The sequence below is a fragment of the Saccoglossus kowalevskii genome, chromosome 14 (assembly GCF_978046115.1).
Source record: "Saccoglossus kowalevskii chromosome 14, keSacKowa6.1, whole genome shotgun sequence".
NCBI lineage: Eukaryota > Metazoa > Hemichordata > Enteropneusta > Harrimaniidae > Saccoglossus > Saccoglossus kowalevskii.
In genome coordinates, this window is record NC_140654.1 from 23,745,330 (window position 1) to 23,813,910 (window position 68,581).

At 36.7% G+C, this 68,581-nt stretch overlaps 4 protein-coding genes across 4 annotated transcripts; all 4 read right to left on the bottom strand.

The window, feature by feature from the left end:
• Positions 1-5,316: 5,316 nt before the first annotated feature.
• On the bottom strand, positions 5,317-34,791 carry LOC100374105 (solute carrier organic anion transporter family member 3A1-like). The gene is made up of 9 exons (XM_085508051.1): positions 34,666-34,791; positions 29,660-31,402; positions 15,516-15,878; positions 14,068-14,232; positions 12,266-12,464; positions 10,507-10,651; positions 8,813-9,153; positions 8,556-8,620; positions 5,317-7,864 (listed from the first exon to the last, which is right to left on the bottom strand). The coding sequence occupies exons 2-9, from the start codon at positions 31,227-31,229 to the stop codon at positions 7,176-7,178; spliced, it is 3,537 nt and encodes a 1,178-aa protein (XP_085364177.1). The 5' UTR covers positions 31,230-31,402; positions 34,666-34,791; the 3' UTR covers positions 5,317-7,175.
• Positions 34,792-38,154: 3,363 nt separating this feature from the next.
• Positions 38,155-40,535, bottom strand: LOC146734607 (uncharacterized). Its single transcript, XM_085507705.1, has 5 exons — positions 40,244-40,535; positions 40,008-40,075; positions 39,605-39,769; positions 39,246-39,464; positions 38,155-38,764 (listed from the first exon to the last, which is right to left on the bottom strand). Exons 1-5 carry the CDS (start codon positions 40,531-40,533, stop codon positions 38,550-38,552), a joined length of 957 nt encoding a protein of 318 aa, XP_085363831.1. The 5' UTR covers positions 40,534-40,535; the 3' UTR covers positions 38,155-38,549.
• A 56-nt stretch (positions 40,536-40,591) lies between these two features.
• LOC144355211 (macrophage mannose receptor 1-like) lies at positions 40,592-47,373 on the bottom strand. The gene is made up of 15 exons (XM_085507555.1): positions 47,319-47,373; positions 46,607-46,883; positions 46,439-46,509; positions 45,689-45,986; positions 45,498-45,565; positions 44,730-45,036; positions 44,145-44,633; positions 43,933-44,000; positions 43,501-43,810; positions 43,193-43,266; positions 41,998-42,295; positions 41,787-41,854; positions 41,374-41,683; positions 41,174-41,247; positions 40,592-40,596 (listed from the first exon to the last, which is right to left on the bottom strand). The coding sequence occupies exons 1-15, from the start codon at positions 47,371-47,373 to the stop codon at positions 40,592-40,594; spliced, it is 2,772 nt and encodes a 923-aa protein (XP_085363681.1).
• Positions 47,374-52,475: 5,102 nt separating this feature from the next.
• Positions 52,476-64,342, bottom strand: LOC102809892 (solute carrier organic anion transporter family member 5A1-like). The gene is made up of 8 exons (XM_006811883.3): positions 63,646-64,342; positions 63,047-63,355; positions 62,425-62,589; positions 61,863-62,061; positions 56,364-56,529; positions 55,957-56,261; positions 53,615-53,679; positions 52,476-53,169 (listed from the first exon to the last, which is right to left on the bottom strand). The coding sequence occupies exons 1-8, from the start codon at positions 64,340-64,342 to the stop codon at positions 52,901-52,903; spliced, it is 2,175 nt and encodes a 724-aa protein (XP_006811946.1). The 3' UTR covers positions 52,476-52,900.
• Positions 64,343-68,581: the final 4,239 nt, after the last annotated feature.

Here is a 68,581-nt window from a genome sequence, read left to right on the forward strand (position 1 = left end):
ACAGGTAAATCTCTAATTTGAAATGCCGATACAATTGTCATTTGTTGCTGTAAATGTCAAAAAGCGAATTTAGTGACTGTGACTTGTTTGAGAGGTTGTGTAGTACCTTTTCTCAAATTAATAAAATATAAATAATAATAATAAGCTAACATTCTTCACAAGCTAATTCATTTCAGTATACACAGGGCCGTCTTGTAGTCGTGTAGTCGCGCTTAGGGCACTGGGCAGAAATTGTAGGAGGGGGCTGTTGTTTTTCGAAAATCGAATAGATAAAAACATCATGCCGCCTCACAAAATTTGAAAAAAAAATGACGACCTCTCCGTAAATAATGTAGGAACATTTGTGACCTGCCAACAGAGCGGACAAATCGCTGGTTTAATGATTACTATTACACACCCTTATTACGTACCATTAATTAAGATATAATATCGTCTACACGACAAAGCATTGAATTTTCTATTACAAATCACATATATCTTCAAGTCATAATTAAGACTAATTTGAAAGAAACCATGTGAATGTGTCATCACTGAGCAAGGTGTTATTGCTACAGAAAAAATCAACCTCTCCACCCACCCAGCTTAACTAACTGAAACTCGCAATTTGTACGCGTTACAAACCGCACACTGACTTTGTTGTTTGAATTATTTTTTTCGAAGATGCAATGTTAACCACATATAATTAGTATTTCAAAATAATCATTCATCAATAGTACATATACTACCTCAGAGGCGGCGGCCAGAAATTTTGCATGGTGGGGTGGGGGCGAGATCTGCTCCCCGCATCCCTCTAGGGGATTTTGAAATCTAGACCCTCTGAAACGCTATTTCCTGCATTTTGAGGGGCACATTTTGCTGATACAAAAGATTTTGGGGGGTGCCCCTGCCACTCTCCCGGTGCCACCGCCACTGTACTTTGGGTTGTACAAGCTCAGTTCAAATCTTATGGTCCAATACCTACATACAAAATAATCTTTTAATAGGAGGTTTAAATACTTCACGGAACAAAACGCAAAAACTGGCCTCAATTAAATAATACAACAAAACACAGTCTGAGAAAAATTATATCCAGTCGACCTTCACCATCCACCACCTACCCAACCAATATCACCTTCAGGTGGCATCATTTCAACATTTAACTACTGGATCAAACCGCCAGTAATGGCGTACACTGCACCTTCCTTCAATGGCATATATCACCCAGCAATTTCCATTTGAATAAGAACATCCTTTTTTGGTGAGAGAGCATGCATGTAACTACCCTATTGACATATTACAAAATACCTAGCTAACTGATGCATCTATGTCCAAAATGAATACGCTACTACTAACTATATGTGATGCAGATGTAATTTTAATAGACATCATCTGTGTTTCATCCTAATGAAAAGTCGCTATATCAATGATTTGGACAATGGGCCAGCAATTATGTCTTTCACATTCCTCAGTGAAATTTTAAAAACAAATAAACCGGAAATTATTGATGGTGGAATTTGCAAATATTTTTACTGCTGTAAAAATAAATAAGTGTTGTGGAAAACTCTGTCATAGAGAAAACAGGGCTCTGTTGTGTTGAAAACATACATATATAATAAGATAGTAGAGTATAGCTAATATAATTGTGTGTCAGCATAAATAGAGAACTACATATCCTGCCCTCTCTGTGGCATAATGGTATGTCTCAAGTCAATTGCACTGTGATTGCGAAATACTTGGAAATGCATTGTTCTGTGTTTTATATTCATGGATACCACTATTTCGTATTGGCAATTGTATTGTCATTACCAAAACAGGCATCTCCTATACTCTGAATTGTCCGCCATTTAGGGATAACAAATCATTTAGTTCGAAATCTTTTTAACATTTATACATACTTTTTAGTAGTAATCTAATTACAATATGTAGTTGTTATACCTGACTCAACCCTTTAATATCCCGAATGCTTATTCCTGACTCCGATGAGCTGTTTCATATATATCGGACATGCAGTGGTGGTAATTCTTGCTTATTACAATTCTTTTAAGCTTATTGTTTGAATTACTCCAGATTTACTGACACATCGTCTCACATAATAGCAAAATATATACATCGAAACCTATTTTAAATGTAGTATTACTTTGAAATTATAATACAGTTGAAAAGCTGAGTGTAAAAATGAAATATGAAAATATAATTCTTTTTTCTTTTATTTTCCCCAGATCAACATCATGAAGTAATTCATGTTTTTCTATTTTGGTTTTCTTATTCGTTTTCTAGTTACTGTACGTTTTACATTTATGCTTTATTGTAATATTAAAGTGTTTATCGCACGACGCGAATAAGTGAGATATATAATTGTTGTTCATGTTGTTGTTAAAATGAAGAAATAAACAAAAATATTCAGTATAGTGCCTAAACAATTACCCCTATATCGACAGCTAGCAATGTATCTACCGTACAGCCATCAATAATGATATTATAGCTGCACTCACTATATGCAAGAAGCATCTGCTTCGTCAATATATTCGTCTATGGTTTTATTGCAAGTAATCAACGTTTGATTCTTGCACATTTTTACTCCTACAGCAACGCACCAATAATCCAATAAAATATAGCACTGAAAATAAAAGCACACAACCCCCAAATTTCAGTTATTATTGAGAGTCGGGTAAATGTATTACCCGATCCGACCACTTAAGTCAAGAGTTTTAAGCACATTTTTTTTTCTGGAAAATTATTGAAAAAATAAAAAATGTCGTTGTGGATATGCATTGTGATAACATTTACAAAAATGAAGCAATGCTGTATTGAATATTACCAAAGACTTATGCAATAAGGAATGCAACTTAAGCGACGAGAATCTTATTCCCCATTAAATCAACGTCATATAATAATGCAGTAGTCGCCTGGAAAGGTTTGATCGCGTACAGAAGTGGGTGAGATGATTATCACGGTATCCATAAATGTAATAAAAAGTTAGTTAGTTAGAGTGACGTCACAATTTTGTGTCGACCAATCAAATTAACATTATCTGGGATGGGATATCACAAATATATAATGGACGGATCACATTGAACAGGCATGGTTAAAAATGAAATTGTGGCGCTCATCCCACTCTACTTTAGACCTCACAAGGTCGTCTGCGATAATAAATGTTTACAACCAGCAAGCAATGTAATGTTTTACGCGGTAATTGACGTCATAGACATGCGAACAATTTACTGTTACGTCATTCATGATGTGCGTCAAACCGTTGGCGTACTCAAAATATAAAGAAAGTAGTAACAACGTATTCTGATCAGCGATTTCATCATCGTCGTAAAACCCATTACTTTTGCAGCGCGTAGTAGTTACTACAGTAAAGACGTGGTGAACTTCGCCTATGTCATAATTTTTAGTACTAATCACAGTGCAACCCTTCATAACAAAAGAACCAATCAACTTATGTCTAAAAGTAGACAAGCCGTGCCCTCCTTCTAAAACATGCGCTGCTTGGTCATTTGCTAAGCTTACACACGTTTTTGTTGACACAGGAATGTTTTTACTAAATCCTTCTTTATGACTCGCTATTCGGAATTCTGGAAAAAAATGGGTATCAGAACAAAGTTTTGGAATTACCCATTTTACAACTCAAAATGATCGGCAAAGTAGCCTTAACCTATATGGAGACAATTGCATAGTTAGTGTTTACACAGTTAGTGTTTTCATGGAAGCGAGTGCGTTCACCTCGTGTTTTTATTTACTTCTAAACATTTATTCAATGTAACCTTTCGCTGAGCACATAATATCAAGAATTTGTAGTATTTTTTAAATGTCGCGTCCTTGAAATGTATCACGTGGTTGAATACTTCCGATTTAGACAATAATTACGTTGGGGGCGTGAGCCACTATTCATAATAATCAGTTTACCATGCTGGTGGAGGGCTCATACAACTAATTGAAACCCCATAGACGACAATGTTAACATATGACGAGATTGCTATATGAAAACAATAAACAAAGTTAAAAACGTTGCTCAAAAATGGGAAATCGACATGCCAGTAATTAGCCACCTGAAAAATGAAGTACTTCCCGTGAGATCAAGTGTTCTGGTTAGTATACCACGATACGATTCCTTTCTTCCACTTTGTCTTTTACTGCCCTCAACGTTCCTTCTTGAAAGTTATTTGATAGGCTGCGGCGATGCCCTGATGTGGTGGACTGTAAATTGGATAACACGTAGAGACCGGGAAACGTGAGTGTACGACTGTCGAAATAGCTTTTAAACGATTTTCCTTTGAGTACAAAAAAAAAACATAGTAGTATGTTAAGACGAGCTGATCGATTTGATGATAAGACGATACACTACCGCCAATGCACCTTTGAAACAAGGGTGAAACAAGGTCACGCAAACTTGATTAAAAAACGTTACCAGGAGGGAGTATTTTAAGCAGACATGGGTTACGTAATTTTTAATAATAAGCAATCAATAAAAGAGATTAGTACTGCAGGTGTATGCATTGCTGTATATGTGAATGCATTATACGCCATAAATCGCGCCCTCTAGTGCCCATGCGCTTCTTCGACTTCGCGAATGTCATTAAAATCGTCTATATTATTTAGATATGTAACCGTCCATCAATAAGCACAATTTTTTTAACAGATTTACTATATTCTAGACGGCTACACAACCAAACAGAATTGTCAATTTGATTGACATCAACCCCATTTTGGCATAACAGGAGCGTTAGAGGGCGCGATTTAAAAGATTCATCGTTTTGAGTTTGTAAACGCTGCATGTTGCTTTGTGTGCCTGGGCGAATGTTACTTGTAGGTGTAATGCAAATGCATTATTTATTTATACAAGTCCTGCATATGCAATATGGCTGATATTTGAGCCCATATTGCCGCATGCCTAACTATTTTGTTTCGTTTAATCAGCATCGATATGGTGTCATAATCAGCATCTATGAGTTAAAGGGCAGTGGTCAAATTTCTTGTAAACAATGTATTTTACGCGCGTTATATCGAACAGGACGCGGTGCGACGACCGCCACCCTTTAATAGTCAGCATCGATGCTATAATGAACATCCGTGATGTCATAATAAGATTACGTAAGATAAGCTATACATGCTGGGTTTCGCTGCCAAATTGTGTGATCTTGATACATTAATGGAATTTCTCATAACGACGGCAATTATTTAATCATGTTTACAATTATTCAAATTTATCGGTACCGTCCGTCGTTTTACGTCATCATTCAAATGTTAGCAAATAATGTAATATTAGCGTAAGTCAGACATATTGATCATTCTGCGGGGAATTTTGTCTAATACACAGAGTAAACTAAAACGCTGTGAGTTTGTTAAATTTTATTTGACGTTACATTTCGACATTAATACTGAATACAAAAATGGCAGTACAAATTCTATCAGTCAATAAGCTAACACTTCAAACCTCAAATGATCTTCATCCAAAGCCTTAAAACGCGTCTATTTTCTATGTTTTAGAAGGGACTACACGTACGCCACCAATAATACGTGTGTAATCGTATACTAGTTATCAATCATGCATGAATCGGAGACCACGTGTCAATTTGCGTTATTATCAAGTATTTTCGTTTGAAATGTTTAATGTTTCATACTAGTTAAGTTTCCAGTTACATGGTTGCCTGGCAACTGAATCATTATTGTCGCTACACCCGATATGAGGGGCGTCTAAGCCTAAAGTGTTTAGCCATTATTTTATGATACCAAATAGTAAGAGCCGTTTGGGAACATAGTCGGGTTTATTGGTGCCCCCAGGAACAATGTGGCAGCAATGTGTGTCGCAATAGAAACTGGTTTGCAACCCTTCATTTGGCATATAGCCTAGGCGGGATGCAATATTGCCGCGGGGATTCACTTGACTTGAAAGATAATGCATAATGTCATAGCAAAAATTGCGTTGTCAAGTACTGCAACAGTGGAACGCCTAAACTGTGTACTTCAAGTGATTACGAGTAAACGCCCCTGGATGGGTGTGCTGGGCAGTCAAGGGGTCGAAACATATTTAGAACTGGTTGAGAATTCTCCTTTTGATTTTTCTAAGCCTAATAGAATGTAGTTTGATGGGAAGATATGAATCAGCTTTCCCTCTGTGTTGTCGCGGTTGGAACGTGTATTGGATATTAAAAGGCGGATTTCTTACGGTAGTATATGTCAAAGGTTGAGTTTTATCAAGATTTGTTCATCTTTGAATCCATCTTCTTGGTGTCGAAGGCTTTTCGAATACAGGTACTTGCCTAATAACACTTCAATAATATATGAATTAGGATTAAACCGAGAATATGTTAACATCATGTGAAATCAGACAAGAACAAAATAACTACAAATGTGACAATAACATCTTACAACTTACAACGCTATAAGAAGACTGTAGATATAATCTGACAAAAAGATGAACTCTGAATAAAAGATGCAAATTATATACAAATGTACTGCATATTAATTCATTGCCTGAATAAAATAAAAATAAATACTCAACTTTTTTCCTACAATGTCACTGAAATCTGAATTCATGCAGTTTTAAAACGGTCTTGTTTTTTCGCAAAAGACGAAGTAATGTATTGATTTATCACTATTGACGGATGACCTGCATCTCCCATCATTGCAGTGTATTGTGGGTAGACGAGGAACACCGGAAATGGTGGCACAGAGCCACTATGTTCGCATGTTACTTATCCAATCATTTACGTGGACACACACAACAAAACTACTGCGCATGCGTATACCATCTACTAAGTTGTACGTTTCACAACCGGTGTACAATATAGAAATACATATATCGTAATACGACGAGCGGGAACAGTAGAACGAGAAAATTGTTATGTATTAAATAGTATTTACATCATATACTTTAGGTATATTGTAGTGTCTTGAAACAAAGAATCCAGTTTTAACAAATTTATAAAAATTATTTATAACTATAGAAGAATCTTGGAATGTGATAATCGTTAAGAGGCACGTACAGTAGTCGATTCAGATACGTCTTTAAAATATTGAGACATTATAAAAACAATTGAGATTTTACGACGGTTAGTTTCAATTTTAAATATTAAAGCCTCACATACTGGACAACAAAGTTGGTTTATATTATTGTTAATATTATCAGAGTGCACCAAAGTCTTAAAAACTATATAATGTGCAGTGTTTATTTTCGCGAATAAGAAGTTATTTCAGTCAGCAATGTCGTCAATATCATAATCATCGTCGCCATCGGCCACAGGAATTCCATCCGGAGATGGCCCGCCGACAGGAGTGTCTTCTTCTTCCACTGACTCGTTCGATCCATGCCGCACCACCACTTCGGCAAGTCTCGTTTCTTCGGCTTCAACTTGTTGGTTATCTGCCATCAGGAATCTATCCTCACTTCGATCTCCATGGGAACCCTGATCATCGCATGCAGCGACTCTGTCCAAATCCTTTTGTTTCTTTCCTTTCTTCTTCTTTTTTTCCTTCGATTTTTTTTCTAAGTCTTCAGCTTTTAAAGTTTCTCTCTTCGATACATCATCGGGATCCTCGATATCCTCTGCGAGCGCTTTCGATTTCCGCTCCTTTTTCTTCTTTTTCTTCTCTTTCTCTTTTTTAGCTGCTTCTCGTGAACACTTTGTTTGTGTCAGTGCCGTCTCCTCTTCCGCGTACACTAACTCCGTGCGAGGTTTGCATACACACATGCTTATGAGGGCGATGATGAAGAAGATAAAAGCCAATCCCTTCAAGACTACAGACATGCCAAAAAAGAGGTACTTATACATCTCGATATCATATACCCAGCATGCACCTTGTTCTCCACATGGTCTTGTGTGCCATAGAATACATGTAAAGTCAATAGCTTTCCCATAGTATATAGGAGCCGGTACAAATCCTACAATACAATAATTAAAAACAACAAATGTCAATGGCGTAATCGCTAAAAAGCATTAAAGGCACATCCATATAGTGCTACTACTGTCTAGCATTTTTGTTGTTTGAAGTGTCTCTAAATCTAAAATAAACAAAGATATCATCATCGTTCATTTGAGCGAATATCTATTATTGTTTTGCTCAATTAAGAAAGCATACAACTACGTAATGCTCACCGGACGTCAATCTACAAGTGTCTAAGGGATTACCTAACGTGTTCATTATATAATCGATGTCGATGTATTTTAACAGTTATTTTGAAAGGATACCAAATAAATATGGACGAAAACATGTATTTGTTTATATTCTTCTTCGACACAGTACGTCGAAGACCAAGGTTATGATTATGTCTTCTTTGCAGAACACTGTATTATCCTTTACGGTAAATAAAAAACATGAACACGCATGCGCAGTGTACATTACTGTACGTACCAACTAATCAGTAAACATGCGTATTGGAGATTGTCATTGTTTTATTGAATGGACACTCCACTGTCTGCTGCAAGAACATTTCTTCCGTTCGTGATAAATCAACAGTACCAATATTAAACTCTATACTGCAACTATATGACTCAAACATTATTATGTAATACCGATATATCTGCTGTACAGTAGTCATATTCACAGTAAAACCCTATATATTATCTACTCACCAAATAATCTCAATATTAGATATTGAACACCAATCGCAAACGCCTTATCCCTCTGTACGACGCTCCTGCAATGAGAAAAGTTAAAGCCACGTGATATAAGGGCGATTTAGGCCAGATGATGAAGTTGCATCATTTCCATATCGACAACAGTTGCAATGAAAATTATCAGGCTGCTGGAGTTGTAAGCATGCCAGATTGTGCTCTCCCTAAATTACAGAATAAAATTTTCGACGTATATTGTAATGAATACAACTTACCTCAGAGTTACCATTACAACCGGTATTGTTTCCATACTAAGTAGCACCGTACTAAGACACAACATGATCATGAATGGTATAAAATAGTCGCAGTCTTGTTTGCAGACCCCGGCATTTATCGAGTTGGGATATTCCTTGACCGGTAGCTCGACGACCATAGACGTTACAATCTGATACTGTTGCAGTGCAATCGGTGCTTTCGTTGTAAGGTTAGCGGCATTGTTATCTACTTGGTCTGAGGCATTGTCCTTGCTAATTTTTGTCGTCGTCGGTGTTGTTGTCATCATGACCGTTGGAGGCGTCATTTCACTAGCCTCTACGCAGCCGCATTCATAGTATATCTATATGAAGCAAATGACGTTAAAATATTAACTGTTTAATTGAGGTGAGCGAAATTGTGATTCTGTTAATTCGACAAATATGAAAACATGTTTTTAGACTATACTTTGTATATCACGCAAATTACAATTTTATTTGTGACATATATATAGCCTTAAAGAGTATTTTAATCCAAAACTAATCAAGTATTTAGCAATACCCCCAAGCACTTATATACTAAGTCTTATTGAAACGCAATAACTGTTTTTGAGATATAGGTAGATAATTAGATACTAGTAATTGTTATGCAAATTAAGCGATTATTATACATAGATTTCAATCCAAACTAAATAGGTCTGTGATCAAACACACGAACTGTTGTACAATGGTGTTTGTAAACACACGAACTATTGTGCAATAATGGTGTTTGTAAACACACGAACTGTTGCGCAATATTGAAAGTGTTTGTAAACACACGAACTGTTGCACAATAACGGTGTTCATAAACAAACTGTTGCACAGTAACGGTGTTTGTAAACACACAAACTGTTGCATGATAAGTGTTTGTAAACACACAAACTGTTGCACAATAAGTGTTTGTAAACACACGAACTGTTGCACAATAACGGTGTTCATAAACAAACTGTTGCACAGTAACGGTGTTTGTAAACACACAAACTGTTGCATGATAAGTGTTTGTAAACACACAAACTGTTGCACAATAACGGTGTTCATAAACAAACTGTTGCACAATAACGGTGTTTGTAAACACACAAACTGTTGCACAATAACGGTGTTTGTAAACACACAAACTGTTGCACAGTAACGGTGTTTGTAAACACACAAACTGTTGCACAGTAACGGTGTTTGTAAACACACAAACTGTTGCATGATAAGTGTTTGTAAACACATGTTGCACAATAACGGTGTTCATAAACACACTGTTGCACAATAACGGTGTTTGTAAACATACAAACTGAAAAAAATAAAAAAAATAAATAGGTCTGTGATCATTAATTCTTAAAAAAATAGAAGAAAACTAATCGTTGTGTGCATTGTCCTAGAGTATTTATATGTACTACATTTCATTGAAATGTGACTAGAACTTGAAATATAGATTGAAATAAGATATATGATATGCATGAATCGTTAATTAGCTTTGATAATTGTCCTAGAGCATCTTTGTGCAAAGTTTCTTCGAAATCTGACCAGCGGGTCTTGAGATAATGATGGAACAGACATACGTACAGACAGACAGACAGACACACATGCAACTTTAATGAAATTTGTAAAATTTCTAGTATTTTCATTAATGAATTGGATTTTACTATATCTTTTAATATCGACACAGTTGCATAGAGTTGTTCTCCACTGACCTGTCCGTCTTTCTTTGTACACCCAGCATGACACGGCGAATAATACGTAATGCCATTTGAGCCGCAGACTGGGTTATAAGCTCTGTCCGTACAACCACAGTCTTTATTACAGTAAGCGGATAGACTCACTTCCCCGACCTCTGACCTGTAAGACACATCACGACAATTACTGACGAAACGAAACAATAGTTGTCCAGTTGATTTTTTTTAATTTTGTACCAGATTGTCATAATTTCCAGCTAGTTCCATGTCTTGATTAACAATTTTGGAAAACAAATGGAATAAATTACGGGTTTATTTTGTGAAGGTGGCAAAAGTTGACCCTGGGTTCAAAGGTCAAATGAGTGCAGTCGGTTCAGTCGTGAAGAGGGATGGCGGTGAGAATAAAGTAGACAGAAAATCACGAAAATTGTCACGTGACTACTACGACAATCCATTCCACAAAACGGCCATTGTTAAGAATCAAAATTGAAAAATCTTTAACTTAGATGTCATGGTAACAAGGATGGTTACCCCTAGACTGTCGCCAGGTATCGGTCTTAATGTAATTGTGTAAATGTGTATTTGGCGTTTGATGGGAATGCGAAGTATTTACGCGTGGGACTTTAGTCTCGATAGTCGGTCGTTCCTAACGCACTCCATATTTCCTGTCCTGGCGTTCGCAATTTAATCACGTCTATTACGTTTATACACAATATTTATTAATAATAACAGATTAATATTATGTATGACCGACTATCGACAGTTTACCCTTATTCGTCACAGAGCTGAAACTAATTTGGTGTAATCTATCAAAGAATCAATTTGGATTTCTTTTCACTACCAATTCTCCTTAAAAGATTACAACCTTTAGGAAATAATTTGCATGAAAATGAATTATTCCACTTGTCAACATTCCATTCTCAGTGCGTGCAACATGACATAAAGAAACATTATTTTCAATTGCATGCTAATACTGACAAGTCACGTGGAATGAACAGTAGTTACTGCTCACCATGCAAGATTCTCTCCAGTGACGTCATAAACAATTGACGCGTTTCTCCAATGACGGTTGCGGGAGAAACTAGATTACGTTAACAATGCATGTGAAAGATTTAAATACAATACATGTTGAGTCATGCCCGATCAATAGTCTGTGCTATTTTCTTTGGCTATTGTTTTTATTAGGTAACCTTGTCGAATACCACTTCTACGACAGATGCGCACCATAGAGGGCGTGCAATATAAGTCGATAATAGTAATGCAATTCAATGTACTCATTTTTTTAAAAATTTAATAACAACAGATCAAAATATAAGTATGACAACCTTTGAGTACATCTCTTTTCGAAATCACGTGAATGAATTATCGTTCTTTATCTCTGCACACATAAAAATAGCAGTGTTAAAGCGAGGGAGTCGTCACCTGCGCATGCGTCAGATGGCCGTAACGTGTCATTGTTTACAAACAAGCGTCTACCCATGAGCCTTTGCGTTGTTAGCGTGTGTTGTTATCGTCGCTTGGGACTCAATTCCCGCTTTAAACGTATAACGATACATGACTTGGGAGGTTTATGTTTTATGAAATTTCAATATAGTTATTTGTAGATGTGAATGCGTGATTCATATCCGAAAAATGCCCGAAAACACGTCTTCCAAAATATTTCACCGTTTCTCCAAATTCCCACTTACTGAATGATGTTCATGTAATCGTATTTCAATAGAAACGGTGGTCTCGGCATTTTAATAGAAATATATTTGACGATTCATATTATACTCACACACTGTAGTAGTTTGTATTGGCCCCGGCAAACTGTGGTGGATTGCAGCCTAGTAATATCTGCAATCCCATCAATACAGTGGAGAAGAATGACAAACAAACAAGTACAGTGAGCATTCCACGTCTACCGAGGTTGGTTCGATAGATAATGACACCGATTACGATCACTCCGATGACAAATGAGGGCGCTGGTACACATGCTGTAACGAAAAAAAAAACGGGTAAAACTCAATTGTATAGATTTTGTGTGTTTTAGTGGGATTCGGCGCATCAGGTATAACATAGTAAGGTGAAACAGTGGAAGGTTCGTCTTTCACTGGGTTGAACCTTATGAGGTCGATCAGTGTAGGGTTCGACTGTCACTGGGTTGAACCTTATGAGGTCGAACAGTGTAGGGTTCAACTTTCACTGGGTCGAACGTTATGAGGTCGAACATCGTCTGGTTCGAACCACCGGTGAAAACCAATACAGGGTTTGTAGCACCGTATTTGAAGTTCGTGGTCGGACAACACATTTTTGGGTTTACATTACTATAGTCAATCTCCAGTCACACTTTAGCAATAAATAGAATTGATGAGTTAGCTAAATAATAACTAGCATGGGGCACACATTAACACTACACATACACTTCCGTATTGGACGAACACTCCCCACTAGTGGAGTATGTGGCAATTCAGTAAAGAATTGGCGAGGTCAGCAGGCAAATGGACAGGTATTATATGCTCAACGCCCAAGTTCTTGGAAGTTCTCTGAAATGGGTATATTTTTGATAAGTAGGTTCAGTTTTAATTATTTGTTTGAAGAAGAAACCACCTTTCATCCAATGTATTGGAACTGTACCAATACAGAAATATCTGTTGCAAGAAAAAAATACTGATGAATATTTTTCAAAACGTGTGTCAATAAAAGGATTTATAAAGTCTCCCGGTGCGTCTAACACAATTTCATGCAGTCCACTTCAGTATATCTTTCATATGTTCATATCTAGCTCAATGATACACTGCCATGAGCGGCGGATGTCACACCGCGTAAACAAAATACACACATATAGATGTACTCAATTAATTATAAGTCGCCATCACATTCCATACTAGTAACTACAATCACTCTGATAGATACATTTTTCACACGACAGGATAATTGATCAAAGCAAGCACAGAGCGTCGGAATTAACATATTGAATTTCAAAAATCAATTTTCTCAAGGACCCAAATGCAGATTTTGAGAGGATTTTCGTATGCATCGGGTCCTTTGATTTGGGTTTGAAGATACTGAATTCTTGATTGATGTGAAATTCTGAGTATATGTTATAAAAGTACATTCACGGTATACAAACATATTTAACCTTCTATGACATAAATGCATACTAATTAGCTTATTTCTATATATGGAATGTTCAAAGAATAATTTAAATTATGTGATTGATTGTTACTAAGATTTTTTAATCAATATTGATACATGAAATAGGCAATGTCGGTAACTTTGAGTCTTGCTTTTTTGAGCATTTTTCCATATTGCATCTTGATTGCATTTGCTGCACATATATCAATATTCGCTCGATGAATTACTGGAAAACACCAGTGCGCATGCGTTCTAGGTTTACCAATACGTACAGATGATTAAAAACGCTCAGCATTTGTTGGTGATCATACCAGAATCAATTATTTCAACTCCCGATGCGAATTGACCATGTAATTCCGGGCGCCATGCAAATTGCAGACATTTCATTGAGTACATCCCCCTTATAGCACGACCAAATAAATCACGTGTCGCATGATAACATAATGATAATAATAATCTTACCGATAACGAGGTCGGCGAATGATGCACTGACGCCATATTGCGACTGCAGGTACTTGGGCAAGAAGAGATAATACCCGGCAGCGAACGCTATCTCACAACAAGCACCAATACTGATACACATATACGTACAGTTGGTGAGTAATCTCTTAGTTGTACCAGGCATGTCTATTGATAAACAAACAAACAAACAAATCACCAACAAATATATAAGAATACTGATCTAAATCTTTGACGACTAATAACTGTCTATAATTAGCGCTTTCACACACAACAATCAATTATGCAAATATTCACATAAATTTGTATGCAAAGAGTACAAAAATTGTGTTCGAGATCGTGGATCGAAGATGATGAATGAGAATCAAGATAAGCGGTGTTATATACTAAGTCTTATTGAAACGCAATACGGATTAAGAATAAACATAATCCCGTTTGCATACCAGCTCGATCCAGCTGCGTTCATTTATGAGATAGACCTACATTAGACCAACCTAGTATAGACCACAGAGGCACTTTGTATGGAATAAGGGACGAATAAATTTACCAGGATTATACAAATTTGCAAACTTTTTAACTGACGTCCCTTTTCATGTCGGAAATAATGTACTGAAATGAGTGATTATGAATATAATAGTAGATATTCAAAGAAACAACGAATATAAGGGTATTTTGTTTTTTTGTATTTTTTATTGCATTATTTTCCCAGGTCTTAAAAACGGGCGAGATTTAGCTCCTACTTGCCCGTATTAAGCACGTATTATTTTTTTTTTAGCACGGGCTAATGTTTTTGAACTTTTAGTCCGTGTATAGGATCTGTGTGTGAACGCAACTATTGTCTCTCGTTTAATAGTGTTTCATATATGGTAACATAACATTATTTAAACGACATTATACCCTAGGCGCAAATGGACTTCAAGATCTCGAGTACCACGAGACATTGTTTTGGCTTTTCAAATAGTGTTTCATTTATTCCCGCAATTGCGTCTACTGTTCCACTGCCATATGTAGGGGGATTGGCACGAGAGGGCGCCGTCTGATCTGGATAAAACATTTCGAAATCAACGATGTGCTGGGCTCTGATCAAAACGTGTCACACACACTTTTACATAAGTTTTTTGATTATTTTTCAGCTCGTAATGATAGAAGTTGTCAATTTATAACTACCATGTTGGCTATATAAAAGCATTTTGGCAAAGTTTGACTGAAAAAAAAAACGTGTTTTTTTTCATTGCTCATGAATATTAATTTATGCAAATGAGGCGATTTGTTCAGCCAATAGATTTTATGTAACTCCGCCCTGGCTATACATAGCAATATTCTTAAGAACAGTGGACGTGATGCTTGGAGATGATGAAACACTAGTACTGTTTGAGGGGTAAAAACAAGTCTTTTCGCTCTCTCGCACCCAACGAGATCTCGGCGCGCCATTTTGTCTAGCGTCTATTTACCTTTAACCTTTCTAGGCAGTTTTCTCGATCGCAATAACACCTCACTGTTGGTATTCCCCTCGTCATTATCGGCCCGGTCACCATCAGGCGCTTGTATAACGGCATCTTCTCTGATTGCAGTCACGGTGCTGACTGGGTTCCACTCAACCCATAACTTCTTAGGAAACACCCAGAATGGCAATGAAGCGAAAATAACTAGCCCGCCTCCAATAATGATACCGATCCACCACGCACCAACCCAACGGGGGTCGTCCACCGTGAGAGTGGTCTCGGAATTATAGAAATCGACGTACAATGAACCAAGTAACCAGCCGGCAATGAAGCCAATTATTGGACCCAATCCAAACATGCTATCAAATATACCTGTGACATATAAAGACGAAAATAAGTGTTAGTCGTGTATCATTTAATAATATATATATAATAATGTTTTTCAAATGATAGACTAAAAAAATATTTGAAAATGAAAACTGAAATTGTCACCTCGCAGCATATGCATCACACACGCCGGGAAAATATGAATAAAATAATAGAGTTGCCGAAATGCTATTAAAAAATAATGGAAATGTTTTTCTAATTTACGGCAATAAGTGCCCTTTCTGACACTTAATACAACGAATGAACTCTATGCATAATATGCATTATGATTACATTTAGATTTCAAACAAAGGGACCTCTTGACTCCAGGAAATTTCACTTCACTTTATGGACAATGGACTATGTATACAAAATACCAACGGCAATTTCCTCATCGATACGAAGCTATTATTGTCCCTCTCATAGTATGCGTAGTTCATGCACGTCAGCAGGTCGGGTAAAATAGATAATTCGTCTTGTCGTTTGGTGCTAGATTAGTGCTGCTGCATAGGGGAAACAAATATAATCTGAAACCATACTGATTACCCTTACACCTTGTTCCATATTCCCTACTTCCTACAAACACGATCTTCGGATTTATTAAATTGAGGATTCGAAAGCTTCAAGGCAAATGCACATAAAACAGAATAACATTTCTGCCTAAAATTTACAGCATTTTAATGAACAGGGATATCATAATTTTACTATTACATTTGGATGATATGATATGATTATGATATGTACCTGAATATTATACTTTGCACTTAGTAATATATTAATGTGCATGCGCATTAAAAATAGCTCATAGTTTTATCGAAGGAATATTTTTTTTTTAATTTAAGCAACACAGAATAAGTGTTTACAAACTGTCAAATGGTTTACTGTACCGCGACTGATAACTGGGTGTACACATATCCGCTCGTATTTCTCGTGTAACATATCTCAAGTGACGGGTATTGGGTTACGAAACACCAGTGCCGAGTGTGATTGACGAGGAAGGGAACTACTTAATTTCGTTGCCATGGTCACCAAATTAGTCAGATGATGAGTCGATTGATTAGAGACAACCATGGCAACAGATATGATTGATTATAATCGTGATTAATGGGCAATATAAAGATGATCTAGCAGTTAGACGAGGGTCACGGCGATGATACTAGCCTAATGGATTGTTGAGGCTATCTCGTGTATAAAACATTTCCCGTAATGTACGGTTGACTTACGTGCATGCATGTACTGGTAAGACGTTTACCGAACTCATCATCTGAATTGATGTAACTCTAGCACTACGCAAATAAATCAATCGTACGTAACCAGTTAGCCACTGGCAGTAAACAATAAAAGATTAATATTATTTGCAGGTAATACACCCTCCCTGTATGTGTGGTAGAGCAGTCGCTCTTATTTTAGAATACAGTAAATTTGTAAAAGATCAAAACTATGTCGACGCCTTTTATATCCCTTTACGTCACAGAATATCCTTGTCGCCAGAGGGTGCTACTTAGATAGAAACGGTACTTGTGCTTGTAGCTCTTGAGAATATGAGGTGGAAGAGTCATAATTAAGGAAAAGGCGATATATTTCACTGGTAGCCACCATTTTGAACATATTTGCCTTTGCGGTACCTTATGCTCAGACATATTCACTGTCTGTGTAGAAAGTCTCGTTCTTTGTGTCTGAAACGTGTAATTTAATCGAACTATGCGTTCTGCAAATTCACTATATTGCTGAAAAAACAGCCATGCTCGTTATCTGTCGCGGACAACTCAAACGAACTGAATACATCGTTAATTCTTACAATCGCGAAATTTCTCTGCGATAAAGAGAAGTCAATTTGTAAACTAAATGATAAATACGTCTTAATGAATCTGTCTTGTTATGTTCATGAAAACTACACGTACTTGGTGGTAGAACCAGAACATATTTTATTTGGGTAGTTACAATGTGTTATAGTTTACCATGTCCTGTTTCCGACGTACAAGCATACCGCTCACTTCCCCTTTGTGCGGCATTGTATGATTACAAAATCAATATGAGCACACTCTGCAATACATGTCACAGCAACTTTTAAGAAGTGCAAAATCCCTGAAACTACTGTAATCAAACACACTGTCCTGAATATTCACGTTGATGCATGATGTCATGTTACGTGACTAAGTATCAATTATGCGTTTTTACACGATTATTTACATCCGAGTATATGTACAGAGAGTGACAGGTGTATGTCATGATATTGTACAGAAAGATTTGCAAGATTCCATATTATGATCGCGTGTGAAAGGATGCCATAATAACACGGCACATTACGAACATAAAAACACAACAAGAGATTGGAAATCATGATCATGGCAAAGCGCACCGTCACTGCAAGCAAATACGCACCTCGTTGTGACCCTAAAGAGAAGTCCCGAAGCAGCGTGTAATAAACGCAGACTTACAGCGACTAGATGGACAAACGAAAGCCAAAACTATGACACCACAGACAAAATTAGACATTTGAAAACGAGTATTCCTGGTCAGTATGACCTATATATGTGAGGCCACGGTAAAGCTAGACAAGGCTCTAATATATAATGTATGAAATAAGCGTGTTCATTTTTACTTTTTTTCCTCCAAAATTGATGAACTCTACCACTCGAGTCTGTTAAATTTTTTATCACATGAAACACATACATATGTCCTAGAAATGAATGATATACAGTTTATGTGTCGCTGTAAAAGTCACCACGGATTTCTGAATTCCCGGTGCGTATTTCAGAATACACGTGCACAAGTAGTAAACCCATGTCTAAACTCAATCATATCACTGAATCTACGCGAAAGTGAACTGAACTAGATTCCTTCATTAATTTGTATATATATGCGAAAAATTGACGCGACAATTTAGTGCCAAAAAAACTTCAAGAACCAACCACATTGTTGAATTCATAACACGTGACGAAGTCATCATAACATGACGTACCCCCAAGATGTCACAACGCATTGCCCATCAGAATCAAATTACTACTTTTTCTTTTTCTCATTATTCAGTCAAATAAAATCAGGTACAATTGTATTCCTTTGTGGAGACCTGACAAGTAAATTTGACACCTTCCTTAATACAATAATAGTAATGACTGAAACACTATAACAGCATTTGTTCTCATTAGACGGTAATTATTTCCCACTGACATGCACATATATAATATGAGTATCTGTCCATTAAAATACACAATGTATATCGTGGTCCCGATCCATTCGTGGATTAGTAGTTCTCACCATATATTCAAATTTAATCCCAGACATTTAGTTTTATCCACTTTAGAATCAATAATCATGCTTTACTAGTAATCGAGATGACATGAAGTGACGTCACTCAGAAACTCGCGATGATGAATGACTTATCGCGTGATGACTCCGTCGCCAATACCCCGCGTCACTTGATACATTGTCTAGTTTCAATATTTCACAAGACACGGGCGACAGCGAAGATTACTTCTTGTCTCCACTGCCATGGCCATGGGACTATGAATTGATAATTTATCACCAACCTCCAATCTAATTTGACACTTGACATTCAATTCTGTGTGTTAACTCCCACTGGTAACTTCATTTTGACACTTGAAATTCAATTCTGCACTCCCACTGAAAACCTATCATATCTATCATACCACACCATAACATGTATAACACGTCCCCTTACAAAACACAACGCATATCGTGGAATAAAATGCAAAACTTGGCAATTAAATCAAGGTAAAATTTAATTTAATTTATTAGATTATTATTGAATAAAGTATAACGAATATTATATTATAAATATTATTCCATTTTCCCATATATACATAGGATTATAAATTAATAGCCACCAGGTAAAGGTATTGAATTGCATTATGTACAACCAAACTTTTCAGACAAAAGGATTTGTATCAAATTGTGAAACTTAGATATAAAATATTCATAGAAATTTAGGACAACATCAATATTGCTAACGTTACAAGGCAGAATTATTATAAAAATCAACCAGTAAGCACAAATCACTGTTTCACATTTGCGTAATTCTGCTCTTATCGAGTTAACACAACATTCATTTTTTTTTTCAATTTTTAAAAGGATAACTGTAATTATGATTTTACTAAGTCGACCATTCACTCGCATAGAGTTCTTTTTTTCATTAAAACAATGTAATGATCTGATTTTATTTTCCAGCGTATATGTTGCGTGTAGTTTATGCAGTTTCGTCGCTCAGTAGAGAGGTAGAGATGTCAGACACAATTAATTGACTCGGATTGATGCCATTTTTTTCGACATATATGCAATAGCTTGGAACATGTACACATTATTATTTTTAGACTAGACATTCAGCCCTCAATAGGTTACGGTATAAGTAGAAGTTGAGAATTTCTGTATAGATCGCGCAATTTTTAGCTGTAAGCCTGTTGAATTATTTTAATTCCTTAAGTTCATATATCTTTTTCGATGTGGAACTATTCTGTTCAGTGACAAAAAGAGACTGATGTTAAGCATTTTCAATATTGTCATAGTTCACAGCACGAATACACAGTTCTTTCTCATCATTTATTGTAATGCAAAACGCGTATCAATGAATTCAAACTGTATACAAAAAACGAAAAATGCGTTAATATAGCATTCATGAGTTTCTGTAGCACGTGGTACCCCGTCATATTAAGTTATCAGCATTAAGGCTCGTTCGCAGTTACATGATTACTGCAAGAGAATAATTAGAATTTCGATTCGGTCACTGGATTTAACATTGACCTACCAAATAGTAGAGTTGGAGACGGGTATTATGAGGACTAATTCAGTGATTAGGCGACGAACAAGACTGGACAATACGTCGGGTTAACGTACTGCGACAAACGCCTCGCGGTGCTGAATATAATAAGTAAGGTACGATGTAAATTTATTTATACACAGAAAATACAAGACTGCGGGAAATTGTGCGTCGAGACATAAAGTTTATTCTAGTGAATAAACGAATTCATTCATTAATTAATAATGACCGAGGAGATGATTGACCCATGTCTGTATATTATAGTTGACTAAAGAACATTTCGTGCACAGTATGATGTTAGTGTTACCCACTTCGGGTAAAAACTACGGTATTAACATTGTCATAGTTTTACAGAATTCGGTAGGAAAGACAACTCATGTCAGTTGCAAACCCATTCTACTGTAAAACTTTAATTATGAATATGCTCTAGTAATCAATCACATTACAGAAATAGGTCATACGCAGCCTAGAGTGTACTAGAATGTTGCCAGTGAATAAAAAAGGAATTTATCTGAGTGTACCTTTCGGCTCCTCGCGATGCCCGTCGCCTGTTCGCATAATAGCGAGGAATTTGACCTTTGAATTGTACGTGCGACGCCCAATAGCGAAGGTACAAGTACTAATGCATATTTTGAGGGGGGGTCCCGTACATTTCTGATCGTTGGTATATTATTCAGGTAATAAGCAACGCCTGGGAGAAATTCCAAATGTGTGACCTGACACCAAAATACGTAGTAGATCTACCATCAAACATATTGAATTTTGTTAACTTACGTAATGTGTTTTTCTGCTAATTCTGCAATACGTCTGTTATTTTTGCAATTATATAGTTAAACTTTCGCCTAAATTAGGGCTCCGCTAATCCAGCTATTCAACCAAATTTGCTGAGATCGCAGCGAGCTATTCCAAAATGTTTACACTGTACTTGTCTAAACGGTTGTTCAACATACTGCTGATTATAATTTATGAATATAGACGCGTTAACGGCCGCCAAGATCTCGTTAAGAACGGGAGCACCGCGCGACTTGATGTCCCCCCTCAAATAATGATCCGTCTTTCCCATCAGTGCGTCCACTGTTCTATTGATTTATGTTACCATGGTATTTGATAAAACAGGTTTAGACGATTTCAAACATTAAAAAGTTTTGTGTTTGTGAAATGACCACCGCGAGAACGATTACGATAAAGAGTTTCATATCCCGGTGTACAAATATGTTTGCAATTACAGCATTTAATTACGGAACAGGTGTTCAATATTGTCACCATTATTGTTCTCATAGGACCCTGTAGATTCTATAATGTCTACACAGTACGCAGATTGCATTATTATATATCGTGTCTCACTCGACATACGTAATCCCTGGGGGTGTAGGACGTGAGTCTATTCTAAAACTTCCCTCTTCCTCGCATTGTATATTGATGCCCATAATGCATCGCGACCGAAGGCAACATAAACATTCTACTTAAAACATGTGTCAAATAATTGTAAAGGTTCGCTGCACGAAAAACAAACAATATCTGGGGCCGAGAAACAGCGAAACAGAAACAGAAACTGCCAACAGGATCCAGACACTATAATATGATATATATATACGTATCCTTTGTAACATTTATATGCATGTGCTTTTAGAAAAACAAAATCTCAAGGGATGCAATACGCCATAATTAATTAGGTTAGCGCAATTAAAAAAACAGCAAAATTAAATTACATCAGGTGTTAACCGAGTTTGTCACACGCTATAGCCATGTAATATCCGGGCGTGTTTTAGTGATGACTTGCATGATAGCACGATCATATCAGATGATCACGTGGTCCTCCCCACTTATCATCACGTAGTGGCACCGGAAATTTATGAAATATAAAGTAAAGGAGACTTTCCATTAGAAACATAACGCATACACGGAATAATAAATGAATTTCAGTCTAAATCAATTTGTCTTGACTGGTTTTATTGAATTACTTAAAAGTGGACGCTTTTAACGATCCGTTCAGGTTGGTGTCTGCGAACTCGACGATATTGTAAAAATCTGCAAGTGAAGCTCGCATTAGATAATTTTAACGGTTTATTAACTTGAATGGTTTGATAAGTCCAACAACACGAGAGAAATTTCTTGAATTTGTACATTACCACATTCGCTATCACTTATTGAAAATCGTATATTTCGCTGTATCTAATAACGGCAACGCCTAAAATAATATTAGTGCGAGGTTCGCGATGCGTCCCTCTAATCCTCAGCGAATACGTCAGTAGGATAGCCCGAATTGGTATTCCGTGCCTACGTCTAAATGGCGTAAGCTTCGTTGTAATCTACACACAATCACAATGGCATGTTTATGTATGTGATAATGGCGAAGATATAACAGTGCGGAGTGACAGATTTAAATGTTTTTTTTTATCTATTCATATAAATGCACATGTTACTATGAGGTAATCACAGAGAACATACAATTGTACATCGTCTCATTTTGATTCATAAACGCTGCATGTAATTTCAGTCAGACAACTTTGAAATTATGCACTCGGTATTAATAGCAGTATTTGCAAGATCATTAATGTACAAAATAATCACCATGTTGCAGAAGTTACTTTTTATAATTATACGAAGGCATGTGATCATCGAGGGGTTGATGATAGTTATCTGATCTATCAACCGTAAGATATATAGAAAGGATTCCAATGATGAGATAGAATACATTAATACATAACGATGTATTATAATCTTCGCAAGTACATATTAAACACCTTTGTAGCATTGTAGCAGAGGCAATGTATAACATTTATTTCTTGAATTTACTTATGTTATTAATATGCTCCAACACTATTACAGCTCGCTGTGTTTTCTGCATTGAATGCTTTTCGTCTAAACATTGACTTTTCTTCTTAAAAAAACAATAATTGTCAGAATTATAAAAAAAAAGAGGAAAAACACAGTCGATAATCACTGCAATGGATGTGTATATGTACATTTCACTCAACAAAGACACGTTCGACACATTCCAGTGTATTTAAGCGAACACAAGTCGTTGCCATGGCAACCTATTCAAGCGTATACGTCGGTGTGTTCGGCAAAGCTTCCAGATGTTATTATTAAAATACTTCTTTATAAAGCAGTCCGCCCATACAATGACGATATCGCTGACGCCGTTTTTCAACAACGCAGTAATTTTCACGTCACTATCTATACTGTCTTTTAATAAAAAAAAATAATTACTTAAAAAGCTTGCTACATAAGACGCTATGTGATGCTACGTATTACAGTGGCTATTATTTATGATCGCCGTGTTTAGTATTAGGTAGCAATATTGTTATCTACTAACAACTAGTGAATGTTTTTTCTATCAATTTGAAAGTGTTCACAACAAAAATAACATATAGTTGACACTGAGCTCATGGAAGGTCGGTACGCGTATGGTGACCATTAAGTGCCCGTGAATTGAACCTTTCTCCGTGTAAACATTTGAATTATCTTTACTTCTTACATTATGAGACAGGTAGTTACATTGTCGTCATGGAAACGAATCGGAACGTGATACGGCGGGGTTCTTTGTTGAGCTATCATAGAAATAGACAACATTTCAGGTTCATTTTTGTAATCATAATTACTAGTAAACATATCGTCACAATTATACGCGTAATAATATTCTCAATGTTTAAAACAGTAACAATAATTTATTAAAGATGCAATATGAACGAAAAGTGTATTTCTAGCACTGTGTGTTTGATACTGCATATATAAGTACACGGAAGTATAATTTATCAGGAACTGAAAACGCTGTATTTGTAATTCAGATCAGAGTATTCGTTGGACGAAGCAATGGAATTCTCTTACACGCATGCGCACTGGTTGTTTTACGCACATTAACAATCACTGCACATGCGTATTAGTGGTTTTGATTTGACGAATACTGTTGCTTCTCCTGCAAACGTAACATTTTAGTTTATGATAAACCTTACTTCAATTTGGTCTACAGCAGGGAGTATCGAACAATAATATTAAAAAATTACATGTTTTCGTCCATATTGCATGTTTAATGTCTCTTACCATCGACAATGTATCAAATATGCAATCAGTGAATAATTTTACTACCATTGTATTTTCTAATTCAACTTAGTCTTCGAATTGTTATTGATTAAATTACAGTGTCTTTTCGCTGTGGTAAATGAATAACATTGCATGTATATGCTATATCATGAACACAACACCATGTTCTGAGCAGATGAACAATTGCGCAAGTTGTATATGTAAACAAATCACCGTTTACCATATGTAATTAATAACTCAAGCCTTAATAAGCCGCGAGAACACGATGCAATTAATGAGTAACGCCGTAAACTTGAAATCGAGTCTATTTAGAATCCACATTTTTAATTACTAAATTTAATTAATTATGCTAGTTAAACCTCATTGAACGTGGTCAAGATCGTATACATACACGTTAATGGTGATAATTAAATACATATTACTAAGCTTTTTGAACATCGAAAACGACGATTAGGACACAGTCATTCTGTCACGTGACACGATTTTCTTTTACTTTTCTTTATTAACCCGATTGACATTTCATTCATTGGTCTTTTATAATACGACACAAGTCCATGACTACATTTACAACTTCTATAAATAAATGATCGAAATTCATGTGCAGTTCATATTTGCAAAAACAGTTAAATAAGCTATTGCTGCCGCCGGGCACTGACATACGATTTCGATTCCGTTTCATCCATTAAAAATAAAAAAACGGTTTCGATTCTCTCACATCCGTTAAAATTACAAAAAAAAAAAAAAAAAAAAAAAAAAATATCATATGTTTTTTTTTTCTTTTCCTTTTAAAAATTTCCATTTTTTTTTATTTGAGACAAGGTAACAATTAGAAACACTGTTGAGTTTCGTTTTAAGAAGCCCTTTCTCGGCAACGACATCATAATTACACCTCACTCGTTTTGCGATGGTTTCAACTATTGCTTAATTATTTATCGAACTAGACATATTTTGAGTGCACGAGTAGTTAACGTTAATTATTGGTTTAAGTTGCTGGGTATGTTTAAATATAAACCCTGTCCTGCTTCGCTGAACACTGTGTAAAGTAATGCATAGCTAGATTTAACGTCGTTTATTATAACCACCCTACGTAATTACCCCGTACGCTCACCCTGGGTAAGATGGCAGACTAACCGACAATTGAAATTTGACAGCTTATCTTAACATACAACCTAATGGTAATGCAATTAACCTGTCGTCGCTGTCAGGTGGCGTAGTGATGGAGAGGATTCAGTATCTAGTCGTAAATACGTTTTCCATTATTTATAAGCCATCTTAAATTATGTCTTCTGCTCTCGCGGCGTCCGTCAGGTCGGGATTAAATGGCGGAAATAGCCAGTAAAGGAGACGATACACGGATGATTGAACACTGACAATGTTTGGTGATTGTCACGTGTCTGTTTTGAATCGTTTACTTTTTAATATACTATATAGTGAGGAAGATTGAATTTGAATACGGCCATGTCAGTCTTTACCATAATAGCATAAATAGGTCAAAGCAGATGATGCCCACATTGAGGAATAAACAAAATAAAGCGTGCACAACATAATCAAGTATATTATTTTCTATACCATTCGTTCTTCTCATAATTTAATTATTCATTTGTTCGTTTATCCAATCATCATGCGTTCATTTATTATATAAATATAACTTTAAAAAAAATAACTTCATTCTCTCATTCACACCCGAGTAAATAAAAGTGCTAAAAGTTTATTATTGGCCAGTAAATTAGCATTCACCGCAGGTATGCAAACTATTGCTGGAGGGTCAGATCATCACGGAAGTCAGGTCAGATTACTGTGTGTGACAGTTTGTATACTATATTATAGGTTGACAGTGAGACAAAGTTGGAGTCGCGACGACTTGTGTTAATGCATAGGCAGACACTGATGTTGCGAAATGCGTCTCCAATTACCTCAGTGTTGATTCTCTTAAAATAAAAGTGCTATCCCGACTCCTGAATATTTATTGCTAAGCCTGAAATAGTACAAATATGCGGAGAGAAAACTGCAAAAATTTAAACAACTTATATTAGCTGTCTGTGTAGAGTATTCCGTATTTTAAGAGCAGTTAACATGTAAGCAGACAAAGAGCCTGTAATACACAACATCGATACGCCGCGTCAACGGACATGGACACCACGTGATATGGTTTTTAATATATGCCGTAACTCCAGAAAGTTCAAACCAAGTTCAAGGGCGGTGGTCGTCGCGACGCATCCTGTTCGATAGGGGTCTCATAGTATACAACGCGTGTAAAACTTGTTTATTTACCTGAAACTCGATTACGCGCTGCGCGCATACTACGCCATTTTAAAGCGCGGTGATCGTCGCGCAGCGCGTGTTCGATTTTCATTTCAAATAAACAATGTAGTTTACACACGTTGTATAAGTGGCTATGAGTCCCATATCGAACAGGGCGTGGCACGACGACTGTCGCCCTTTAAGTTTTAGTTCTCGAAAACATTTCAGTAAAAACTTACTAATATTTTAAATTTCTAAAGCTAATTTTAGAGTGAGAGAGCATTCAGATTTGCGAGGTGAAAACATGGCCTGAACGCAATTCAATTATTTCTCTTCTACTTAATGTTTTAATGGTGAAATTGTAAAACGTTTTAACATAACGGCAATTTGCTAAACGCGGGACTGATATTTGCAGCAGGAGCTGACATTTGTTAAAATGAAGAGCGAGAATATGTCTCGGTGGAGGAAGATAGTAACTAAAAAACGAACAACCGAACACATGCACTAGCGGAAGGAACGAACTCTTGAATCAGTCACGGTCAACGTCCCCACGTGACGCCTCAATGAAGGGTGAAATATGAAATTAACAAGGCACTGGAAACTAGACAAAGAGACTCTCCAATGCGAAACTGAACATTTCTCAAAAACCACCAAAGCAGAATTAATTTCAAATACAATTCTATAAATTGAACTTTGGCTGCGATGCAACTCAGTATTGAATGTTTCCCCAGAAAGCAACAACATACTAGCAATGATATATAATAAAACGAAAGTGATACGTGACTGGAGGCGTACTTGCTATTATGAAAAACCTATCTAATATCGCTTATAATTAAATGGCGTTAATATTGTGAATACAATTGTTAAAATTATTTAATTATGATGGATATTTCGTTTTTCATTTTAATGTGTGTGCACAATACACTGCAGAAAAAATGTGTGGCTGAACACGAGGATAAATAGCAAGATATTTGTACGATAAATTAGGTCAAGCTATTGTTAGAATATAATATGCAAATGAGTTTACTGTCACTTCTGTTCAAATGTCAATAATCGGTTCTTTGAATTATTTCCAGTTCTGAATTTGTGTAATTTTCCATAAAATTGTCATTTGCAAGTTGCTTTTCGTGGACAATACATTTTACCAATAATTATGTCTCAGATTCATATTGATTGTCTCTCGCTATTGTGCGTACTTGGCCCAGGACTTGACCGTGGAGAAAACGTCGCTTTTACAATCAACGTCACTTTGTTCCCGATAGTAACAATACATACTAAAATGAAACTCAAGGACACGTAACCCATAGTAGTATTAATTGCATGTTGGACCTAGATGTAAACTGACAAGTTCCCCTAACTTGATTGTTACCGTGTTGTTTACGTTTTTGCACATCCACGCGACCATTGCGACCTGATAGAATACACAATGTTGTAACGACAGGCACATACCCTGGTATAAAATCAATTAGCGATGTACGCTGCCGTAAACCACAAAGTATAATAATAATAACTAAGATAGGGGGTTCATGTCGATATATAATTTTTCTGACTTTTAGTTGGACTCGTCTAATGTATAATTCTGCTGGCGTCGTCGTTGGAACTAAAATTGGGCCGTAAAATAAATAGTCTATTTCTTTGCATACGTTCTTTCTTTTCCGAAGAGAATTCAGCATGTTTCACTTTCCTCCAATTTATAATAATTGCCGCAGGTTAAGTTCATATTCTCATCCTTATTATCATAACTATATGATGCATTTCGCTGCGAGTGATCGGAAGTGCGATACGGAAAACTCATCGTCAGCTGCGCTACGTGCCATGGTGGAAAATGAATAAATCTAACCATAATACGTATTTGCTGATCATGCTTTTGAAATATGAGATAGCTGCCTGTGTAGTACGGAATACACACCGCGGCTATTGTTGTCAAGCAGTGTGATACTGCCGTGATAAGTAATAAAAACAGCTGGAAACGTCACCTTAATAATGCCCTGCACTATAGCGGTATTCATCGCGAGTGAAAAGTGACCATCTTATTATTGAGATCCCAACCGTTACATTCTATAACGTATGCAACCCCGCGTTCTCTTAATACAAACTAATCCGTAAGTCAAAACACACAAAAACACTACATTTTTGTGCCTATTAATATTTAGATTTTTTTTTCAAATCATGATATTACTTTAGAAAGCGTGAGCGCGATTTAGGAAAAAAAATCTAGCAGTGGCAGTAAACATATATATGCACATACTTTATCTTTTTAGAGTTAGATGTTTCCCAGGGTTCCCATAATTGGAACATGGTGTTGTATTTAAGGTCAATGTGGCTGTTAATGATGCATGAGAAACTGGGCCATCTCATGGATGACACTGACATATCTTGTTCTGCATTTTATTTGTATTATAAAAATAATATATTGTACTGTTTTTAGTTTGTTCTGTGTTTGTTGTAAAATAAAATACGTTGATACGTTTCCGTCTTTCCAGTGACTGAATGCGTCATTGCATTGGGGAAATATACATGCAAAGTTGGGTTACACTGTAGGGGTTTACGATATGCATAATGCAATGACGTTCAGGTCACGGGTCATGAGATTTTACCACAATTTTTTTTTTTATGTGTGCGTGTTGAAAACTACAGAAGCGATATAATATCCAAACAATTATACGCGTATTGTTATTTCATTTCCATGATATGATCGGTAATAATTTAAGAATATGTTTTTACTTACTAATGTATAGTGGTGCTGCCCTCTTCGACACATTGTCATCGATATATGCTACACCAAGTGTCATGACTGGAGTTGAACCCATACCAACAAGTACTTGCCCAAATACCATCATAATATAATAGTACAGATTCATGTCCTTTTTGCCGAAAAGCATAGGAACGTCCGCATCACACCGGTCAAAGACAGGCGCCTTAGCCGTGGTGTTGCAAATATTTTCGCGATAGTTAGCTTCGTAGATCGTGATTGTGTTGTCATAGCGAATGAGACTGCCATATGGATCGTAAGGCTCGCTGATAAAATGCGGCAAGACTGTCACGGCGCATCCGACCACGATAAGTAAGGCTCCGCCGGCGATCCACTTTGGACGATGAGTGCGGGATTTTCCGCCACAATATGAAACCAACACGATGGCGGCAAGACTACCGACTTCGTACATGCTCGCGAGAATACCTACTTCTGTGGTGTACAGATCAAAACGCCTCTCTATGGTTGTCAGCATACTAGCCATGAAACCCACAAGATACGTTTGCAGCAATAATAAAGCGCATATTAAAAACAAAAAGTACTTCGAATTTGCGAGTCCCTGCAAACATCCACAGGTACAACAGCAAAGAGCGCATTTGTGATCATTGCCGATGTCGTGGAGGTCCGTGCCATCTTCCACATGCACCACAGTTTGGCTTTTCACATTCTTTTTTTTCTTCTTCTTTTCTTTCGCTTTTCCGGAAACCTTAACATCGCCAGCCGTGGACAAACTGATATTGTGCTTATTTTCCTCTTCTATTTTGTCCGCGGTTTCGATGTGATGTTCTTGTTGTTGCTTTTCCTCCGTGTCGCACAGGCTTGTTCCACTTCCTGGACCACCTGCACGAGTCAGGCTCTGTTCACTGTCGTTTTTATGAGTTAAACTGTCATGCGACGAGCTGTGTCTCCCTTCGGGCTCCAGTCGAGGGATATCGTCGCTGACACTTCCATGTGACTGTGACCCTGGGGGTAGGGATCCCATGCCCTCCATGATGTCTTGCAACACGTTATTCGACTCTGCCCTTGAAGACGTTCGACTTCGCCTGTCAGCTTCCCTCGATCTGAGGCTGTGTTGTGAACCGTCTATGCGTGGTGTACTCTCACTTCGGCTTGATACGCTCGATCTCGAGGGAGCGTGCAAAGCCTCGTCTGAGCTTGGGTGCCGAGCGTCGTACGGGGAGGGGTCGCTGTTTCTATCATCTGATTGAAGGCTGTCATTTGAAGAGTAAGGTCTACTCGATGGAGGATTTCTATAATTCGACGATGGGTAAGTTGAACTTCCGTTTATTCGCGTTTTATCGGGCGTCTCCGGTGAGTATGAGAGGGAATTACCTTCTCCCCCCTGCGATCCATCATTCACAGGTCCATGATTTCCGGTTGATGAGCTGGTAGGAGATACTATCTCGTTTTGCCGATAATTATTTGTCACGTGATCATCTGACAGACAAGAGCTACTTAGAGAGCTAATGCTGGGACTACTTTGACTGTCACGGCTGTAATCATAATAGCGGCGACCGTAACTTCCGTCGGAACTTGAAAGAGACATTCTGACTACAGGTTACTGTTTTATTGAAGAAAATCTATTGTTTTCGGTGCACCGTCGTCCGGAAGTCCCGGCCGACAACGACGAAATGTAACACTGACACTGGATCCCCCGAAGAAATCTTGCCACCGACGTGAATTTATATACCCATTGAACGTATGTTACCATGGAAACGTCTGAAATGAATAATAAAAGATATTCATCGATGGAAACAATGCTGAAAGCGTTTGCATGATTATGTGTATTATCCTACTGTGTCAGACGTATATTTGTCAAAATACAATATAGCGCTGCCAGTAATTTATTATTTTGCTACAAATAATTATGATCGTTCGCGCAATAACAGTAGATAAAGAATCGGCTTATTAATTTAAACAATTGACAACTGCATTCGGGTCAATGAAAATAACAACTGAAGTCGTAGTATATATAGCATCATGTCAAGCCATTATAACTCCACACGATCACATATACAATTACGTCCCAAATACGTACGATATAACGTAAACTCATAACTAGGTGCTTAACAAATACAGCTTTATGATAAATGTTATACTCATAGTGTTAATATCCTTAACCAAGTCATTAGCTTTGGTAATCTAGCGGGTATCTCACCGTACTGCCATTCTATTTCACTTCCATGCCTTTTCTCTTTTCAGTTTCATACGGTGAAATAAACGCCCACTAATTCGATACTAGCTTTTGGCGTTCAATTATCTCGTTGTATGGTAAATCAAATGAACTACAGTAATTCCCGTTGTGCAAATTAGATTTATCTGTTTGTTGAATCCCCTGTAACTCTGTTAATATGAAAAGACGATTTAACTATTTCAATCAGGCCACTGCACCTGCGCACTTGTGTTCGGTTTGTGACTGGTATGCGTTATTTATTTATTTATTTATTTATTTATTTATTTATTTATTTATTTATTTATTTATTTATTTATTTATTTATTTATTTATTTATTTATTTATTTATTTATTTATCATTCATATATCATTCATATATTTATTTATTTATTCATTCATTCATTCATTCATTCGTTCGTTCGTTCGTTCGTTCATTCATTCATTCATTCATTCATTCATTCATTCATTCATTCATTCATTCATTCATTCATTCATTTATTTATTTATTTATTCATAAATTTTTCAATTCACCGAAACCTATAACATCAAATTCGTCTGACATCATTGTGATCTATACATTAATAATTAACAAGCTATTATACTGATAGAGACAATGCCATGGCGTGATTCATGTTCATTTCCCAGTACGCAGTCACAATATGGTGTTACCCAGGCACGCATATCCGGCACTGTTAATTTGATTCAAGTTTATCAATATCTCAGGTCCATGTTTTGTTTCTCCAATAATGTTACTATAAGCACGTGTCTGCTCGTTTTGACGTATATACGGAAACTCGATTCCTTGTTCAATAGTCTTCAAGTTGTTCAATCCAGGATGTCTCATTCAATCTTATTGTGCGTACGCGGGATGAATGATTGAATCATGCGATGAAAGTATGAAACAAAAAATGAGGAGTCTCGTTGTGAAATGCAATAAATGATTGATAGTAAACAACAAATATTTATTTTGTGCTCAGATATATAAACCGTGATAATATTCACATACCAAGTGATTTTGGACATCGGGGTAGCAAGCGTTTCACAGGAAGTTTGAAATATCCCATTTTAGGAGACCTTTTATGATGTTGTAAAACGCTGCATTCACTTGCCATACATTATAGTTAGATATTTGCATAATAAAGCTAGATCAATTTATATTTCTTGTGTTTTAGCCTAATTAGTAAGTTGTCATAATATTTAAAATACTCAGTTTGCATCATGATGAAAAGTGTTTCTATATTATGTATAGCATATGCAAAAATATAATATAATATAGTTACCTTCTCAAATCCGGTCTCTACAGCGCAGCTTTTGCGCAGCCATTAATTAACTGCCCACAGTTTGTTGCTATAGCAACTACAACAGGATATATTTATGCAAACTACTATAACATATACTTTTACGAATAGGCGGCCATATTGTTACACTGCCACATGCAGGGATACAGGATTTAAAAACTCGTTTTTAGATATCAACTTTCCCAATTATGTAGCTTTGTAATATACGATGTGGTAGAACCTGATCAAGCCAGTGCCTGACTGAATTCCGCGGTGAGAACGCAGTGTGAAACCGTTGACAATCAGTTTGGCTATTCATCGTATTCACAACTGTACTCATCCATGCGTCCAGACAAATCTGACGAAGGTCACGACTTCGATCATGTGATCACGTGAAATCGGTTCCCCCGGTTCCAAAGAGCCTGAATTGAGCTATACATATGTAAATCGCTATTATAACAAAAAACTAAGCGCGTATTGAAACGCGCGCAAGTCACACAGCGTCGTTTTCCGTCTACTAATGACCAATTGCAAATAAAAGTTTACAACTCCATTGTCGGTCTTTCAAGTTCCATCAAAGATCGTGACAATAACCTCCGTCATCAGCTGATTTTAGATAGAAACCAGACGTAAACACAGTTTCTTTGTAACGTTTTCATTGTGAATAATATTTATGCTACATTGGCCACCACGCCTACATTGCCATAGATAAGTGTGGGAAAGTTGAGCACTAAACAGACAGTGAGTTTTGTAGGTTGTTTTGAAAGTCGTTAATCTTAATAGACTTTCAGCGGATGACATCTCTTCTATTGTAAACGGTGTAGGCAGTTTGCATATATTACCTACGCCATGAATAGGCAGCGATGTCCTCAACGGAAAGGTCAAATTTGGATATTCGAATCCCCAATGATCGATCGATCATGCAACTTCATCAACAACTCGTCGGACTACTATCAGCAGCGACTGACTTTTAATACATAATGAGTTGTCAGACAGTTCCACTGGTACTGACATACCAATAAAATCAACATAGTTTAGTCTGATATACATGTATTTGATATCACTTACACTAGTGGTGCCAATGACCTTTTCACTTGTGCCATCATCTCACTACATCAACACTTTCATCCAAAGCTCTCCACTTACCCACACCTGTCGACGACAATAGCGAGCAATAAATCTCACGATTACAGCTTCGAAGTTGCCACTACCAGGCGGACGCAGCGTCAAAACGATGACAGATCACTTCACGCGAAAGCCCAGTTCGGATCGGGTGTACAGTGCAAAGACTTGCACCGTGGGGCCTTGTATTCCGGCCTTGTATGGGGACATGCAATCGGTACAGCGGCATTACATACGTATTGATCTAGATGCAAACGCCATATGTATCTCATAATAGGTTTACAAACGGATTCAATCTCTTTTCAGAAAATGTCATCCTGAAAGCTGGCGAGGACGCCATGGCGGAGTATGCATCGTCACGACTGGGGGCATACCAACATACTCGATAAAACATGCCAGGATATACTAACCTCACATTAATGTACTGCGTACTCCGGCGAGCTGCCAACTCGTGACGCCAAACTTGATATCCAAGTGAAAAGTTACACGATTAACGGACCTCTCACTACTAGCACCAACGTGTTGAACTTTTAACGACGCTGTACTGTTTGTCAACAGCGGGCGACGTTTTGCATAATAATAAGCCGGATTGTATAAGCAGTCAAACAGCACAGTAAATATATACTGACACTGGCTTACATAAATATCACGTTAGACATTGTGGACACAGTCATTAAGGCGTTTCGCCTCATCTACACACCATTGGAGCATGTTTGCATATAAAAACGCCAGTTGCAGTTCCGGGAGGGGAGGGGAGGGGAGGGGCATCCGGACATCCGAGTTAAAATCACAAGCGAACGAGCATGTACTCAGTCATGGTATGTTGATGATGTCACACATGAAAAAATCTCAACAAGTTGACAAACAAAAAATAATGCTTTAATATTATTTTATACACAGACTCTCAACGACTGTAATATGGTAAGACTGGTGCGCTGTAGTGAACATTCGAGCAAGTTAACACGTGCCATGATCGTATTGTATTTCCGAGAGCAGTACTATTGCTGTCATACCAGCCTGTCACTGCGATTGTCTCAATGCGGTTAATTAGGTTTAAAGTATTTCTGATATGCCACGGTTTACGTAACTATACTGCGGCCGTAGGCTATAAATATAACCTAACATAGGGTACTTAGAAATCAGCAGAAAAAAAACGCCAGTATATGACGTGAACTTACAACCCATGAGTGGTGCAGAACTGAGTGAATGTGTATTTTAGAACAAGGCAAATTAAGTCACCGATAATCGGCAGTGCACCGAAACGCTCGGTCGAGCAATCGACCGTGATTGTCCAACTAAAGCAGCTTCGCCGTGCCATGGAGGTAAAAGACAGACCTCCATGGCCGTACGGATGTAGGACGTCACCTGGGGTAGTAGTCCTTACAATACAACGTACTAAATGATAGATTTGTGTATTGTATATATGTTATCCTTTGTGTACGTGTCAAACATCACGTGTTGCAATGCGGCAAGTATACCAATCGATTCACGTTTTATAGTGGCATAAGTTGTCCAAAGAGTACGGTGATATACTGGAAGTATTGTATTCAATGATGATGTTGTTTTGTGTTTATGAGCTTTTCCGTGCCATATACGGCGTCATGAGTATGTGCGAATTGCCGCAGCGGGGTAATGTTTTAAATTTCGCATATGTTCAAATTAGATGCACCTCTCAATCCAAATGTTTTTATTTCATGCGAATCAGCTATTGTTTTATTTCATACAAAATGCCAGTTTATCTACTAATTATTCTGTCCATTACGAGCAAGTAAGTGAACAGAAAATCTATGGTATATGCTACATTGTGACATCGAATTTAAGACTGTCACCTAGCTATAACGTTTGAGGACGCATAACTTAAAAAAGATGATCGAACAAAACCACACACGCCTTCAAAGTATGATCCATAAAAAAAACGTTATGCTGCACAGCACGTTTCAAAAACAGCATTACATCCCACCTCAAGCAAACGAGCAATATTTCTATGACGTTCTATGTTTATTTTACAGTGGCATACGTTGATGATGGAGCCAACTTTTGGTGCGAAGGCTGAACAATAATATTTCTATTTCTTATATTTGCCTGTGGTGGCGCACTGTACAGGCTATTAGGTTTACAGTTATCGTCATGGCAATCGAAGGCGTATGGTGTGCAATTGTCGGGTAAGAGGTAAACAATTGGAAGGGCGTCCAGTACTTCTCAGCATGGACATTCACATATCCCAGTAACTAATAGCCGGACATGTAATTGAACACTTAGTGAAGGAAATTAACATCTTGTAGTAATAATGAAAGTTTGTATTCGGATACCGTGTTTTGATTTGACGTAAGGTAAAATGACACTGGATATGAAGGTTATGTTCAATGCCATAGTACTTTTCTTCCTGGAGCTCAAACAAGTTTCCGACCCTGTCTACTCTTACATTCTTCTGCACGCTATGAGATAAGGGGTGTTCCACTAGATTGGTTTCAAAATTAGCTTGACAACCGCCAACAGATTATATCTATCTGCGGTGCTCCTGGAGAAATTTATCTTGGGTCAAATATTCTCCCTTATGTATATTAAAGGCATAAATAAATGATTTCTTCGACTTCTGGCTTTTTTCCGAAAAATACTAACCTGTTCAGATTCATAAAAAGTGAGCCTGTGAACTCAAAACTTATTAATGACGATCTGACATAGGTTTCTGACTGGGGAAAAGCAAATGTACTTACGATAGTGTGGCAATTGATCCATATTTAACGTGGAAATCACACATAGAAAAATATTATTTCTCCAAAGTTGTTTCGATATCCGTTCTATTTTTCTCATACAATTCATTAAAACTACCCCTCCCAAATGTTGTATTGAAATCTGCAGAAATACCCTCCCTCTTTACTTATCCCCCTTTGTCGGTTAAAAAGAAAGAACAAAATTTTAATATCGGTTTCGACTTATCAATTTCTATGACCCATTATGCTCACTCCATGCATCGACAACTTGGCATCCTTGAACTAAATAAATTCTATAAACTTCACTCCTGTTTTTCATCTTTAATCTAAAAAAAATAATTGTTTCGCCCATGGTATCAGTAATAGTAATTAGTCAGTAAATATCAGTAAACAGCTAAATCGAAGTTTAACACACTGAAACACTTTTCCAACTGTTGATAAAATAATTGAATATCCCTCATGTCTGCATAATTATAATGCGCCCTTTATTTATGCATATGTTTGTTTGTTTGTTCATTCTTTACTTATTGAATTAGTATGCAGTGTATCGAAATACACTCATGTAAAAATGCAACAGTAACTTATATGTTTACGTCGGGTCACTAACCTAACAACAGTCAGCTTATGTGTTATTGGGTCAGTCACGTGACAGTGGTGGGTTATCATGAGAAGCCTGAGGTCAAATTAAACACCATGGTCTTTGCATGATGGTTTAAGTCTCGCGTTCAATACTATTTCACTGTGTCAAATACATCTATACTTAGTTTCTTTCAAAATAATAAAGAAATACATGTTGATTGAGACATAGATGTTTCCGTAATCGTTTCGACATTAATGCTTCTGCTTTTCTGCAACAATAGAGGGCGCTATTACTAGTTCCAAATCGGTAATGTGTGGCGATTTGCAGTCGGGGAATACGGAGCCATAGTTGGTCACCCCATGCATGAAAATACGAAACGTAAACAACTCAAGCTCGTGGTCGGGAGTTATCATAACAATTATGACATTTGAGGAAGGACATATTGGTTTGAAACATCTAAATATGTAGATTCAAACAAACAATACCAGCATTCTATAAGCCATATTTACCATGAGTCAACTGAGGTATTTGTATTTATAATTTACGATTATTTTTATGAATGGGATTGAATGAAATACTCGCATTTTCATTAATATAGTTGGAGACAATTTTACTGATTGACGGTAGCTTTTATTCCATCAAATTAAACATTTCGTACAGTTCATACACACAAATATGTAAATAAAATTACATACTATTGACATTGGAATAAATATTTCTTATTACTCACAGTAATGTCAGTACGAAAGTAAAAAGTCTTCAAACCCGATCACCAATTTATTTAAAGCGGGAGGATCGTCACTTGCACACGCACTGGAATTGAGTCCCAAGCTACAATAACCACACACGTTAAAAACGCAAAGGCACATGGGTAGACGCTTGTTTGTAAACAATGACACACTATGGTCATCTGACGCATGCGCAGGCGACGACTCCCCTCTTTATGTTTTAAGAACACAGATACGTAACCAGATAGTTATGCTAATTTACGCCGTGACAAGCTTTAGTCAACAGCTGCCATGACCTGGACTTCGCATATATTCAAATATTGCACCTTGGGATTGTTTGTCAATTGAACACTGACGTATCTTCCTGTGATTGGTTCGGGGCAGTCGATGACGTAAGTTTCGCGTCCTTTCAGAATTACTCCGCACAGTTCATTGTTTTTGATGTTGTCATGATTTCCAACGCGTACTTCGGCGTTTTTGATACGGAAAGCTGTTGATTATAGAAATCACTGGTTAGTCTTCAGCAATAACATTTTCTTGCAATAATACCACAATTATTTATATACTAGTATCAAGTATTAGCTTATTATAGGTTATTTTTGTCATGAATTTATCGTTTTAGAACGAAAATATGGGTATAATGTATTTTATAATCGTTAGCTAACACTGCAAGCGGACATCCCGGCATTTCCACCGCTGGCAACCACAACCAGCAAAAACCACGGTCAAGCAAACTCACAGAAAAAATGTAAGTACTTTGGGCTAGTTGTCAAGATGCCACGGAACAGAGTAACAAGATTACTTCTACATGCCAGTGTGTGCAGACGTTTTTTTTTTTGGGGGGGGGGTGTCTCATAGTTGAGTTTGTGCTGTTTGTGACTTAGCTCAATCCCGAGAATATGAATCTGTCCATATGTAAATCATCGGAAGATAATAAGCATAGAAGCATTGAGGTTCATGCCCATACATACCGCCAATGTCACGTCTGTTTGTGACGATGACCCGGTAAACAACTTCAGCATTTCCCAGATCTACTTTCCAGAATGCGTCACGTTCCTTGTTCGTCCATATGCACGAATGTCCAGTAACCAAATTGCTGTCTGTGTTTCCATCGACAGCTCTGTCAGCAGTGTTGCCATTTTTCACCGAGCTCTGAGAGGCACTTTTGTGAAGAGCAACGTTAACAAGAGCTACAGAAGGAGATATTGAAATTTCTAAATTTAATATGCATATTGTGAGTTTGATTTGTAGTTACTATGGTTACTGTTATTACCTTATGTTTGTCGAATATATAAGCTAGTCAAACGGTTAGAAACGGTTTACTATTTACGTATTACTGTCGGTGGTGCAGTTGGTGGTTCAGTTGGTCCATCAGTAGGGGCCTCAGTTGGAGCCTCGGTGGGAGCCTCAGTTGGAGCCTCGGTTGGTGCCTCGGTTGGTGCCTCGGTTGGTGCTTTAGTCGGGGCATCGGTCGGCGCTTCAGTCGGTTCAAAATCTGTTTTGCGATAACAAGACACATATTTAATCCAACAAGTTATTCTGCACGTAATCTATAATTTTTAATTTAATTTTACATTTTTAATATACAATTTGCTACATTATACGCCATGATTTACTTCTGAAATAATGCATTACATTACATTGCATTGCATCTTACACAAAATCAATGAATATAGCCTTTATTTAAGATTAAAGAGGCAAATTAAGACAAGATGTATTATTTTTTTACTTACGATCATAACATACGTAACCAATCCTGTCGTTACATGACGTGTCTGCCCACTGAAAGGCGCGGTCTTTCCTAAATAAATAAATAAATAAATAAATAAATAAATAAATAAATAAATAAATAAATAAATAAATAAATAAATAAATCATCTCTTCACAATCATTTTTTATTCGACCATGGATTATATTGAATTGCTCAATATGTGTACATAACGGAAACAACTGATCTATATGGACTCACCATAACATCATACACTGGTCGCTGGAGGAGTCAGGCTGTCCGTGAGCATAAGGTATGTAAGATAACACTTCACCATCACTGGCCTTAATACTGTCGCCACTCTTCATCCCATCAATGTGAAAATTCGTCGATGTATACCCGAGAGCCCGTATTTTAGTAGTAATCGCAGCATGTGTAAATTGACTTTCATCTTTGGCTAGTTGTAATCCCAATTTATGACAGCCTGTTATTGCCTCTTCGCGAGTGCTGGATGTTTTCACAATTGTGTATCTTGACATAGCAGCTGCCATAATTGGATCTGATTTGACAAAAGTAGTATGTAATCTGTATACAATTTTCAAGTATATGTTATTCTGCGAAAAGGCGTAAGCAATATTCATAATCGGTGTAACCAATGTAGATTTCAAAGAATATGCAGTTTCATTACCAACAACTTAGAACAGATACACATAATATTATAGATTATTACATATGTACTGCAGTTTATTTTGATTCGTCCCTGAAATCAAAATCGGTATTTCCACAACCCATATGCAAATGAGGTCTGAGAGCAAACAAAGTAGTCCCTTCAGGAGTACAGTTTTTCGGAATAAACAATATTTAGAAGTACGATATTTTCCCCTTGGAGTACATGAATATACTTGCCGAGTGAAATGAAATTTGAACAACAGTAATGGTACTTTTAGGCAGTCACTTATTTTGGCCCAAACTAATTTGCATAGCACCCATGCAATAATGTTTTCGCTCGTGAAAGTACGGCCGCAGGATACACCGCATCACTCGTGAAAATAACTTCCATACGCAACGAAAGCCACGGGGAGGGTGTGGGGTTCTGTCATAGAACTCTATTCAAACACAATCGCTCTCGTACTTATATTGTTACCTCGCCTTCTAAAACAGAAAAAAACTATATCCCGTATCGAAACTTACCTTCAGGCTGGCATATGTACATCATAGTATTTCCACACGGAAGATCATTAATACGCCTTGCGCTATAAGCCTCCCTAACATTGGTGAATGAATAGAAATATGAATAAGACATTAAATATGCTCCGATCGTTTATTAGTGTGTTTGATTGATTCATTATATAATATGATATAATATAACAAAAAATATAATATAATCATACCAAAGGTGAATACAAGGTCCATCACCTGATGGTTCACCCGGTGCAAGAGGTTGATATGTCGCCATGGGACCGTTCAATGTCATAAGTCTGTTCTCAACAGCTAGCTCGCCTATCCAAGTATTTTGCTTAATCATGCCCTCTTCTTCCATTCTTTTAATCAGATAATTGTGGATGTTCATATTAGCAATATTAACAAGAGTCATATCTTTGTCCATACACGACTTTAGAGCATTGGTATATGTCTTTTTCTCTTTAAAGAACTGGTAATAATTATCCGCATCTGGTGGTAGCACGCCCTCAACCGCCGACTCTGTGTAAGAACAACGTCAAAAATGAAATCTGCTTTTCTCAGTACAACGTGCTATTTCCGGTGTTTGTCATGAATATTTTGTAGTAATAAAGGTGTATCTTACCGTCATAGCATACGTATCCTATAGAGTCACTACATGCAGTGTCTGCAAATTCGTACGCTCTGTCTATCCTATTGAGAAAATATTGAGATTTGTTGTTAATATATGATTAATTAAAATTAAATTAATTTTGTTTCACGAATATTTCATTTGTGACATGTGTTATCAAGTATGTCACACGAAGTGTCACCGAAATACGCTATGAAATACTCACCACAACATTATACATTGGTCGGAAGATGAATCTGGTTGCCCTTTTGCGTATGGTACAAACTGCTGGACTTCGCCGTCATTGGAAGCTATGCCAGAATCACTTTTTTCTGCATCAACATGGAAGTTGAGATTGGTATAACCGAGTGCCCTAATTTTGTATGTTATCACAGTATGTGTAAATGGAGTGTCGTCTTTAGCAAGTTTTAATCCGACTGACTGGCAACCTTTGATTGCTTGAGTACGCGTACTTTTTGTCTGGATTAGTTTATATTTTGGTAGTTCGGCAGCAATTTGTGGATCTAGAAGAGATGGAACACATTAGGCAAAACATTATACTGTAAACCACTAGCAGCAATTACAAAGAAACATTGTTATTTTAAGTGCGAACCTACATAATACAATTATCCATATTTGACATATTTATTATGTACACCAGGTATCGTATTGTCATGAATTAGTTTACGCGTATCTGTTGACCGACTTAATTAGCTGATTATTAGCGAATTGCTGTGTTATGTCTGTCATCGTTTAGGCCTATTTGACGTTTTGGACGGAACTTGGCTCAGTGATTTGGAACTAATTACGAGATAATCGTCGCTATTCTGACTACGAATTCTGACAGTTGGTATTCGTAGTTATTAATGTAGTGAACGATTAATCAAAAGATATGACGTATTCAGTATTTAGTGTGATTGGCTTTATGATTGAAAGTTACGCCCTAGAGTCTTTTTACTGTTTTGTAATTGGTTAGAGTTTTGAAAATGACGAAAGAGAGTTTGAGTTGGTCTTGGGGAGCACAGCACGATAGACGCACTCTGAGAGTCCAGTCCTGGAGAGTCTTGGGCGAGTCTTGAGTCAGCCTTGCGATAGTCCTGGGGATTTTTCCCCAGGGCGCTGTGTCTTATAGAGTGCTCGACTGATCGACTAAGACGAGAGCTGAAACGTATTTCGTTGTGTGTGTCTTATTTGACTGTAAAGCTTAACTGACTTTCCCGATCCCATACCTCAAGGGGACGCGATAGAGAGACGAGACGAGATTCCCCCTGGCAAGTGTGGAGAACCCCGTGGAGAGAGAATTACCCCCTGATAGTATTACGACAAAAATACATCAAAACACATTTGTAGGTTTGTGTTTCATTACTCGTTAGCTTCCATCCTGGGTATTTATTTTATCAATGACTTGTTTTCATACTAACCTTCAGGTTCACAGATATACATTAGCGAATTGGAACATCCCAAGTCATTAAGTCGTTTACCACTGTAAGCCTCCCTGTATATGAAAACAACATGTTCAATTAATAAGTTCCAACTGCAGAAATCTCACATAATATTCACAGAAACAGAGTAATAACATTCGTTGTTAAAAGCTTCACTATTTTTCAAATCAAGTGCGTTGATCATGTGCGTGGGCTGTCTACTGTGACTAACAAATAGTGACACGTTAAATGGAATGTGTTGAATTATATTATATTATTATTAATAAGTAACGTAATATGAGTCGTACCAAAGATGGATACATGGTCCATCGCCTGATGGTTGATCCGGTGCAAGGGGTTGATATGTCGCCATAGGACCATTCAACGTCATGAGTCTGTTCCGATAATTTAGCTCGCCTATCCAAGTATTTTGTTTTATCATGCCCTTTTCTTCCATCTTCTTAAGAAGGTAATTGTGAACATTGACATTCGGAATATTGACAAGTGTCATCTTCTTGTCCATGCACGACTTCAAAGCCTTGCTATATGTCTTCTTTTCGGTAAAGAACTGGTAATAGTTGTCGGGATCTGGCGGTAAAACGCCTTCAGATGCTGACTCTGTGAGTAAAAACAATTTATCATTGGAACATCTTTAATTACGGCGATATGAGAAGTGTATTGCTATTGATAAAATTAGAGAATTTGGCAGGAATAAATGATATAAAAAGAACGAAGCTTACCATCGTAGCATACGTATCCCAGGACACTGTTACATGAGGTGTCTGCAAACTCGAATACTCTGTCTTTCCTGTGGAAAAATTATTTATGTATATTGCTAGATTTATAAGAATGCATTTATTAATAGGAATATTTTAAATTCAGATTTTTTCTTGGATTGATCATAATTATTGAACAGTAGATTATTAAATATATATAATTGTAAATTAATTACCATAATATTATACATTTGTCAGAATTTGAATCTGGTTGTCCTTTTGCATAAGGTACAAATTTCTGGACTTCACCATTATTGGTAACTATATCTGAACCACTTTTCTCTGCGTCAATATGGAAGCTGAGGTGTGTGGAACCGAGAGCCCATATCTTGTAAGTTATTACAGTATGTACAAACTTATCATCGTCTTTGGCAAGTTGTAAACCAGCTGACTGACAACTTTCAATTGCTTGGGCACGTGTGTTTTTAGTCTGAATTAGTTTGTACTTCGGCAGTGCAGCAGCAATACGTGGATCTATATTAACATCAAAGAAAATGCCAGATGATATTACAGCATTATTAAGTTGCATTACTCCGACCATCGTATTATTAGTATTAATATGGTATGATGGAGTTTTGACTAAATACCCACCTTCTGGTTCACAAATGTACATCATCTTGTTGCCACAGCCTAAATCGTTAATTCGCTTTCCTTTGTACGCTTCCCTGTAATAACAAACACAATATATGTAATGGCATGACTTCACTATCACAACTAAATTTAAAATTTGTATTGTAGTATCCAAGAAATAATACACTCACCATAAATGGAGACAAGGCCCATCACCGTCTGGTTGACCACTTGCCATTGGTTGGTATGCGGCCATTGGACCATTCAGTGTTACAATTTGTTTGCCATGCGCTAAAGCACCAATCCAGATGTTCTGCGAGGTGATACCCATTTCTACCATTATGTCGAGCAGAGCGTAATGAATCTGTTCATTTCTTATGTCAACTAGAGTCATATTGTGTTCCATGCACGATTTGAGTGATTCACTGTATGTCTTTTTCTCGGTAAAAATATGATAATAATTTTCAGGATCTGTTGGTACTTCCACTTTTGCGGATTCTGTTAGATGAAAAAGTTAGAAAATTTATGAGCCTGTATCACGTATATGTAGACAAATGTAATGTCTGGTTAATGCTATTCATAACACGAGATTCTTTAAAGTTCACCGAACTGCTATAATTGATTTGACGTCATTTAAACTTGAGTTCTAACAAAGAGTTTAAGTCAAATATTCTAAACCATTGTTCAATTGAAGAACTGAAGAATTAAACACTAGAGTAACGGTGTAAATACATGCTCGAAAACATCGTTAATGAAATTGTATGGACATTGCGGAATCTTACACATTCATTAGTTATAGTTCTCATGACTTGAATTGCTTGAAGGGCGGCGGTCGCCGCGCCGCATCCTGTTCGATATGGGACTCATAGCGACGTATACATAGTGAAATGTAAAAAATATGCTTCAGTTCCGAAATAAATGAATATTAATTTAAAAGATTGTAGTAAAATAAAACACACCATCATAGCAAATATATCCAAAGGAATCAGTGCATTCAGTGTCGGCCCATTGGTATTGCCTGTCCTTCCTAAACAAAGACACCAGTAATTATTATGATTTAAAATAAGCAGATAAATTATTGAATGCTTTATAAATTTATAATGGATAGACTTTCAGATGTTAATGCCATACAAGTTCATTGTATACATACCATAGCATCATGCACTGAGCGCTCCTTGAGTCTGGTTGCCCATTAGCGTAATTTGTGAAAGACTGAGTTTGACCATTCTCACTTGCAATGCCGTCGCCATTTTTTCTAGCGTCTATGTGGAAATGACTATACGTAGCACCGAGAGCCCATATTTTGAATGTCATGATAGAATGTGTCAGTTCACTGTCATCTCTTGCAAGTACCATACCCTCGTCTTTACAAGACTGTAAAGCAGCATCCCTATTGCTTGGAGTGAGGATTAGTTTGTATTTTGGAAGTTCTTTAGCTATGACTGGATCTGCGAATTATTAAAAAAAACAAAACATTTACTACTTAGAGTGTATAGCAAAAGAACATGAAATGAGGTTTTCTAAAACAAGACCGATATTTTGTGTGCGGTAAAGTTATTAGTGTCTTCGAGGGAAGTTGTGAGTTCGATCACCCAATCTGCAGCTCACCCGGCAGTACAAACTAGAGTACATTTTGCCACACCCTTTAAACACGCAGTATTATATATAGAAGCACGATGTTGTATTAGACGGGGACCATAACACCCGTTTGTTACCTTGTTCTTAAGTAAACATTTAAAAAAATTATGATTCCGGATCGGATTTCAGCGAGATCTTGTTTCGTGTCTTATGATGTCATCTGCGGTTCCCAATTTTATAACGGTGATCTTTGCCGGTTAGTTTGATTATTAACTGATTAAAAAAAGCTATGAAAATGTATATTATATGCTGTAATACGTACCCAATGGTTCGCAGATATACATGAAAGAGTGGCTACATTCGAGGTCATCCTGCTTGAAGTTATAGTTATGCCTGAAATATAAAAAAAAAATAGAACAATATTCGTACCACAATAGGAGGACCTTTTGATATTTATAATAAATAATAAAATACACATTTATTTATTTACCAGAGACGGACGCATTGGCCGTTCCCACTTGGTTGACCTGTCACAAATAATTTATCATAATCCTCCCGATCTAATTCACGATACACCGTTCTCGTAGTACCATCAACTCGCCGAGCACCAATCCAAAAATCATTAGCTTCAAGGCCTTTATCCCGAATCATTTCTACCAACTCATTGTGTATACTTGTTTCATCAACGACAGCAAGCATCATACCGCGTTTATAGCAGGCATTATACGCATCGTTACCGGATATCTTTTCTGTAAAAATCTGGTAATCTGAAAGGCAATACAGTCAATAATTAATTAATTAACAATAAAAAATAAATAAATAAATAAATAAATAAATAAATAAATAAATAAATAAATAAATAAATAAATAAATAAATAAATAAATAAATAAACGCGTATGCTACTTAATCTCCTAAAATTTAATTATTTTCACCAGGGCTACACACACCATCAAACATCGGTCGGACCATGTATAATAATAATTGGGTTTATGAGAAGACCACAAAATAATCCACTCATCAGCGCTGTATTCGTACATACTTAGCGGAAGTAACCACTTCAGTGTTCAGTGCACATTGTGGTGCACTGACACGCGATGCTAACACTTTTGAAACAAAATAACTATAAACATACAGCATTGCTTAGAACACAACGGTAGTATATTAGAAATAAACAAGGCAGAAAACGAAGATGGTTACTCACCGCTAGCCGCTGCCACAACCAATAAAGGCAGAACACAAATTATTGCACGTAACATGTTAGTCTTTGGATATAACCATAGACTGATAAAGAAAACAGCAAAGTACATTCGTATTTATACATTTCACTAGCACGTCCAAGGTTATTGGTGAGGTTACGGGATATAAATATATGTTTATATCAATGCTTAACTTTATCGCTGATGTAACTGATTTGTGAAAACATTGTATTAATGGTAATACTAACCTTGTTTTAAAATTAGAGTGCACGTTCAGCATTTATTCCACCAGCTGTTGCACACGCATGTTTTCCCCGTGAACGGACACGTTTAAGGTGATTTGTTACATGTTACGCAACAGTATGGTCAGCTGTTCCGCAATTTTCAAATGTTTTTTTTTTTCAGTACGTAAGTATGTATGTTAGTGAGTTAGCTAAACAAATGGAAACAATTGTATATCTTCCCCGGTTCGAACGCCCATGGTATGTTACTTCACTCATGCGCACTAATTTAACGTTATGTGGCCTGTATTTGAGTTTGTTGTGTAGCATAGTGGAACTGCGTTTCTGCAATTTGTAAAGTTAGTGTTTATCGCTTTGAATTAAGTGTATGTTCGTAGTCAACTTAATTCAAGGGTGACATGTGTAGCGAAGTAGGCGAGTCAACGGAAGAAAGTGGCAGCGAAGACAAGCAAAGTATTCTAGAAATTCTGTCATTGCCACGGAGATGTAATGAAAGGAGACATGTTCTGGAATCTGGATGCCTGCCACACACAAAAAATAAAACTGAAAAGGCATCGGCGGAAGGTGCCTAAGAGTGAGAGGAGCGAATTCAAACAAGGCCAATCACAGAGGATGGATGCCCTGGAATGGGCCCTGTGACGTAAAAATCACTTTGAAGTAACAAAAAGAAACGTAATACTGAATTCCATACTAGTTACCATGGCTAAATGAAATGAGCATTTGAACTAGTATTCAGTGATTGTCTTCAGAAATATCGCACCAACTTTTTTGTGGCGGTACGAGGTTTATTGGCTCCGACCTTTAGTTAAAAAGAACGATTGTAATGTGATGATGCGTAATGTATTTTCAAAGGCCAATTTTTATTTTTACCATAAGTTCAACGTTTCGAATGCTGTATAAAATGTGTAGATAATTTTGATGCTTTCATGTTTTGTAATTAATTATCTTGAATTAACTACAGCTTGCGTAAAAAGAACACGTTCTAAACCATTCAGAATGACGTAATCAGGCATTCAAACAGTAATTGTTTTCTCGAAAAAAAAAATCCAGGCTACTTCTTTTCAGGCTTCCAATTTTTTTTTTCAGGCAGAACATATCATAGTGTCCCTGTCGCAAATTGGGACAGCTGAATCAATAAAATTACTTTAGAGGGCAACAGGTTTAAACCGTGCGTGTGCCAAAGTACATTATTATTATTATTATTATTATTATTATTATTATTATTATTATTATTATTATTATTATAGTACACGTCATTTACACGTAAACAAATATATAATGTAAATAATAAAAAAAAAATCATTTCATAATTTACTGTATTCAATGTAGAATCTCTACTATTTTTCATTCAAAGCAATGTCACTGATAAATCGGCAAACTCATATGTCCTTTATTTTTTGGGTAACTGATGTTTCAGACATTTACATACGTATATGTGATCTGTTATTAATGCGGACTGTGTGGAGGTAACACAACGGTTTAAAAACAATAGCAATGTAGCCTGTTAAATCACAGTCCCAACCCCATATTAATAATACCACAAACTGAATATAAATCAATCCTTTAATCTGTCTTACATCCCCGGAAAGTATTGATTGGTCCCCTTTATAAACAACAGAGTTGTACGGTATTAGATGTAAAATCTCAATTTCAATTTTATTGGGGGAGCACAAATTATCGCCAATTAATTATAAATATTCATGCGATTATAATGCAAAAATATATCATAACGAATAAACATGTTTTTATTTCACACACAAACTAGCGTGATGATACCATGACGTAACTCTTACGTAACAGATAGTATGTTACGTCAAAGCTATAGGTCATTATTAGGGGGTAATAATGCTCGAATTAACGCGTTTGAGTAAAATAATGCGGACTTGCTATCAAGTTCTGTTGCAACTGCACACAATTGTTCTTGCTTAAACTTTTTTATATTTATGTGAAATTTAAATTTTAAATTTGTAGGCCAAACATGTTTGACATTTACATGAAATAACCGAATAACAAATAAAATGAATGTCTAGCATAGTATAACCTCGCAAGATGCTTTTGTTTTGATATATTTTGTTTTTGACTGCTGGCTCCCGGCGTCCTTTGCTCGTAATCTGCGAAGAATCCTTCTGTATCCTGTCAATGTGACACATGTCAGTCTATTGCGAAGTTTGAAATTAAATGATTCTGATTTTATAAATTTTTGAGTATTAGATTGGACGCCTACTTAGAGAGAAGGTGAAGTGGTCAGCCATCCGTCCATGATGTTGATATGTGCATCTGCCAGGGGCGATGACGTTTTCTCTTTCAAACCATCGTATTATTGATGCAAATATCACTGGTAAGCAATGTATCATATATTGTATTTTCAGCGTTTTATTTCAGGTTTTTCAATGAGAAACTCACATTTCAAGTTTATATGGATAGTCATATGTTGAGCGAATTATTTACATTTTGTATTTATATGTACCTGGACGATGCATTTTATGTTCACGCATTTTATGACTTCATACTATATGATTATTTTGATGTAAATATAATTTTGTGTGTAATTCTCATGTAATTCTTTTTATGCGTAGACTGTGTGAGGTTGTTATCTGAGATTGATATAAAGTAGCAGGATAGACTCTTTCTTAGAACAAAGTTGAAGACTGTGACAAGAACAATACTAGCGTCCATGTAGGAATGTTCGGTACCAGGCGTTTCCCGGCGTGAGTAGAATTTTATCAGTCTGTCTAAATAGACGTCATGGAGAAAGTGATTTCAAATGGGTATGCAAAAGAAATTCTTGAGCGTGTGACACCGAAAGAGGGGAAGGAATGACATATAACCCATCTGTTGTTTATCATCCTAGAAAGTTTAACAACATATGAGAGGTCTTCGATTGTGTCGCAAAATGTGGCAACACATACCTAAATAGCGTTACTTCCTGGGCCAAACGTAATGAATGATCTAAAAGGAGTTTTAATGAGAGTTTCCTGTAGACTTCTCCAGTGACATTGAGTGCATGTTCTATTAGGTTAAGGTAGCCAAGAGTCAACAAGACCAGTTGAGATTTTTATGGTTTCAAAAGAGAGACTAGCCGAAAGCCCAAGATCTTTCGCATGACACTACATGGATGGACCGAAGTCAGTAGACGATATTCAGCACGCCACTGGTGAGAGAACTGAAGGCCTTGTACAAAGAAAGGGGCTTTAATCTCACCAAGTGGTCAAGTGATGAGCTCGAAGTTTTGAAGTTGAAGATCGATCAAAGGAACTGATGATCTTGAACTGAGATTCACCATAGCTTCTGACAGAAAAAAACAAGATGTGTGTTATGGAAAGAACAGACTTATACGTTTCATTTCAAGTGCCACATTAAGAAGACAGAGACCACAGTAAGGTCAGTGCTGTCTGAAGTTAGTTCAATTTATGATTCTTTGGGTTTTATTTATCCACTTCTCATTCCAGCAAAGATAGTGATTCGAACAAGAATCTAGATGAGATTATGAACCAAGTGAAATCATGCTTACCAATTGGCAAATGTGGAAGACAAAGATTGAGGAGTAAAGATTCTTTGATCCTATATGCCAGCTAAATTTGGAAAGGTTGCAAAAAGAAAATTGATACTAGTGAAACTGGATATGGTTGTGTTATCTACACCAGACAAGACAATTTAAAGGGAGATGTGTATTGTTCGTTTGTGTTTGCCAAAGGAAGAGTAACTTTATTGCAGAAAATTAAAATACCAAAACTAAAACTTATATAAAGATGGTTAGAGTTCAATATTGACAAAGTAAGCTACTGGACAGACAACAAATCAGTTATGATATGAGTCATGAGTGATCGAGAACGGTACCACACCTTTGATTCCAACCAAGTTCAAGTCATAAGAAAGCTTCTGTTCCTGAATAGTGGCATCATGTGGATACCAAGCGAAATCCAGCAGACTTAGCGTCACGAGGTGTTAAGACAACTGAAAGGTTGAATATCCGTAATTCGTTTTGTGAACCAGACTGTATGCAGCAAGAGGAAACAGAGTGGCAAAATCAGGCGTTTTCACACTAATAGGGAGGGGTGACCCTATATGTGAAGACTAGCTGTGAAACCATTTATTTTGATGACATAACACCAAAGGTGTTACATAAAAGTGAAGTAGCAATTATAAAGACTGTTCAAAGGAATGCATACAAAGAGGACATAGAAGCCCTGTCCAAAAACAAGTCTGTAACAATGAGAAGTATGACACAGTGTTAACAGATGAGGGTACTATCCGTGTTGGTGGGCGACTTTAGGAAGCAGAGTTGCTTTATGAGATTAACAATCCAATATTGCTGTCAACGAACACACAAGTATCAGTAATGGTGTGCAAGATGTGCATTCAACTGTTAGCCACAGTGTATTGGCTGAATAAACGAGATCAAGTTGTATCATCATAGAACATAATATGTTTCACATGTTTTATCCCAGCGCAATATACTCATATATATTGGTTGATGGAGTAGTAGAGACAAAGGACAAAGGAAGAGACGTGCGATCCTGCTGACTGAAGACCCATACATCAATTAAAAAAAAACAGTCGCTAAATTCTGTATTTTATTTGAGGCCAAACTAAATAAGTAGTTGTGTTTAAGTTGAGTAACAGCTGTAAATTCTGTACAGTCGATATTTGATCTCTTCATAGCATTAGAAATGTTTCATTATTTTCTGTTCCAGTATATGTGGATGTGAGACATTGTTCTTTATAATGTCACTGTACCCTGCAGCTGTTGTGTATACGTTAATCATTTATACTTTCTTTTTTATGAATTTTATATGCCCATGTTTGTATATTTTTGATTTTTGAAATGCTGCAAGTTATTTACCTTTGCATATCTTTGTAGTTAATCGTATGCGCGTAATGAATGATTACGTATTGGAAATACACATTAAAGACAATATATCCCTGAAGTTGGGCCTCAATGATTTTATTTTTTGGGATTGATTGTGTGAATTAACCCGCACTGTGATTACCACATGCAATGCACTGTGATACTCCCTATGTATACATTCTATGTAAAATATACCGTGTTACTCACATAATCACCTGTATTTTTTACTTTGCTACTTGCATTACACGTGTACATTATGACGTTCTTCGTGATCATTATATTGTTATTTCCGTTGTCCTCTATACATTATACCACACTACTCCCATTATCCCCGTACCTTACACTATTGCAAAAATACACCATCTATTATAACTTGTAATGTAAAATAGATGCGACGGAATGGCGCAGTTCCAAAACTAATAAATAAATACTAATAGCATAAATAATATTAACAATATATAATTATATGTAACAATCGTCATGTTTAAGTTGTAGTTTAAAGATGAGTTTCATTCTCAGATTTGTTTGTTGGAACATTATCATAATTCTTATCTCCATTAACGCGATTCTTAATCATCCACCAAATCAGTGCTTTGAAGATCAAACTAACGACCTTAATAGCTAAAAGTACTAACATGTATTTCATGCGGTATTGCGGTATGTCATATAACCAACAAGCGCCCTCATCGCCACATGCTGTCGTTTCCCACAACACACATGTGGAATCAATGGTTGCTCCAATAAACACAGGCGTTGGAATCCAAACTGAAAGAATAATAAATAAATAAATGAGATTAAGTTGTATTAAGCATCATAGGAAAAATATTATTAATAATTGGAATGTACTTATTACAGTAGCATAGTTCCTATTGAAATCACCAATTAGTAAAATTGACTCTTAAACTAAATATTGACCGGGCATTCATTGCTGTCATAACTTATTTATACACCGCCCAAGTGATTGACAGTGTGAGTAACTAGTCGGTGATGGCGCCACTGCTGGTGATTGAGTAATTTCAAGACAGTGACGTCATAAGGCAAGTGTGGGGTCTGAGTTGTAGTGTCAATGTCGAAGGTTAAATCCACCACAGTCGTCACGCAGAGCCTGTTGGAATGTTGGTATGTAATGTGTTTAACAAGTACAGTATACGTCTCCGTGCACAAAATCACGCAGTATGGCAACTGTGGCATTTTAACCAAAGTGATTTACCTAATAGCTGAGTAAACACATCTTGAACTCCAAGTGCAAATGTTTTTTCTGCTGGGTCAACACACCTACAAAAGAACATGATTGTTTGAAGACGTGAATTGAGAAAAAAAGTTGCTTTCATTTAATTAATGATAGTTTACTCGTATGGCAAGTAAAGTTGTATGGCACTGTATTGTGTAGTGTAGTGTCCTTTTATTGTGTTTATTTTTGGAATATGGGTGAAATAAGACAATCTCGTAACAGTTCAAAAGCATAATGCAACCTCGAAGGCACCAGTTCACACTTAAGGGAGTTCCCAAAAAATAAAATACAAGATTTAGAGCGCAGAACAAGTTATATTAAACAAATATGTGCTGTTGTGGTGTTGTGGTGTATAATACTCTTGTGCTAATGGCAATACACGTGTGTACGTTGAAATTTAAAACTAGAACAAAGCAAATTTCTGTTTTAAAACATTTCGTAGCCGAGAAGAGCTTGGTTCCATCACATGTACTTCTTTTACACCGTCCATGAACACTAGGTTTTATCCCAATCTGACAATCAGCAGTCTCCAAACACAGTTGCAGTTCACTCTGATCTCCCAATCTACCAATCAGCAGTCTCCAAACACAGTTGCAGTTCACTCTGATCTCTCAATTTAACAATCAGCAGTCTCCATACACAGTTGCAGTTCACTCTGATCTCCCAATCTAACAATCAGCAGTCTCTAAACACAGTTGCAGTTAGTTCACTCTGATCTCCCAATCTACAAATCAGCAGTCTCCAAACACAGTTGCAGTTCACGTTGATATCCCAATCTACCAATCAGCAGTCTTCAAACACAGTTGCAGTTCACTCTGATCTCCCAATCTACCAATCGGCAGTCTCTAAACACAGTTAAAGTTCACTCTGATCTTCCAATCTACCAATCAGCAGTCTTCAAACACAGTTGCAGTTCACTCTTATCTCCCAATCCACCAATCAGCAGTCTCTAAACGCAGTTGAAGCTTACTCTAATCTCCCAATCTACCAATCAGCAGTCTCCAAACACAGTTGCAGTTCATTCTGATCTCCCATTCTAACAATCAGCAGTCTCCAAACACAGTTGCAGTTCACTCTGATCTCCCAATCTAACAATCAGCAGTCTCTAAACACAGTTGCAGTTAGTTCACTCTGATCTTCCAATCTACAAATCAGCAGTCTCCAAACACAGTTGCAGTTCACGTTGATCTCCCAATCTACCAATCAGCAGTCTTCAAACACAGTTGCAGTTCACTCTGATCTCCCAATCTACCAATCGGCAGTCTCTAAACACAGTTAAAGTTCACTCTGATCTTCCAATCTACCAATCAGCAGTCTTCAAACACAGTTGCAGTTCACTCTTATCTCCCAATCCACCAATCAGCAGTCTCTAAACGCAGTTGAAGTTTACTCTAATCTCCCAATCTACCAATCAGCAGTCTCCAAACACAGTTGCAGTTCATTCTGATCTCCCATTCTAACAATCAGCAGTCTCCAAACACAGTTGCAGTTCACTCTGATCTCCAAATCTAACAATCAGCAGTCTCCAAACACAGTTGCAATTCACTCTGATTTCCCAATCTAACAATCAGCAGTCCCCATACACAGTTGCAGTTCACTCTGATCCCGTACCGCATGCACATACTGAGAGGTCTCGTTTATTTAATATACACATGTTCTTCTAGGCAGGTCGTGTACTGCATTGTAGATACTATTAAATCAGAGCCTTCCCAGTGAATATAATTAATAAAATAATGTCCATTTAACCAGATAACATGTCATCCCTAATCCATGGTTTAGTGAAACTACCCACACAGTATCCACTTTATTACATTGTACTTTGACTGTCAACTAAGAGCAATCTTGTTTTCTGTTTTCAGATGAACGTTGTTAGTTAATATAATTTAGCATCAGCAAGTGAGGTCCTTTACTCTTTCGTTATGTTTTATTTATATGTCCATACATATTGAATATTATACTTTCAAACTGACCAATCATAAACGACGTTGGAATTAAACTACACTAGGAAACTACACTAATGAAACTCACATTTGAATAGCATGACTTTTGTTAGACTGATGGCGTCGCTACACACAGCTATTGAATGTAAAAATAATTGACACCAAAAAATCGTTTATAAGGAACGAATATATCTCAAATAAATACTGCAGGTAGAAGGAAATAGCAATAGAAATCGTGAAACCGGGATAATGGTGGAATGATTGATGTAATGATAGGTGTGGTTTGAACTGCTGTGATGTGCCACGTGTTGGATTGGATGTTTGAAATGTTTTTTTTGCAGTACAATGCAATGTATTCCCCATCGTATTTAAAACCATTACCTCAGTAGGATTTCCATTGTCATTGTTGTAGGGAGAGATCCAATAAAGCCAAAAATGAAGAAGACGACAACAAACACAATAACTATTTGATTGCATTCTTCTCCACATATACCAGTCCTAGCATAACCAAGTATTGATATATCGTCCTCATTGAGAAGGTATGCAGATCCATTATTGATTGTATTGTTGTACGTCTCTGCATAGTTATTATTGGCCATCAGAGAATGATTACTTGTAGGAGCAGAACTGATTCTACTAGGCATATCTTTGATAGTTGCACCAGTACAGGCGCATTCAGTAAAATTCTATTTAAAAAAACACAAATATTTTACAAAGTCTAGTTTATTATATTAATACATTGTAATATATTCCCTGTCCAAAGTATGCCAAATTTAAATAAACATTACCTTTGCACGTGACATAGGGGAATCCAGAGATTGACATCCTGCATGGCATGGTGAAAGGTACGTAATTCCATCTGATCCACATACCGGATCAAACACATCATCTTTACATAAACATTCAGAGTTACAGGAAGTTACACTGTTCACATTGCTACTATTACCATATAATCTGAAAAAGGTAATTTTTAGGCTTGATTGATATATGTATGCACATATATTGCAGTACCAGGACAGTAGAAAGGTAAATTAACCTTTCATTGAAGCAATTTTGACACTCATCATTATTAAATTATCTATATTCCAGCATCTATGCTAAGAAGAGTGTTCGCGCGCATATGTAAGATGGAATGGATGCTAACTGGGTGTTATTATACGAAGGTATTTTATCTTCTTATAAGGTAAGTTACCTTCTTATTATCAATAGAAATCATAATTTACGGGTAGCCAGTGCTACATGTGTACTTACTGATGTAAGTAGGCATCCATGTTTACAGGGACGAGATAGAGTTGAGTTGAAATGTGGGCATGAGCTGCCAATTATTAGTGTTGCCAGTGTTGCACCAGCTAATAGTTTAGTGAGTGATATGCTTGTTGTTCAAGGCTTTATTGGCAGTACTGAGGTAGAGGCCCTCTTGATAGCTGGTAGAATTTGTAGAGGGTAATCAATTGACTGGGGAGAGCCGTACCTGTTGGAAAGCCCCAGTAGAGAGACTATATATAGATACATCATTTTATGTTGGTGAGGTTGAGGCACTGTGTATGAGGACCCCAGTGTGTGACTTTATTATTGGTAATATAATATTTACGCCAAATTTTGCTACAATATTAGCTCCTCTCAGTAATTTCACCAGAAAGGTCAGCCAAGAAAGGTAGTTTGGAGAGATCCTAGGAAAGTGCCTTTTATCGCTTGAAAGATTTATTGAGTAAGCAACCAATTTTAAGGTTGCCTGATTTTAATAAAGGTTTTATTTTGAGATGCGATGCACCAGGAATTGGACATGGTGCAGCCTTATTGAGGAAGGAAAATTCCCAGTGGCATACACAAGTCCTAAATTGCTAGCCAGAGAGAAATGTTAATCTGTAATTGAAAAAGAGTGTCTGGCAGTGATTTGGGCATTGCTTAAATTTCACCAACATTTATATGGTAAAGAATTTATTTTGAATACTGATCACCAGCCATTAACTTACTTAAATAATGCACGAGAAGTGAACAGTGGGTTAATGCGGTGGGCCCTATATTTGCAGTCATTTAGCTACCACATTATAGCAATTAAAGGTAGAGAAAGACAGGATTAAGAATGCTCAGAATTACTGTTACTGTTCTTATATTTTTTTGCAATTTTGAGAAATGTAAATTTATTGGTAGTTGATGCTGATTATTGGACTGAAAATATGCCATGTTCAGTCTTGATGAGGGGACAATGTCAGAATCCTTCATTCTTCATGTTTTTGTCATATCCCCCCAAACTATGCAAATAGAAGTGTGCACGGAATCATGGGAAGAAACGTGCATTGCCGTGTAGTAACTGTCATAAAGGTATTTGACAGATCATACAGGTGTGCTTGTGAATTACATGAGACAGCTGCTGGCAAGACCACATTCTGATTGGGTCATGTGGAAACACAGGTGGTGTTCCCGAATCTGGGCCATTTAAGCCCTTAAATAGACTAGACTGAGGGCAGTTGGAGTCTATCATTTCATGTGTACCCTGTGTGTTGCTGCTGTGATATTGTGAGACAAGTGATACTGGCTTCAATCATCGTTGAGACTTATATGAGCTTCTCTGTGATCTCCTGCTATCAGCGGTGCCCTCCAGAATAACATCTTTCGTCTGCAAGCAAGACTTCTGTATTTCTTTGTTGCTGTGTTGCAGAAGCCATTGACTGTCGTCAATTTCCACATCCTGGAACTGCGAGATATCACCAATACACACTTCCCTGTACAATACCCTATTTTAGTGAATCTTTTCATTGTGCTTTTGTGAGTGGTATTAAAGCCAGGAACTTTAATCTGATATTTTGGTGTATGTGTATTTCATTTCCAATACTATTGTCTTGTCTACGCTATTCTAGCAGTGAAAGAACCCCATGTCCAGTGCGAGTTCTGTGGATGCCCTCTCATTAGCAATAATCATGCCTTACACTGTGAAACTGTATGCATCCGCCTGGATAGTCTCGTGATGAAATGGACACATGTATATAAATTGGTGAAGGTCATTGATTGGATGGTACCTATATGTATATGCACAATTTGATTAAACTGCAATTCTGAGAGGAGCCTACTGAGTGGTAGATGGTATGTGGCTGGAGGGGCATTGAAAGAACACCATCACCATTCTAACTAAGTTGCCACTAGTCTATGCCTACGCTAATGTGAGACTATACACACACACACACACACACACACACACACACACACACACACACACACACACACACACATACTTGTATTGCAATATGTTCCGAGGACTACATTGGATTAACTTTTAATATAGTTGAATTAACTTGTAATATAGTTGCGATATGAACTCGATTAAAACGCGTTCCTATATAGGGTTGCGTTTTAATTGGAGTTTAATTAAACTCAATTACAATGCAATACAATGGAGAATTGCATTTTAATTAAGTTTAATTAAACAAGAGTTGAATATCCCGTGACTGAACATAGAAATGTTTGCGAAGCTTAGGTTTAGTATCGGGGTAAGGTATGGTATAATTATATTAATATTAATATAACGTGAACCATACCTTCCCCCGATACTAAACCTAAGCTACGCAAAACGTATTAATAATCGAATTAACTATTAATATAAATTATGTTTTCCGAGGACTATGAAAAAGGTCCTCGGAAGGTGTGTATGTCCTCGGAAGTAGCTATATATCTGTATTTTTGTCCTCGCAACATATAGCAATCCAAGTACACACACACACACACACACACACACACACACACACACATACTTGTATTGCAATATGTTCCGAGGACTTCATTGGATTAACTTTTAATATAGTTGAATTAACTTTTAATATAGTTGCGATATGAACTCGATTAAAACGCGTTCCTATATAGGGTTGCGTTTTAATTGGAGTTTAATTAAACTCAATTACAATGCAATACAATGGAGAATTGCATTTTAATTAAGTTTAATTAAACAAGAGTTGAATATCCGGTGACTGAACATAGAAATGTTTGCGAAGCTTAGGTTTAGTATCGGGGTAAGGTATGGTACAATTATATTAATATTAATATAACGTGAACCATACCTTCCCCCGATACTAAACCTAAGCTACGCAAAACGTATTAATAATCGAATTAACTATTAATATAAATTATGTTTTCCGAGGACTATGAAAAAGGTCCTCGGAAGGTGTGTATGTCCTCGGAAGTAGGTATATATCTGTATTTTTGTCCTCGCAACATATAGCAATCCAAACACACACACACACACACACACACACACACACACACACATACTTGTATTGCAATATGTTCCGAGGACTACATTGGATTAACTTTTAATATAGTTGAATTAACTTTTAATATAGTTGCGATATGAACTCGATTAAAACGCGTTCCTATATAGGGTTGCGTTTTAATTGGAGTTTAATTAAACTCAATTACAATGCAATACAATGGAGAATTGCATTTTAATTAAGTTTAATTAAACAAGAGTTGAATATCCCGTGACTGAACATAGAAATGTTTGCGAAGCTTAGGTTTAGTATCGGGGTAAGGTATGGTATAATTATATTAATATTAATATAACGTGAACCATACCTTCCCCCGATACTAAACCTAAGCTACGCAAAACGTATTAATAATCGAATTAACTATTAATATAAATTATGTTTTCCGAGGACTATGAAAAAGGTCCTCGGAAGGTGTGTATGTCCTCGGAAGTAGCTATATATCTGTATTTTTGTCCTCGCAACATATAGCAATCCAAGTACACACACACACACACACACACACACACACACACACACACACACACACACACACACACACACACACGCACACAAACATCACCAGTTATGTCAGTTCAGGTTGGGGGTTTACTGTAATAAATTATTTATTTTGAGAGAACTCTTTTTGAATATAATGTACCATTATATTGATTACATTACGTAGTCAGCCAGCATAGTTACCACTTCGTTTCTTTATATTTCATTTTTATGTTTCTTTTGTGTACTTAGTTGATTTTACTTATATACCCAGCAATATTGTACACGCCTCTTACAAAGCAGCATTTTTCACCTTGTACGGTGGGACTGATCATTCTACGATCAAACTGATCAACCACTGAATTGTATATACCCAACCTAAGAGCCAAGTGGTTATTGGTTTACTTTGAACATCATGTAAATATGTAACTGTCGTAACTGAGGTGGTGCAAGAACGGCAGGGATCTGATTTCTGTGTGAACAGAACCCATAATCATAATGAGGTAGGTGTTTTGACTGCATGGGCGATCAATACAAGTTGGTAAAGTCCACAAGAGCTGCCTTGCCTACTCTCACTGAGTTGAACTTGCTTACAATCTGAGCACAAGATGATATATGGCTTTCTCTATATGCAATACAATCAGTAATCCGGACATCATGCCAACACTTGTATGTAACACATGTATAGCAGGGTCTAAGAGACATTATGCTGTCTCACTGGAACAAGATCTAAGGCATGATGATGTTTCTCTAGGACAAGGTCTGGACATGAAATTGTCTCGCTTGGGTATGGTCTTGAATGAAATGTGCCAATATTAATTTGAAGATTTTCTTTGGAAGAAGTGGTCTGGGAAAAAACTTTTTTCTACTTCATTTAAAAAAAATCGTTTAAGACGTTTTGTACAGTACCTTGAAGTGCTAAGAATAGCAACACTGTGGGCAACTCTTCAATGTAATAATCAAAGTATTTTATGCAGTTTACTAATTTGCACATAGCAATTGCTAATCTCATCTCTCAAGCTGCAGTTATGTCATTTCGTTATATTAGTTGCGCAATACCCAATCTTTTTTCCATCCATCAGCTATAAATAAAGTTACGCCTTAACCTAAATTGTTGTGCTGTATATTTACGAAACTCCTTTAAGTAGAAAAAGTCATCCAAGGTATGTAGGTCTTCTGCTCATAGACAAACATGTTTTGAATAATATATCAAGTTAGTCTCAATCTAACTATATGAGTCAATGAAGCGAGGGTTTATATCTTGCATACTAAATAAACTGGTTCAAATATGTAATTGAATAGAGATCACGGGATGTTTACAGTAATGTTTACAATATGATTTTGATTTACTCAAATTGATTAATTTCTCAAATCTTACTGGTTTTGTATTACTGCTTCCTTTTAATTGTTTAATTGAGAAACCCTTATAACCCTTACATGGTAAATACGTTATAATAAAAAAAATGCCATTGATATAAGCAGTGGTGTTATTCATTGCTAACATGATGATGATAATGATTGAAACTTTTAATGAATGCTTAAAATAAGTTCACTTACCTAACTGCATATTCTGTATTAATGCCAGCAAATCTATAATTATCACAACCAATAAAGATCATTATGATAGGAAGTGGTACAACCAGAACAGCTACAAGGAGGACATTCCTAGCTGTAGTTAATAATGATGGTTTGAACTTCCGCATTAGTATGCCTCCAACAAATATTCCCAGTCCGCTTGGTATAATAAATGCAACAGCTGCAACAATATAGAAGTAATGAATATGGATTTGCCAGTGAGCCTCACCATCCACGATATGTGTGATACATAAGGCTGGCTCCATGTGATTGTTTGAGTATGATTTCAAAAATCGCGCCTTAAGTCACACAATATTATGTTAATACAGTTTTGAAGCTATAAGAAAATGCCAGCCCCCGAGAAATAAGAAAAATAAATAACTTTGTCTAAAGTCAAATATGTCAATTTTACTTCAAATGACCACTCATGAGTCGCTTAAGCCATTTAATCCAAAGAAGTACAATAGCCGAATTATTTATTCTTAAATATCTATAAAGCATATTACCAAAAGGCTTTCGAGTCTACAAAGACTCAATAACTTACGAACAAGGGTCCCCGCTATTGACATGGTAACTCTTAATTGGTCATGAATGAATTTGACACTAAAAGGCATCAATGCTGCTATCACGGCTATATCAACTGTACGCGCAATCATCACTGCCATGTAAGTCTTATTATACATTAGTCGCTTCAATGCCTGTGGCAGATCTGAAATGGAAATATGGATTACACATACCTTTCTATGCAAAGTGAACACACGTGTACAGCTTGTCGATTTGGGTGAGTAATCTGAAATCTAATTTTATATTTATTGTTCATTTTCTTTATTTGAGTCTGCTTAATATCGGTAATTGGTTCTCACTTTCAATTGTCTACATGTTGGCCACATCCTTTGTAATCTTTCAAGCATGTTTTTCAGTGTTAATCATCTATTTCGTGTTTATATGGGGACAAAATGATCAACACGAGTTTGTATTCCAAATGCTATTATTTGATATGCTTGCAAAGTATGCATCACATACTAACATACATTGGAAAGAAAGTTTTTATTTCAATATATTTGATCACATTTGTAAAAAGCACAAATCTCCTACCCAGTAATGACCAGCTTCTAAATTATACACTTTTTATACTGTGCACATAAACCACTGCAAATATGACATACCTTTCAGCTTCTTGTTTAAAATAGGAACGACAGTGTTGTTCTCAATTACTTCTTGATTTGGACTACCTGAAATTTCTACTTTAGCATGGATCTTTTTCGGAAGTAACATAATCGATAAACCAACAATAATACACAAAGGACCATTGATAACAAAAGCGAGCCACCAAGCACCGACCCAGCGTGGATCATATCGACTGATATCGATCGTTGATGTGTTGACACGATAGAAATCAACGTACATGTTATTATATGCAGATGATACCGGGAAAGCTATGATTGGTCCCAATGCATACATAGAGATCATTGCACCTGGATTGAAGAATTAACAAATCAGTAGTTTGTAATGTTATTCATTGTTATTCTCATGTAATTATGTTCAAGCTATGTTATCAATGCAAACTATGTTAACAATAACATGTTCAATATACATTTTTTTCTAGTTACAACAATCACACTAGAAATGTGGATATAATACCCAGCCATGGATCACTGAATACATTGAATTGTGTTGGGAAATTAACAAGGCTAAAACAAGGCTAAATGACCCAAAAAATTGGACAAATACAGTATATATCTAATACAAATTTGAGATACTTTACCAATGTAGAAAGGGGCTTTATTCTTGGGAACATTATCATCAATATATGTGATCCCAAGAGTGAAGAGTGGAGATATACCAATGCCAAACATGATTATTCCAGTGAGTATTAGTACTAATAATTTAAGCTGCTCTCCATGTATAGTCTCTTCACTGCATCCTTTGGTTTCGTTGAAGGAATAATCTTTTTGAGCACTGCAGAGATCGAATGATTTCTTTTCACGGATAACGCCATATTGATATGGTCCCGACATGAATTGCAGAGTGCTGACAGTTAGCAGACCTATACCTCCAATCACCATACCACTTCCTATCCACCGTGGTCTGTGGGTATCTGGTCTACCACCTATGTAGGTTATTAGAATTAGTGGCAACAACATGGCTACATCCATGACAGTGAATGCAAGGCTAACTATAGTAGAGGGTAAACTGTAGCGTTTCTCCCAGTTGTTTAAAGCAGATGACATTGCAGCAAAATTTAAAGTCACGCACAGTGTTGCAATCACGAGACCGGCCACTGCAAATTGAGCCTTCGCAAACGCCTGCAGGCACCGAGGGCGCCATGTTCTTATTCCACAACTGTAATCATACTGGTCAGTAATAGACAGCGCAGAGACGACGTTGACAGGCATGTCATCAAGCAGTGACTGTTCAGTTCCTGTCGGAATATTGGCGTGGCTATTGCTTTCCATATCCATGTTTATATATCAATGTTGACAGAAATATCACCTGAAATATTAAGATGTAAACAATCATTTGTTCTGGTCAAATTTAACATCAGCAAATACAAATGCTTACTGACAGAATTATGTTTGTATGATTCGTGTTTGATCAGGATATAATTGATTAGAGGATGCAATGCTGCAAGTAGTCTGTCGTGTAATTTGATGCTATTAAAGTGTCTTATTACATCATTGTAACAGTTAGATTATCTGCTTGTATAATGTACTGAACTATGTCAAAACATTGGGCTTATATACATATACAGTTCACGGTATTTTGCGAATAATGTATGTAGACTTCACTCACTCAACACTGGCCAATTTGTCTAAACATTTGTCTGTCATTATTTGGAATTTAAAATAATCATTCAATGTTCCACTACAGTCACTTGTCGGGTAGGGTATCTGGGACCACTTGCTGAATGACCCCGAGATCACTCACAAATTTTACATACATAAGACAATGCGTGGGGTACATACTGCTGCCTTCATGTGTGTCCTGTAAAGGCACTTTCAATATTGTTGTGATAATAAGTACTTTTTTTATACAAGTTCACTTAACAAAATGTGTGTCTAGTAAAGGTATATTTTACAGTGCTCCATTTTTCAGTACACGTTTCTTGTCAAAGCACTGTCGAAATAGTTTTATTATAATAATTTACACTTTCTTGACATAATGTATCTGGATAAGCTAATAGACACTGTTTTACTATTTAACAGAAAGAAATGTTAATATAACTCATTTGCGATTTTAAGAAAAAAACACACATTTAAAATGATTTTAAAGTGGGACAAAAATTGTGTACAATTGTAAACACTTAGAATTACAGAGTACTGCTACTACTAAATATCTACAAATATCGCCCCCAGATAAGGAGAGTGACAATAGATGAGTTGCTTGTTACTGCCAAGTAAATTGCTAAACACATGCAAATATATACAATACTATCAAAAGTGATTACAAACTGTCTAGATGGCTAAACCATATAGATAATGAGGTTTGAACCTCATTGCAAGAAATAACATGAACTCGAAGATGATTGTAGTATGTGGGTTAGATGAGTTATTATCCACTCAGCAGCACAAACTTATGTCATCATTGGCTCGATGGTCTAGTATAGACCACGATGTTGAGGATGTTGTAAGAATAATTATGGAATGTATTGAAAATGATAATATTCCTATTTCTTGTATATTGCGGCCTAGTGCTTCAGAATCTTGGTAGGGAATTCGTATTGATTAAGCTAAAATCAAATTATTTCTACTGGTAGTAGACAGTCATTCAAAATGGCTACAATGTATTACTACTATGCTGCGATAACCAATGCATTGCAAACTATATTATTTGTGAGTGATAAAGGACCATAAATCATAATTCACATCAGGAGGATTTATCAAAGAAAATACATCAAGCACACATTATTTGCACCCTACTTTTATGAACACTAGCTTCGTGTTCAGGGAACGGCAACCTATTAATCATTCAATATCAGTTTAAAACGTGGATTCTGGGCGTTCACATAAGACATAATTCAACATCACAAAATAACGTTCATAATTCAACAATATGAAGCATGCATTATGTTACATAAACTAAACAATAGTGCTAAGATTTTGAAAAAGTTCATCGTCGTTGATTCCGGCATGCTATATTGAGAGAATTCGATATACGGCGTTAACTATGTGATACACGGTGTTTGTTACCTTAGGCGAGCGTTTCTGTCTGCATTATATACTAATAGCTTATTGTTCTACTCATGATTTATGTGTAGCGTAACGTCTTTCACCTTCATTGGATCAGTCTTTACAATGCATCAGTTGAAAGTGTTTTTCTTGTGTTTCTCATGGATATACTTGATTAAGTTTCTTGTGCTGTGTTGTTTCTGATGTCGTTCATGCTGATAAGCCAGTTCTATTTGATATTCATCCATCTTGAGGCTCTCATGAGTCTTCATCTTGTCCATGGTGTCGTTGGTGTTATTAACATGAACTTCGAAGGCCAGGGACTTCGACGAGCTGCAGATTACACATACGCATGGAGGTGCCGATTTCGTCTCCAAAGAATTAGTTCTTTACAGCTTTATTCACATAAATAGTCAGCTGATGTAACCCTTCGCTGTAAAGATTTCTCGTGTTTCTACCCCTTACAAAGTTAAAAAACTCTCTCTATTTAAATATGTCAGTCGCTGATTCTAAAAACCAACTTTTCTATTTCTTAATTAGTTTAAAATGTGCCTCTCAAATCATATTCAAACTCGCAAAATGTAGGAACTATTCTAAAAGCAACACGTTAATCGACAATTCTGAAAATCTCTTAGAACAATGTGGACAATATCCATCCCATCATATTCCGTACTCATTAACTTCTTAAAAACTTAATAAAACCTTAAAAAAAACATAAAAAAACTATCTGTTGCAAAAACTTCGTCTACTGAGAAGGCGTTGCAGAGTAAACGTGCAATCAGCCAATCGTTACAGTTTTTGGCACGATCACGTGATTACCAGTGATGTGTCTCAGGGTTAAAGCATTGCAAAGTTACCACTACTAAATACAATAAGTAAACAATCTATTTATCAAATTCCTGTAATATATGTTTATAATTTCCACCCAAATATGTTAGTTGTTGATTCTAAACAATAGTCTAACGGCGTGTGATTGGAATATGCGAACGTGAATTCACTATCATAACGCATTCCTCGTTTGACAAATTTGAACTGTCTCCTAGTTCAAGTGGAAGAAGCTAAAATTACAAAACATTAACAGCGTGTGATTGGAATATGCGAACATCAAGTCACTATCTTAACACTACCATCCTTCTAGTAATGGGTCAGCCGAAAGACACGTTTTCACTTTCCAACAACATTGTTACACTGGGCGTAATTTTAGTTTTTAAATCCCATAATCCGACTTGTCAATCTCGCTGTCAGCATCCTTTATTCTACGTTTTGTCATATTACCCCAAACCCTGCAAATAGAAGTGTGCATGGAATCATGGGAAGAAACGGTATGCTTTGCTGTCATAAAGGTGATTGACATGTCATAGGGCAGTTTGAATCTACCAGATGTGCTTGTGATTTACATAACAAAGGGTGTTTACTACTTTGAAAGGACAATTGGAATCTATCAGGTGTGCTTGTGATTTACATATTAAAGGATGATTATGATCTACTAGGTTGCCTACGTGGGATAGCTGCTAACAAAACCACATTCAATTGGTTCATGTAGAAACCAGGTAGTGTACCTGGAATTTGCCTATAATAGGGTAGGCTGTGGACATTTGGGGTCCATCATTTCACTGAGTACCCTGTGTGTTATTGCGGCGATATTGTGAGACAAGTGATACAGCCTTCAACCATCATTCTGTCAGACTTATGAATTGCTCTGTGATCTCCTGCTATCAGTGGTGCCCTCCAGAATAACAGCGGTCCTCTGCAAGCAAGATTCCTGTATTTCTTCATTGTTGTGTTGCAGAAGCCATTGACTGTCATCAATTTCTACATCCTGGAACTGTGAGTTATCACCAATGTACACTTCCCTAGGCAATCCTCCTCTATTATGTCAATTTATTCATTGTATTTTTCTGTGCATTGTTACTTGTACTTATTATATTAAAGCAAGGACTTTAACTTGATATTTTGGTGTATGTGTATGTCATTTCCATTTTATTGTCTTGTCTACCCCATTCTAGCAGTGAAACAATTTCATGTCCAGTGTGAGTTCTGTGGCTGGCCCTCTCAATTGCAATAAGCGGGCCGTACACTGTAACACTTTCCATACAAATTACTCCTCAAAGCGCCCACAAGAGATCTCTACTTTAACTGGTGAAACTAAGCCCACATAAAAAGTTAAAAATAAACAAACTACAAAAAAAGAACAGCGCTATAGAACCTGTTTCTGAATTACCTGTTGTCACACATTCAGGCCGAATAATCTGAATTTTAGTTTGTTTTAAGCAATGATTTTTCATGTAAATAATGTTAGTTTGACATTCTATGTATATTTCATGTTTTTTTCCGTATTTTTGCAAACAAAACCTGTATGATTTCTCAACCAGTGTATTCTTTAGAAAAGAGTTGGCGACCACCCTTCTGCCCTCGAGAATACTGAGCTAACGTGAGAAGTGCATATTGTGAATGTGAGCTACAAAACTTACCAAATAAAAACAGACTTTTTTATTTAAAAAAAAGTGCCTTACTCTCCCAACATATATGTGA

Bases quoted from the DNA above. Each gene is read 5' to 3' on its own strand.
- LOC100374105 (XM_085508051.1), bottom strand. From the start codon at position 31,229: ATGTCTCTTTCAAGTTCCGACGGAAGTTACGGTCGCCGCTATTATGAT. The intron at 8,621-8,812 runs GTAAGTTGTATT...TTCTCATTGCAG, and splicing joins GTTGTAATGGTAACTCTGAG to GAGCGTCGTACAGAGGGATA. The intron at 7,865-8,555 runs GTGAGTAGATAA...ATTGTATTGTAG, and splicing joins TCTAATATTGAGATTATTTG to GATTTGTACCGGCTCCTATA.
- LOC146734607 (XM_085507705.1), bottom strand. From the start codon at position 40,533: ATGGCAGCTGCTATGTCAAGATACACAATTGTGAAAACATCCAGCACT. The intron at 40,076-40,243 runs GTGAGTCCATAT...TTATTTATTTAG, and splicing joins GACCAGTGTATGATGTTATG to GAAAGACCGCGCCTTTCAGT. The intron at 39,770-40,007 runs GTAAGTAAAAAA...ATCGCAAAACAG, and splicing joins TGGTTACGTATGTTATGATC to ATTTTGAACCGACTGAAGCG.
- LOC144355211 (XM_085507555.1), bottom strand. From the start codon at position 47,373: ATGTTACGTGCAATAATTTGTGTTCTGCCTTTATTGGTTGTGGCAGCG. The intron at 45,566-45,688 runs GTATGTATACAA...GTCTTTGTTTAG, and splicing joins GCTCAGTGCATGATGCTATG to GAAGGACAGGCAATACCAAT. The intron at 42,296-43,192 runs GTTAGTATGAAA...CATCTCTTCTAG, and splicing joins GTATATCTGTGAACCTGAAG to ATCCACAAATTGCTGCCGAA.
- LOC102809892 (XM_006811883.3), bottom strand. From the start codon at position 64,342: ATGGATATGGAAAGCAATAGCCACGCCAATATTCCGACAGGAACTGAA. The intron at 56,530-61,862 runs GTAAGTGAACTT...TACCTTTTTCAG, and splicing joins AATACAGAATATGCAGTTAG to ATTATATGGTAATAGTAGCA. The intron at 53,170-53,614 runs GTAAATCACTTT...TTATTCTTTCAG, and splicing joins TGTGTTTACTCAGCTATTAG to TTTGGATTCCAACGCCTGTG.